The 72,089-nt window shown below is 39.4% G+C and overlaps 2 protein-coding genes across 2 annotated transcripts; both read left to right on the top strand.

The window, feature by feature from the left end:
- The first annotated feature begins 24,005 nt into the window (after positions 1-24,005).
- LOC146320378 (uncharacterized) lies at positions 24,006-28,003 on the top strand. The gene is made up of 7 exons (XM_084729526.1): positions 24,006-24,153; positions 24,257-24,377; positions 24,598-24,810; positions 25,017-25,100; positions 26,581-26,722; positions 27,268-27,430; positions 27,561-28,003. Exons 1-7 carry the CDS (start codon positions 24,023-24,025, stop codon positions 27,793-27,795), a joined length of 1,089 nt encoding a protein of 362 aa, XP_084585652.1. The 5' UTR covers positions 24,006-24,022; the 3' UTR covers positions 27,796-28,003.
- A 2,645-nt stretch (positions 28,004-30,648) lies between these two features.
- Positions 30,649-66,774, top strand: cspg4ba (chondroitin sulfate proteoglycan 4ba). The gene is made up of 10 exons (XM_084728617.1): positions 30,649-30,884; positions 37,543-37,706; positions 40,990-44,562; positions 46,129-46,596; positions 47,915-48,091; positions 53,426-53,624; positions 56,119-56,250; positions 61,165-61,337; positions 62,406-62,589; positions 63,015-66,774. The coding sequence occupies exons 1-10, from the start codon at positions 30,791-30,793 to the stop codon at positions 65,072-65,074; spliced, it is 7,224 nt and encodes a 2,407-aa protein (XP_084584743.1). The 5' UTR covers positions 30,649-30,790; the 3' UTR covers positions 65,075-66,774.
- The last annotated feature ends 5,315 nt before the right edge of the window (positions 66,775-72,089 follow it).

Genomic DNA, 72,089 nt, shown 5'->3' with positions numbered 1-72,089 from the left:
GGATGAATACCTCTTTAAAATACTCTTGCCAGCTTGCAAGAAAACTGTGTATCTGCAGCCATTTAAATCACCAATCTCCATCATCTGTAGAGCAACTGTTAAGACTGACTTTCCCTGGAGTTATTCTGTACCATTAATTGCGTTGTTAATTCTTCCTCATGTTCTGAACTTAAGTGAAGCCCCACTAGATGTGAAGATTTTCTTTATTATATATTTCATGATGATTTAACAGACATCATAGTCAGTTTGATTCAGTAAAAGGTGTATTTGATAATCATTATACAGCACAGGGTTGTGTAATTAAGGCTTTCTGTGTTATACCTTAAAAAGTCTTGCATAATCAAAGTCAATTGTTTCACATAGCGACAAGGAATTTGAAAGCAGTAACAGAAAGACAGCAAAAGGAGGAGAATGCCAACTGAAATAGTTGACTAATGGCAGGTTTATTTCAACAGCGCACTTCCTGTGAGCCAGACTACCTGCATGGTCAAAAGTTTACTCTCATTTTCAGCCTATTTACTCAAATCTCTTGATATGGGTCCCATTACTGTTTGGTATAAATAGCTCATTAGTCTCTGGAAACTGCCTGTCTGGTTTTAAACATCCCCTCTTAAAATAATCGAACCATGATCCTTATTTTAACCTTTTATCAAAGGTTTCAGAAAACAGTGTCTTAAATCAGTTAACTATCTTTTTAAATGACATTACATACAGTATGTCATTGAAAGAAAAGTAATTCTACCAAACTTCTAAAAAAAAACCTAATCATTTAAACACATATTTTGGGTTTGGTAATTGAACATGGGGTAACTGACAACACACTCGCCTCACCTCTCCACCACATACGCTTAAATGACGTAATGCTTTGGTGCCTCAGGCCATGAGGTTTCATTATATTCACCGCATTACATATGAGATGCCACTTTAAAATCATCAGTAACTTGTTTGCAAATTTGTGACAACTCTGATGACAGAGGCCGTCCCCAACTGCTGCTGTGCTGTGAACATAATGCATGTCTGCATATGAGAACCAGTCAGTTTCAAAGCCAGCTGAGATGTAATGCTTGCTGTAGACCTCTGTTGCATGTTGGTTCCCATCTCTCTGCCCTAATTCTCTACTGTGGGACCTTTAATAAAGGCATAAAATTAAAAATTGCATTTAATATCATTTACCAAAACAGTATCTGATGAAAAAAAGACACAAATGTTGTAAAAAAAAACTGTGCCATACAGTAATACCAACAGCTGCAGCCTTGAATTATGAAGTTGACAAAAACATGTGGCTTTTTGTCCTTGATTATATAATGTAGGCGATATTAGCAGCGGAAAGGAATGTGCTCATCAGATCAGATCGTTCCAAAAAAAATTGGCCTGCTTAACACCTTTGTTCTCAGTGACAAAAACTTTGGCTGCAGACGAGGGTTCCCAGCAGACTGAGGGTTATTACAACCAGTGTGTGTGTGTAACTGAGTGTGTGTGCAGCCATCTGAAAGATAGACTTGATATCACACCACTCTGTCTGTCTGTCACGTAATTTGCCACGCAAAGCCCCTCTGACACCACCCACCAACACGCAACCACCACCACACACAAGCCTCAGCCACCGCTACATTGCTTGGTCTCCTGTGCCTTTTCTGTCTCACACACACACACACACACACACACACACCCTAGTCACCTCCTACACATCACACCACTTCTCACCAATTGGATGTCAGGAAGTCTCCACCAGCAGCTATTTTGTTGTGTGCTTATGTGTGTGTGTGGGTGTGTGTGTTTGTGTGTGTCTACATGTGTGTTCTCCAAAACATGTCATCTTGAGAGGCGACTAATCATGTCCCTGATCTTAAAAATCTTGTTTCATTTAAAAGAATCAAAAGAAACCAACATGTTTTAAATAATTTATTCTGAAAGTCAAATTTCTTTCTTTTTCCAAATGGCTTAGAAGTTTTTAATTTCTGTTTAGAGTAGAGTTGTTTTATTGATTTTTTTTTTTCTGTTTTTATTTGTTTGTTTGTTTGGCAGAGTTTTGGCCCTTTTTTTGCTTGTTGCATTGTTCCCCTTCCCCTTTGAAGTTTCCCAGCACCAAATAACATCTGCCACTCTTTTTCTTAGTGTGCCAGCTCTCTGTTCTTGAGCTGATGAATGTGGAGATTAAAGACTGTTACATTTGTCGATGTAAACATCTCAGTGTACTTACAAAGGTTCACCGTACAAATATGTTTCAACTTGACAAAGTTGAAGTCGTGGCTGACTTAAAATTTTAAGTTGACTGAGTTTGAAAAGACAACTTGAGGTAATTTTGCAATGATTCAAAAACAGATCAACTTTTCTTGTCAGTTACACTTGATATCAGTTCAGCTGTACGTGAGAAAACATGTTCAATAAGCTTAAGACATTAAGTTGAACAACAAGTCTAATATGCTGATGTTCATATTTTTATACTAATTTAATGAGTTGTTTGAATTCTGCACAGTACATTCATTCAGCTCAACTTCACAAAGTTGTGAAGTTTTCTTAAGACTTGAAATTTTAAGTTTAGCATAACTCGAACAAATAAAACTTGCATGTTTGCATATATTTACTTTTGACTGTCCGTCCTTTGGTGCAGGAGAGACACTTTTGGTATTGACCTATTGTTAAACCTGCTGAAATTATTACCATGAAAACCTGATTGTTTTGTTTTTATTACGCCTGTAACCACATTCACAGACAACAATGTCACTATAGTCGTCAAGTGGTTACAGACAATGCTGACAATCAGGATGTAACACATTTTCAAGCACACTGATGTGACGTCTATGCAGATATCTATGTACCTATCTAGATCCATTTTTATCTGGTGGCGCGTTCCTCTTCAGTAACAAATTTTTGTCTGTTAGAAGTTACGTTCACAGAATTGTAAAATGCTGTTCAGCATTGATTCAACATTGAATGTCAGGCAGTGTTGCTCTGATATTCTAACAGTCACATCCATCATGAAGAATCAAGAGATTTTATCTCCCTCCCTGACGCCAACCACATTTGCTCCAGATGCAAAGCAGCTACAACAAGCAATAGTTTTATGCTTTGAGTAAAAGGCTAATCTGTAATCAAAAACGCGCAGATTTTAATCTTAGAGAGACATTTTACCTGATTAAATAAAGGAAAAGGAAGTGAAAATATCCACAGCCTCAAGTGAAACCAACCAACCATTCTTTCTTAAAGTTAATCTCTGAAATGTAGGAGGTACTGACTGTAGAAGAGGCAGGCAGGGAGAAAGTGGACACAAACAGTAAATTACAATTCTGCATCACAAAACAACTGCTGTAAATAAATAAACATACAGACCATTTTGCCAGTGCAGTCAACATATAATTACCAAACATTTGCAAAGATACCATAAAAGTGTTGCCTGAGGCATAGTGTGAATAAATGTTTCAGATATGTGCTGTTCAATTAGATGATTTATGCTCAACACACTGAAAGCCACATGGAGTTTATACATTATTTTACCCAGTTTCAGTCCTTACACCTGAAGGTAAACATCATGCACTGATGTGAACCTTTTCCTTTTTTTAAAAAAAAAAAGATAGAGTATGAGAAATTAATGCTCATCTCATCCTCAGGTCTCTCCAGAGTTGCTGCAATATCTTCTGCAATTATATAATTTTTTGTTAAAATTTGTTTACCGAAAGATGCTTGCTTTACAGTGCATTTGCAATGCATAAAATATGTTAACTTTTCCATAGATTTAAAAGAAAGGAAAATCCAAACATACTTGTAATTAAAAGATTCATTTTGAGCATAATTATGAAACATCAATTTAAAATTATTATAGAACCAAGAGTGACCATTGACACCACTCAAAAGAAAAAAAAAAAATCAAGCAATTTGTGAGGTTCTTCAAGTATTTTTGTGTGTAATTTTGTCATTATTCAAGCTGAATGTATTACTCACTCAAATGAAGGCCAGAATTAATATTTAGAGTGTGTCAGACAGGATTAAATTTAAAATATACTGGCTGCAGGACTGAACATTAAGGAAAGGTTGAAGCACAAAGTCAGCAAACAGGAGTGAAAAGGTGGCTGGTGTATTCACTAGAGCTTAATGTGGGAACAAGCGACAGGTGTGCAGGGTGGAGCAGGATCAGGTGATGGGCTGAGGCGTGAACACACTGAGGACGCTTTCAGACTGATGAGGTGTACTTCACTGTTTGGACTAACAAGAAATGATGCAATACGTGCATGTGTGCAGATGGACACGGGTCAAAGTGTCACTTTGGTGTGACACTGCCAAAAGAAAGCAAAATGTTTTTCTAACGATTAACATTGTGGCTTTGTTTGTTTGATTTCCAAGATCCACGAGCCATGTTTCTGGTTATGTTCAGGCACTGGCAGCTCTTGGCTGTGTCAGAGAAAGATCGTAGTCTTGGTTTCATACAGAAAATGTCTGCAGTGACCTGAAGCACAAGATACAATGTGTATTTACATTTGAACCAAAACTGTGAGATTTCACTAACCTTGAACATATTGATTTTGTTGTCCCATGTTCATGTGATGTTGAAATAATTGGAAAAATTAGTTCCTGCCTGGGAAAAAAAACACCCCCTCAAGTCAGCACAACAACCCAGAATGTCTGAGAAAATTTTTGCTAATGTTTTGCTCACATGCAATGTGAAATATGATATTAAACTGTAACTGTTAGTTACTGTGAACTTAAAGTGACCTAGATTAGATAGGAAAGTTATTTGGTGGCATTAACCGTTTTAGCAAGTCATGTACAAACTGATTCAGCATTAAAATTTGACTTGAAATAAAAAATGACTTCCCAGCTCAGGAAATGGGACCATCTCCAGTCTGTAGAGTCAAGAAGCTCATTCAAGATGAGCCAGGTCTGCACAGAATAAATCAGCAGCAATCAGCGTACAGTGTGTGCCAGTTAGATTTGTATCTTTCATGATCCTGACTTCCTGTGACATCATGAACATCTAAGTAACAATAACCTCACGAGATCAAGGCAGTCGCAGTTTTTAGATCCAGGCCCCGCAGCTGCTCTTCACTGACTGGCTCTCACCCTCATTGGCTCTTGATTTTGACAACAACCACAATATGTTTTAGAAAATCCTAATTATCTGTGTTAGTTTTGTAGCTCCCTCATTGTGCATTGTATTGTGGGACAAGTTAGTTTTGGGACACAGCTGAGGTCTGGAGAATTCATAATAAATTCACGGCCCAGGTAGAGTGTTGGGGTCTAACGCTGAGGATGAAGAAAGCAAAACAGAGTAGGTGTTGTGTACATGTAAAATATAATTATTGTGTTGCATTTTGTTTGCAGTCAAACCTCGCTCGTGTTTGTTGCTCCGTCTTGTGTAAACTTGTTGGTGTTTCCTGAAGGGATGTGAAATGTCACCGAATTAATCCATCCGGTTATGCCCTTTCAAAAAGAAGTTGAAACTTTCGTTGGTTTCAATTCTTCAACCCTTTGCTTCTCTATGTACTCTCTTGGAACACATGATACACTTCATTTCTCGACTGTTGACATTTGACACCCCCCGGTGTGTCTGCTCTCAGTTTCCATCTCTCATCTGACAGGTTTTGGTCTTAAAATATACATTCACTGTTTCTAATGGGGCCAGTATGTACATCTAATAAACTGGACAAATTATCTTTCACTAATTAGTTTGGAACGGCTTGACTAATTTAAAGAAGTTAACAGCAACTCGACCTTTTTGATTTATTAGAGCAATTAGTCTGTATTGACAGACTCAGGCCACATTTTAGGAAACACAGTTACATTCACACATCAGCATGTATGAGCGCTTATTAACACCTCAGAGCACATACTCCAGATGATGCTATTAATGGAGTCATACAGTAGATCGTTTTACATTTACTTTTTAGGCCTTTACTTGACACACATCCAGAGCAACTTAATAAATATATCAGCAGAAAGCAAGGCAGTGTGCGGGAGATTCTCTAATCAGTTTATTCTTGAGTTCAAGCAGTCATGTGTGCAGCAAAAACATCACATGAACTTTTTGCAAATTAGATCCAAGCCACATTTGGAGGAGGTCTGAAATATAATTCCAATCTGTATACATATACGCCTCAGTCAGGATGCTCTGCCCGCTCAAATCTGATTCGACACATAACAACAACACTCTGAATATATCGGAGCAGCTAAGCAGAGACCATGCTGCTGCCAGCAGAGCGATATTGAGGACAACACAGAACGACAGTCCATGCACAGATGCTAAAAAATGTTTACTGGGCCTTGAGGAGGAGGTTTCTGTACAGACTTTCTCCATTTCTCATTCTTCTATGTTGGAAAGCCACATGACCAGTGTGGACAGTCTGTGATGGTTGATTGTTCAGTCGCATTCCCCAACGTTTTGTGTTGGTCGAGTTGTTTTGTTGAGTGGCACGATCAAAGGTGCCAGCCCTGAGCGTTGGCATTTAACATCCTTGGACTGACATTCAACAATCGACTATCTTTCTCCAGGATCGCTGACCTTGACGATCTGATTTGACAAACAAATCTGATTTGCCCACAGTCTGAACAAAACCTTAAACTCAGCTCTACGTGGTCAGACTCAGATTTGATCTGTCTATGCCAGTGGTTTCATACCTGGGAGGAGTGAGGTGATTAGCTGCAAGAGGGAGGCAGAAAATAAAAACACATTTCTGGCACACAATTTTATTTTTAGCCTTTCCTCTAATTTAAATTACTTATGGAAATTACTAAATAGCGTTACTGCTTCAAAACTTCATTTATTCAAATAAGTAAAGGGAAGAAATACCCTGTGGTTGAACTGGTCATAGTCTGTAGAGTTATGCAATCAGTGATAAACAGACATTGCTTTGTTTTAAAGGGGCACACTTTAGCCAGGTGCTTTGAGACGAATGTTTTCATATGATTATGGATTCAGCTGCAACTTATGGATGGAAAGAGAGGTGATTCAAAGGTTCAGGAGAGATGAGTGAACATGTGAAAGGCAAGGCAATTTTATGTGTAAACCTGTGTTAATGAGCTTTGTATAGTGACCACAAAAATGAGGTTGTGGATAAAAGTAGCTGAAATTAGTTCCCCGAAAAGACAGGGTAAAGAGCCCAGACATCCAGAGTGGACCCTGTCCTTCACACCAAAAGGAGCAAGTTGAGACGGTTCAGGCATTTGATCAGGATGTCTGCTGGGTGCCTTCCTTTGGAGGTTTTTTAGGCACATCCAACTGGTAGGAGACCCTGGAGAGATTATAGTCCTCATCTAGTTTGGGAATAGCTCGGGATTTCCCAGGAGGAGCTGAATACACTGCTGGGGAAAAGGAAGTACCTTGCTTAGCAAGCCAGCCCCATAGAAATGAGGGAGGGAGGATGAATGGATGGATGGACTGATGAACTATTGGTATTTCTAGACAATACAGGACTACAGAAACCTTTTTTCCACAAGGACACAGTCATGACCCATCCTGCTGCCTCTGAGTGGCGTACCCTGATATTCTTACCCTTACACTAACCAATCAGTCCTCATGCCCAAACCTAACCAACTCAACCAAAGAAGGCAACGAGTACCAGTCTTTCACTGTGACCAGTCCAAGGCAGAGCTGTGCATCTCTATATGCCAACTCAACAAATTTGTTGCATTTATATTATCACAGTATACTGAGTCACAGAGACAGACACACACTCATAACACATCCTGTGAAAAATAAAAGTTTTCAGTTTCTTTTTGACTGTGGATGTGGTTGAGACAGGGCTCGGGATGCCTTAACTTGAAAACAGGACAAAAGTAGAAAGATAAAATTCTGTAAAAGAGGTGAGTCAGTCTCTTGCTTGGCATTTGGTCGCCTATATCAACATTAGACATGATTAGACACCACACTGACCTCTGATAATGATAATAAACCATGTCCGTTATTTCAACAGTGAGGAAACTTGTTGCAGTTCAAAGGACAGTTTTATTTTCCAATACCAGTGATCTTGACATGCTTGCTTAGTTCATGGGAAAAATGTTCTTGCAATTTTCGGTATCATTTCAGTCCATGTTGATACTTACGGTAAGTATTGGGGGGGAAAATAGATTGAGTTCTACTAAGGTGAAACTGAACCCAACAGAGTTTGACTCCTTTATCAGAACACTCTGACATTTCAGCACACTTTGTGAAGCTGCTATAATGATTTCACTATCTCACTGCTTGCACTGTACCAATAACACAATAGTTGGGTAACAGATATTTGTCATTTTATGAAGAACCTATCCTAACAAGACGAATGTTTTGAAAAAAATTAGAATCAGTTGGATTTGTTCATCTGTGACTGGATAACGAAAAAAAAAAAGCCACAAAATGTACAATGTCAGTATACGCTCATAATCTTCTCACAACTCCCTGAACAGTACAGTGACTCAGCTGCAAGGTTGTCCATAACAGTTTTAAAGAATCATCATGCTAAAGTCTCTCAGATATTTGAAGCACTTGAGGAAGAACACTGTGTACAGTGTTTAGTGTGACGTGGCTAAAGATTATGAAAATGCACAATCATACTCAATGTTTGGCCTTGTGTGAATGTGCTTCTGTCCCTGGATAAAATTCCAAAGCTGTGAGAAACCTCTAGAAAATGTGACACAATGAGTTTACTTGCTGGATTAAACAGTTACCTGTGTTTTCAAGGTTTCGCAATGTTCTTACGCAGGATTGGGTTGGGTGTTAATCTCTACCCCCTCCCCCAACTGAAAATCCAGTTTTTAAAAAAAAACAAAAAAACATGTATGTTTTGCAAAACAGAGAGGCTTTGTGATTCTTACCCGTCTTTCTGCTTGTCCCTGTTAGGGGTCACACTAGTGGATCAACTGTCCACAGCGAATAATCTGCGTCTCGCTAGCAGACCAGGCTGCACCCAACCCAGCATGAGAATCTGATTTTATGATCTGCATATTTGATTTGGCATAGGTTTTTTTCTGCTGGATGCCCTTCCTGACACAACCCTTACCATTTTATCTAGCCTTGGAATGGCAATTAGGAATACCCTGGCTTGTGCATCCCTCAGTGGCTGGGGAGCAACGTGGGGACCAGTGTCTTGCCCAAGAACAAGAGTGGATGGTGATTAAACTCCCAATTCTGTGGTCAGTAGACGACTGGTGCCCCAAGAGAGGCTCTGTGATTATAACAATGATTCTGTATTAGAGGCTGACATTTCTGGGAGATCGCATATCCTGAAAATCAAATCAGTTTGATTCAAATTGGTTTTGTAGTCACCACAGCATTGCACACATTGTTGGTGGTAGCATGGCCTACCTGTTGGAAAACTTTGCAAATGCTGCAATTCATTGCAAGTCAGAAGCCAAGACTTCTGAGGCAGTATTCCCAACTTCAAATCGTTGCGTTATAGTTAATCTGCTCAGGAAAACATGGACATCTGCAGAAAACTGATGATGATGTCTCTGAACTTCACAAGCATCTACAGCAGCTGGTTTAACAGATTACCACACTTTAAAAGAGGCACCAAGAGTAGGAGGAAGCCAGGACTGCATGCTCACAGAGATGTCTATGAAGCGCAAATCAACTGAACAGAAATGGAAAGTTGCAATAGCACATTTCCCCACACAAACATATAGCAAAAACCGATTAAGAAGTAATTCTCATATGTTTATCGTGTGATTTAGTGTTGGCAAACTCAGGGTAGATGAATTTTGCCTGCATTTCCAACTTTGAATTCCAACTTGAATGTTTTCTGTATCAGAGGTCATTCTTTTCAAGTACAAGGGATTGCAGCATTATCTCAGTATCAGACTAACTAAAGCTTATATAAATTCATGGCAGCGTAGATTAGTAACTTTTTGTCTTGGTGCTCCTCCCATTCTCCAAACATCTGAGTCCCACACCCACATACACACCTGCTCCTCATTCCCACATCAAGCCAAACCTGATTTAACTGCTCTCAGACACTAATCTCTGACACTACACTAAGACACTAAGCTCTGCCGCCACATCGTTCTTGTTATGTTTATTAATTCATGATCTCTGCCTGTTTATGGATTCTGCCTTCACCAAATAAATCTGTTTTAATTTGCTCTGCCTTTGGGTTCTGTTCTTCAGTCCACATCACATTTATTAGAAAAGTCACAAAAAAGACCTGTGTTTCATCAAATTTTTAACCACACCAGCAGCATAGCTCTGGGAATGTCAATGTCGATACGTGGGTGCAACACTTTGGTCGAAAAATATATCAACAATATTAGATAAATTGCAGTGAAATTTTGAACAGACATTCATGTTTAATTGTAATCACTTTGGTGAGCCAATGACTCTTCTTCTACCGTCACAGCAGGTCGACATTCAGTTTGTGCAATACTTTGATTTAAGACCAAATACCTGCACAACTAATGACATTCCCACCAACCTCTGCTGTGCTTTGTGTTTTGTACTCATTAGCAAATGTTAGCGTGCTAACATGGTAACCTATGATGACAAATAATACACCCATTAAACCTCTTAGCATGCTAACATTGCCATTGTGAGCATGTTAGAATGCTAATACTTTAGTTCACAGTACAGCTTAGTACAGCTTCACAGACCTGCTAGTATGGCTGTAGACTCCAAGTCTTATTTTTTGGGTTGCCACCTTCAAAGTAAAGAATACCTTGCTGGTGATCGAAATCTAGCAGGGGGTCTTGGGGTTCTGAGATTTTGAGTGTCAGACATTTTATTTCCCGCGTTCTGGTGGATTTCTCTGCACCAGTTTGTGCTTTTGTGCATCACAAAGTCCTCTGCTACTTTGAACATGCTTGTAAAGGAAAATCCACCATAGGCAACAGTAAATAGTCTATGGCAAACTGCACAGTTCGCCTTGTACTCTTATCACTGACAGGACTGAGCTACTCGCGGTCTGCCTGTCATTTAGATCTATATTTTGACAGTTTCTCTCCCTTTACAGGTGGACTTGTGCTAAAGGCATGTGTTAGGATTAAAACATACAGGACAGGTGGTATTCCTACTTGTTTTTATTACACACCACACCACTCCTCCACACCCAGCTCTGGCTACTGGTGGCTGCCCAAAGCTGATGCAAGTTCCTATTAGCCTACTTGCTTAATGCCTAATGCTGGAAATGGCTCAGGCCCATTTTTCCACCCAGGACATGGTCCAACCATACCCCACAGCCCATCCACTACACTCAGCTGATGCCAAATGGCTTGCTACTCCCTCACTACGAAGAGCGCCCACCTACTGCACAACACAGTTTGCTCCCCATTGGCATCAGGACAACAGAAGCTTTACACATCTTCTATCACAGAATGAAAACTCATCTGTTCAGACTGCACTTTGATCCATTTAAAAAACACTTATTGTTTCTAAATGTAGAAGATGTGGTTGTTCAGTGTATTTCATGAAGCTGATGCATGACTCTTGTAATTTTTGGTTGTGTGTACTTAGTGTAAGTTGCTTTGGATGAAAGGGTCAGGAAAGTAAAGGTAATGTGATGCAATGTAATTAATTAAATATCAATTTTAAGCATTTGATTGAAGTATCCATCCAAAGTTGGAATCTACATCTCTTTTTGTATTTACAAACTCACCCTATTGCTCCTTCTGTAATAATGTAACTGAAGTTTAGTGTCACGTGAACTGAGCTGTCTCACTGACAACTGGCTTGAAAGCCCTGGGAAAAGTTAGGAAGTGGACCTTTATTTTAAGAGGGGTTTTTTTTTTGTTAAACTACTGCTTAGCAGTGCCTCAGTGTTGAGGTGAGCTGAAAGCAGGTACATGTATTCAAATGGTTTTTTTTCCTATCATAGTTTTGGTTTACAAATTATCCAAACCATGAAATATGCATGACATAGAAAGACTGGGCATAATTCAAAGCGATTTCATTGTGTAATTGCACTGTTTTAGATTTTACTGGGAGATCAATAGTGTTTGAAAGTGTGAAACCTTTGCTAGTTGAATGATCAGACAAACTGAGGTTCCTCTGTGTGCTCTGGGGGAATTTTGTGCACCCAAATGTCAGCATGCCTGAAGCAGAGCTCAGTCTCTGACGGGTCAGTGCTGTCTCTCATTGTTAGCCTTTACAGTTAGCGCTCCATGACGATGTAGATCAAAGAGAACCGCACTGCAGTCATTAACTCGCTCCCCTTGTACAGTTCACTGAAGTCTTTGTTCCCATGGGGTTTTGTGAAGAATCTGGTCGCTGGACAAACGAAGAGTCCAGTTTGAAATAATTATGTACAAGGCAGTTAGAAGGCCAAGCCGGAATAGTTTGGTGAAAGTTACACCAGTATTAGTTTTGGAATCATACACTGACATTATTGTGTAAAAATCTACAAAAATACATTAAAGTTTTCCCCGATTTGAAGAAGAATGTTTATGTATTCCAGCTCCACAGTATTTGATACTAGTACAAGCTGTGGAAAGAATGTCTTAAGTCTTAGCTGTGAATACTGCACACACAGAGCTGAAAAGCAAACAAAAGGTGCTGAATTAAAACATACCAGGCTGCGGTTATACCATATTACCGTAAAAGCCGTTGAGTGTGAGAGAGAGTGCGTGCATATAACTTTACCTTTAAACCTTTAAACAAACAAAAAAAATAAAATAAAAATCACCCTGAAACATGGGTGAGGTTTCTTAGATTCAAGGACATAGGGGGCTGGAGCCAATCACAGCACGCACTAAATGAGAGGCAAGGTACTCGCTGGACAGGTCAGGAGTCTTTCATGGGGCACACTTGCACACAAACAGACAGACCAACAGTCTCACTCACATTCACAATGAGGAAATCAGTCTCCAGAGCTTCTAACCTAACCTGCATGAATTTTAACCTGACGCACCAGCTGGTTTGTTACACAGAACTATGTGACAAGTTGCCCTTGGAGACTGTTTGGAGAGAGCAGACACTTTCACCATCTGTCTATTACTGTCTAGTACTGGTAGTCTTTAACTTCAGCCAGGCGGATCAACAAACCATTTGATGTAGTCAAACTCTTGGCAAAGCAAGTCAGGAGAAGAGCAAAAACATCTGTCACAAAAAGCCTTTCGTGTCATGTGTTCTTTCAATTAAAAAGTAGTCTCGAGTTCTTTTATAACTGATGCTATAGAGCCTCTTTAGGTGCAGCCATTGTTGTTGAATGAACAGTCACTTCTCTCTGTCACACTGTGGTTCAAGTTCAACTTTATTGTCGTGTGTATTAAAAATTCAGTTTCTTGTGTTCTGGCTCTCTCTCTCCCCTAACATAACACACAGCATGAACATAAACACAACACAACATGGTGCCTAAACCACGACTGTAAATGCCAGTAGTTTCTCACAGAATGCGTATTAGTTTGAACCACTGTGGTTTAGCCATAAGCACATAGCTTGAAGCCAAGATGGATTGTCATGTGATCTTGTGAATCCTGCTGCCTCACAAGGTAACATCTTTTGCAGCTGAAATGTCTGCCTCAAGCTCAGAGCCTTCTTGAGTATGAGTATAACTGGATTAACCTGCTTGGATGTGGCCTAGGGCAAAAATCAACGTCTGGGTCCCCATTAATTCATTGGTCCTCCCATGGGCTGCACAATGTGTGCAAGTTTAATCCAAGCTTTAATTCTACCTAGCTTCTGGTTTATTTTGAGTTCATTTGAACAAACATACTAATTCAGGATAACGCAACATTCTGATATTGGGATTCTCTTCAAAGCAGGACCACAAGATAATAAGGCAGGACCTGTCTTAAAGGTTCTCTGTGGAGTTTTCAGAAAATTCTTGTTATTGGCACTGGTAACAAATCCACTCAGATAGTTTTTTTCTAGGGATAAAGTTTGCAAACAAGAAAGGTAAGCTTAGCCACCTAGCTGTAACTGTAACTGCTGCTACACTGCATGGATCTGGCGTTGTTGCTTCATGACATTAGCTGATAAAATAATTTGCAAACAGCAAGCTAGCTAATTTACCCACCAGATCAAAGTGAGTCTAACTGCAGGTTCACAGAACTACAGGAAACACCTACTACAAGACAACAGTCACATTTAGGTTACGCTTATCCCACAAACAGCAGGTTTAAGCACAAAAATACTTGAGTGGGTTTAGGAAAAGATCATCATTTGGGTTCACATAATTCCATTATTTCAGGAAGTGGTCTCATGGGGTTGTGTCTTATAATAAAGTCTTGTATGCTGTGAGGATGCAAAAAGACCCTCCTCACCAGATCAGCCACGGGAGTCTGAAATTAGCTGATGTTATGAATTACTTAAGGAATTAGCTGACGCTATCTACTTAAGAGGGGGAAGATCTTATTTTTTGGTTCACACATTGGCAATACAAAGCAATTAATATCTGTAAATTGCTTCATATTCTAACATGTAGCACATTTAAGACCCTTACGTGCCTGTTGAGATTTAGCTTTTCGTGCTATAACAAAGATTCAAAACATGAAAAGTCCCGTTGACGCACAGTAAGCTTGGAGCTTTTGGGGCCTGCAGTTGCACAATTTACCTGTTCAGCTTTGGCACTAAGCTTCTTTGTACCAGGAAAGTGTAAATAGCACTAGTACTCAGGGTATTTTCAATACAGCTACAGTAAAGTTTGATATTAGCAAATGTGATGGCCGAATGAATGTTTTGGTTTCTGCAACTTAACATTTAGAAGAGGCAGAAAGATCAGCTTCACCCTATACGTACGGCATAGAACACAATGTAATGCAGCTGCAAGACATGTTGCAGTTTGAGAAAGGAGCACAGCCGTGATCTTGGACACGTAACACACACGGCTGAACTGTCAGAGGGTCTATTTATATGCAGTTAAAATGAGTTCACCTTGGATTAAAGCAGTTTGAGCCTTTTCTTTGAAGGAAGGACAGGTTTCGAGGCAAGTGGACCATCATGTCAGACACTGATAATGGTTAGGAGTATTGTTTTTCCCTCAAAGACTCAATCAATCCTTTGACAGGTCATGATGTCAGTTTTACTCATGATATATGATTAAAAATGGAGAAGCTGACATTTTGCATGTGCCAGAAAGAGATTTTTTCATGCAAATATGGCATACATTGCACATAGCTTTGCGTGGTACATAGCTGTTAAGTAACATATCCCTGCATGCATGTATGTGTGTGTGTGTTTTTTTTTTTTTTTTTTTTTTTTTTACTCGCACTGCTCTTTAAGGTGATCATCAGGTTTTGAATATTCAAGAGTTTTGGAGGGCTGCACAGTGGAGGGAAGCTCTTACCTTCTGTTGACTCAGTCAGAGCTGGAAAGAGACATGACGCACTGAAACTCGACTCCTTGCTCTCTGCAAAGAGCTTGAACTATATAAAGACGAAACTGTTGCAGCGAGGTACCTCTGAACCCCTTCAACCTGTTCGCGCACACATGCATATACATCTACTTATGATTTATTTGCTTAGTCAGTTTCCCCATCAACTACCTTATCTTGCCAAATCTCTCCACTCTCTTTTTTCTAAAGAATGCACTCTTGAGCATCCTCACAGGCTTGTTAGCATTCATCCGGTGCATCTGACAAGAATGGTCGCTCTGTTTTTCTCCAATCAATCAGAGGGCCCCCTAAAAACCCGCATTGCCCTCTGAACGCCAGCACCTCTGTCTTCGCTGCTCCTCTGGCGTCTGCGGGACTGTGATTCCGGGCACACGGATACCTAGAAACTGGGCCTTGTGGTCAGTGCCAGTTTCCATGGTTCCCCCCTGTCAAAAGGAGGTTCTTTTTGGGCCTGGTGTGTTTGTGAAGTCCCCGTGAAAAGATGGCTCTGTGTCCTGAGGTCCCGAGCCCACCGAGGGCAGAATTCCTCTGTGACTCCGACTGAGTTAGGGTTGTGCAGCACAGCGGATGGAAGGGAGAGAGGGGGGAGAAAACACAGAAGCAGCATGTTTGGGTCCTGGCTCAGCGCCACGCATCAGTTAGGGGCTCAGGGGACTGGGTCATGGTGGGGGGAGGTAAACAGGCCAGTGTATACACATTTACACCAGCAAACACACGTTCAACTGCAAAGATACAGACAGACACAAGTGGACATCTGTACAAAGTCCAAACACTTAAAAAATGCATGCATTCAATACGCTGTCCCTCCCGTTTCCATTTATGGTCTATCAAGAAGCAAATTTGACAAGTAGCAGATCTGACATGTCAATAATTGCACACTTCAAAAACTTCATATAAAGATATTTGGTAACTCTTTATGCTTGGTTTCTGCAGGTTTCTTACATTTAAGACCTTTGAAGACCTTCTTACCATTATTTCACATCTGTACTGCCAAAAAAAATGGGAAGGTTATGAAGGGAAATCACAGTCGCAGAACATTGGACAGAAGACTCTGGTGATGCTCCGAATGTGAACACAGAAAAAATATTAGGTGATGGTGGGGAACTGCTGGTGGCTTTTTGTGGCGTCTTTATATTTTAATTCTGACTTCCCATGCATCTCTAATGCATTAAGACCAAAGTCCCTAATTTCCGCTTCAAATCAGTTATATTTAACAGGCCTCAGCCAAACACTAAATGTGCTGTTCTCAAGCTAGCGCTCACAGGACTCACCCATATCAGAAGAAAGTAACATTAACACAAAGAAGTTTAATTTATTACTTCTAGAAGCAGGCATGTCATTTTTACACGAGGATTGAGGCATCACGTCAGTCCACACGCCACATTGCAATGCACTAGCTGCAGTTCTGCTGGACTGTTTGCATTTGTGGCTTTTGGTTCCACTTTTTTTTTTTATTTTGTAGCTGTTAACAGTGTGATCAATGTTAACTGAAATGTTGCATTAATAAATGAATTGTTCTAGTCATACATGAAATACAATTAAGTCTTCATGAAGTACTACATGAATGACTTCATGCTTTTTTTGTATAAGGTTAGGATTAGGGTTTTTTTTAAAGGTGTATTTTTTGCAGTGTAGTTTACATATGACTCATCTTTTTTTCCACAGGTAAAGGACTGTGTACACACATAGTAGTAAGCCTTTGTTGAACGTGAAACACCCACAATGACTCACCAAAAGTCATGTAAGATAAGACCAACTACGAGAGATTAGGCACGACATACAGATTCTTATACATATGTGAAAAAGGATCAAATGAAATCACAAATAAGCTACATTCTGGAGGGGTCTCTGTGATCCTGGGTAAATCTGAAAATACAGGTGTGAAGAATTTAATACGTAGACATCAGTTTTAGGGGTGTCTGTGCCACTTACAGGGAATGGGATATGACTGAACTTTATTTTTAGGCTTTTAATTCCATGTCTTGAATAGCAGCAAACTACAAAAGCACAATTGTCGCTGAGCTCTATATGGAAATAAAGAGACTGAACGATCTGATTTCAAAGGGACAACCAGTACCACCAGCCTTTCCAGTTATATTTGTGCGCAAACTCCTTTCATCGAGCGCTGGTTTTGTCAGTTGTCACTGTAATGAGCTGCTCACACCTTGTTATTTCACAACAATAATTTTCATGATTTTCTTGAAATTCAACCCAATAATTCTCAAAGACAAGTAAGTGTTAAGACGTGTTAAAAACGCATGTCAGATTTCTCCGTACATGCCTGACTGGATAAATGCTGTTGTTGAATTGTTGTGAAGTAGAGACTGACATCATGAAACCTCTGATGCCAGCGTTGATACTGCACCAAGACATGCAGACTGATCTGTTGTGTTTATCACGTCATGATTTTGTTTTGATTCTGTATCTAAGTTATGTGGAATCAGCATGTGTTTGTGATTATCTCCAGGGGAACTGTATCCCAAAAAGACTTTTGATCCATGATACAATTTGACCTCGTCTTTTGATATGAATGAATGAACAGATATCCTGTACAGAGCATCACGGCAGCTGGTGGTGATTCAGCATCTCGCTCCAGGACATGTCAGTAAGACAGTTGTTTGCTGCCATGGTGGCCTGTGGCGAGGTTATTCTGTTGAAGGACATGCAGCGTGATGTTCACTGTGCTTCCCTGTAGCATTCGAGGAATCACCAAGCTCTGATTTGATCTGAAGGGTTCACGGAGCAAAAAACATGATGATTGTGACACCTTGTCACTGATTTTCTGCATTTGTTCTCTCTTCTTTACTACAGGCCTAAAGGCTGATGCTAACTCTGGTTGCTTTAGCTGCATATTCTTATTGTTTCCCACTTTGATCCAAAATAAAGTGACATTTAATGGACCGGTGAGTAGGATTTAGTGGCATCTAGAGGTGAACTTGCAAACAAAGAGTTTGCACCATATGCTGAGGCAGTGAGTCCTCTGCAGTGGCCATGGATTTGACTCCTGCCTGTGACCCTTTGCTGCATTTCATTCTCAGACTCTGTCTCCCCCCTCCCTGTTACATCTTCAGCTGTCCTATAAATTAAAGGCAAAAAAAAGCCAAAAAAGCAGAGATTTTCACATTTTCTTCTGCAACATAAGGTATGTAAGTAATATACCTAGTCATGAATTCTGAAAACTTTGTGTCTTAAAAAAACAAATGCCAAAAAGTAGCTAAATGAGACTCCATTGGTTGTACACATTAAATGTCATCACACTGAACACATGTCAGTTAATGGTGGTGATGCTGAGTTATGTGACTGTGGTGTAGTTTAGCTTTTTACTTCTGGTGATTGCATTTATGCTGAACCAAAATGTCAGCATTCTATAGATCCCCTAAATCTTACACAATGGTCCTTTAATACAGGTCTTAATGCGAATGCTGATCATTGCTGTTTTACAATTTATATATTTCCATTGTTTCCTGCTTTGCAACAAAATTAAATGATATTTAAAACTTTTCCCACATAGAACACCCTGACACATCCATTCGACTTCTCTACGCCTACACATCATACAGGCTTGTGTACGTCAATTGTTATTATCTTAATACCACTATGCATACAATAATTCCCCTCAAGGATAACATAATTCTTAAACAGGCACGGGAAAATGCAGTGAATTCTCACCACAGTGTTTAAAACGGGCTGACTCCGCTCGTGCTGCCAGCCGAATGCCTGACTGTGCACTCACTCAACGGCTCCGTTTCCACTGTGGCTTCTGAAAAAGCACCTGGGCCTCCCCACATCGTGGCAGATGGAGGAGCAACCACACACCCACTCAGGGCTGAAGGCTTCGCTCCGTGGGGCCAAACATAACAATAACCCTTGAGCTGGTCAGCGCTCGTATGCTGCTCTGCTTTCAATGAATTTGCGATGTTGAATCCAAGGTTTTTCCATGGTCACGGCCAGTGAACCCTCTGTCCAGTACTGCACTATCCACTGTGAATGTACAGAGAAGGGTTCAGTGCAGGGTGGCCATCAATAGAGCATAGAGGCGTAATAACTGCATACGGGGTCAGTAGACAAAGTAATATCTTTTAACTTATTTTTGTTAAATAAATCTCATGTATGTCTCATGTATTGTCCTCCCCTCTTTGTCCTTCCCATGAACCAGGATGTGACATCATTAATTAAATCCATGAAGGATCATATAAGTGATTTTCCATATTTTACCCTATTTATAATTTCCTACTCATCAAATACTTTGCTGCAGACCATTTGTAAAGCGTATCATAAAACAGCAGCCACTGTTTTTTTTTTAAATTAAGTCAATGCAATATGAGGAAGATTAAAACTTGCAAATACTTGAGCATTCAGGCAATAACCCGGTGATATAATATAACTTTGATGTAGTTAAAGAGCTTCAACGGCCTGAAGCGTTGAGGTGGTCCTTAAAGGTCGTTCAGTGTTGTCACAATACTGGAATATCTCATTTTGAATAATATCAATATTTTCAGATCATTTTTGATACCACAGTGAGGAAATTTTTCAACACTGAGGGTGTAAAATGATTTTATTAAAGTAAAAGTATTGATACTGCAGGAGAAGTATTGCTATTTATCAATATATCAATATTTTGTTTGCCTCATCTTTAGTCTCATTTAATAGAGTATACTAAATGTCTTAATTTTTGCAGGTAAGATATTCAGAAATCAGTGAAACTACAATTCAAGAAGCCAGTAACAGAATTCTTCCTCCCTCTGCTGGACATATACCGGCAGTGCTGCTTTCTGCAAGATTGAAGAATTATTGTTATCCACAAGAGTAAGAGAAGCAACTAGAAGATTAAGTAGAACATAGTTTAACTTAACGCCAGGCAAAAACAAAGATATGACAAACTACCAAAATAACATAATAGGTGATCTTATAACTTCAAATATTTTTATGAGGTTTATCAGTGACTGGTGTTAGTTAATGTTAAATATATAAAGTTAATAGGACTATTTGCTGTGGAGGAAGCTAAATTTAAATGTATTTATTAAAAAGATTTGAACATAAAACAAGTAATGCTCAAGCTCACACATATTAAACTCAGTGTCATTATCAAACTCTTTTCAGACTCGTGTTGAATGTTGACCTGATTCAGTGTGTGGAAATGAGGATGTGTGACTGGGGCTGGCGACCCTGAGACTCTTATTTACGTGAACTTTGGAGCACAAAACAAACTTGTCTGAACAGAAGGCATTAAAACTTTCCTCAACACTACATGGAAAATCCCAAGATCATTTACCGTTTCAGTCGCTGCTAAAGTGAGAAGTTTGAGGGGTAAATAATTGACCACAGTTGTGTGTGGAAACATTCAGAGACTTCAGTGTGGCTCATTGAGTTGACTCAAATTCTTAAGTTAAGTGTGCAGACGTAACAGACTAGGTTGTTTCAATACATTTGCAATTTTGATTAATCATTTTCAAGCACAGATCTCCTGGGGCTATGTATGAAAAAAGACACTGAATGATCTGATTTCAATGGGGCAACCAGTACCACCAGCCTTTCCAGTAATATTTATGCACAAACTCTTGTGATTGAGGACTAGATTTCAACATGGTTGATAAAGTTGAGTTATATTTTTTAGTTAAGCATGCAAAGGTAATAGACTTCAATGCATTTGCAATTTTGAATAATTAATGTCTTTTTAGTTTAATGTCTTTCAGAATAAAATAATTTCAGATTTTTTCAATCTGTCACAATTGATTCCATTTAGACAGTACATGGATTTGATTTTCACACACCTACAATAACTTCCAGCTTGACATGTGACTCAGAATGAGTCTGATTTGTCAGGACATGTGGAACTTAAATAAAATTGTCACTGCTAAGACATCAGTTACTGTACATCTCCTGAGGCCTAAACGGGGGTTATGATGGGGTCAGCCGTGGGGCACGAAGAGCCAAACCCGAATCTGTGTTGTTGGATGGAGGGCAGACAGGGCAGATGCTACAGTGACACACAAGGAACAAAATGGTATTATGGGACAGGACAGGCAACACAATACATAGACACTTTTGGCATGATGTTAGAACTGTTAGTTCATCACACTCTTTTAGTTAACCTTGAATGTTTTAAGTGAATATTTTCACATATTGCTCCTTTAAGGTCAGACCTTTAAGGCAGTTTCTATTTTTAGATTACAGACTACTCATACCAGCAAATATTTGTAATTTCTAATAAGTATTTGTGCCAATATATCTTAAAGCTCCGAAAAAAAAGCTAGTAAGTGAAACTCCATTTAATTATTTTTTTCAAATGTCACACAATTAAAGGAAATACATGATCACCACCAGAAACCTGACAAACACATAGAATTTCTGCTATTTAAAATGAATGGTGTTCATTGTTTAGTATGTATTTCCGGGGTATCAGAGCAGAGATACTGACTAGTACAAGATACAAATCCGTCTTCTCCTGTCAATACAGAAGCTATGCTACATCAAAACCTCCATATATGTGAGCACCTCCGCTTGTACATACGCTAATAAATGAGGAGGGTAATATTTTTGTCTGTGGTTTTTAATTCATATGCTATCAGCTATACGATCACTCCCCTTGTAGATTTTATGACACTTCCAACCAACAGCGGAACTCCTGTAGATTTTTACCAAAACGGAAGCGAGCGAGGATTTTCCTCTCGTTTATCTGCACTCTTCTTTGTTTGTGTCAGTCTGACACCGGCTTCTGGAGGACAGTCAGATTCTTCACAGCATCGGTCCTTCTGATACACCGAATTTACTACCAAGCTACAACATCCCGGGACATGGGCTTCGGCTTGAAGAGCTTTTTATGATCATATTTTGGTACGTTTACGTTGGCTTCCGGTGTTTTCCTGACCTTTCCGTCGATTTTCGAAGCAAACGATAAACAAGCGACCAAACCTGTAACGCTAGCTAACACTACGAAAACTTTACTGCTAGCTTAACTGTTCACTTCAGCAATTATTCTGCTTGTACGGTGTCTTCAAAACCATTGGTTTGGAAATTTTAGCTTAACACCGAAATTGTGAAAAGCAGATGACCTTAACATTATATTTCCTTGGATAGAATAGCAGACTTATTGTTTCTCACAGCTCACTACTTAACACTGATTTACGATGCAACGTTTTTAGCCTTTATCAAAGGGTTTTTATTAGATTTTTTGGTGAACTTAAACCGAGTAGCACTGATGATCAAACTCACATAAAAACTCACTAGATGGCGCCCTGGTACACATGTACAGAAAACTGGGTACCACTCTCCAAGTCACCCTTTATGGAGTGGAGAGTTGTAACTTGTGCCTTCATTAAAGGCATGTTATACAGGATATGCCTTAAAAAATAAATATAAGAAGAAGAAGAATCCCAGGCATAATGATAAACAATAAAAAGATCTTGACTAAAAAAAAAGAATCCCTATCAATTATCACTTATGAGCCACTAGATGAGTGTGGTGGTATCTGTATATGACCTTGCTCTCTGCCAGTATTTTATTATCTCATATTTTGCTGTGTTCTGGATATTTGTTTGCCCTTGTTGTGTCGTCCCCAGCCAGTACAGCCTGACTCTACAAGCAGGAGATATATATGTATTCTCCGTCTATTTCCTCTGCTCTCTGTCTGTGAGCTGGGACCAAATTTAGCACCACCAAATATACAAGTGGCTCATAGATCTGCTTCACCCACCAGCCAAAAAAACAACAGTAATCTATTGAGTGGCTGGTAAAATTTGGGCAATCGCTACCCATTTGGTCAGTAGACAAAAAAAGTTAATTTTGGACCCTGTCTGTAAGAGCTGCACAGACACGTGTATACACACACACACACACACACACACACACACACACACACAGGCAGAGCAGACTGAGGATTGCTTCGGCTGTTTGCACACAAAATTCGGCATTGTGTAGTGCTGTGAGTGTGTTTATTTGTACTTTAGATCTAAAGTACCTTAACTGCATATGAAACACTGTAAAACAACAGAAAATTTGGTCCAATTTCTCTAATACACTGCCTTGTTCTTGTTGGAGCTACTCGCTCTTTTAATTCACTCTCTGTGTCTCTCTACCTCTTGCTCATTCATTGAGCTGGGGTGGAGGGGGCAACTTTAAATGGTGCATTCACAATGCTCCATATTCTATCTTTAATGTTTTATAAACCATTTGGTAATGCTCTGCATATAAACCATAAGCCAGTAATTAGAACAATGTCTGGGTTGCCATGTTGTGGAGAATCTCTTTAGCTGGTAAGTTATTAATGATCAAATCATTAATTTAAGGTAACAAGTGTCTCTAATTAGCAATAAGTGTGTATTAATAGCCAATAGCATGAGTTAGTAATTCATCTGTAATCATAGATGTTAATAAGAAATAGAAAGTGGTTCAGAAGCTCTGCAGTATTTTTTTTGTTTTAAGTTCAGAGGTTAAACAGTCTATTGGAGCTTTTACAGAAATTAACTAACAGGTTAAAAAGATGGAAAAAGAGGAACACAGCAGCTTTTCTTTTCTTTTACATTCCACTGATGAAGTTGCATTTGATAATCTCTTTACAAAGATTCTATTAGAAAGTGGCTCAGAAAACTGAAACCACCTTCTTGAGATGCATTTTACACTTTACCTGTTTGATTAATCTTTTGATCTTTGCAGGTAGTGCAGACGGAGTGAACAACAACATGTAAGAGCCTCTCAAATGCATCACTTTGAAGAACACAGAGTGATATTACTTTTGAAAGAGTAATATATTAATGTATATATTTTTTTACTTTTACAGGTCTGGGTTAAAATATCACATGTCACTGCCTGTGGCCGTGGGTGTCATGTTGGTGGGCCTCCCATACTCCATCTCTCTAGCTGCTCAGTGGCTTTATGGCTGGCCCAACAAGCCTGGATATAAGAAGTACATAGAAGCGCTAAAACCAAGGTAACTTGTTAAATACTATAGATCTAGTACAGCTCAGGTTTCTTTACTCGTAAGGAAGAGCCTGTCATTAATTCCTTTTTTTAATGTTTGTCCTCTTTATTAGACGAATATACTGTTTGACCAGAGCTGTGCTGGAAACTCTCAAGTATCTGCAATATGGGAGGCTTTACTTCCAGTGGAAGTCGTGGTACAAGAATGACGAAAATCGTAAGCATTATGAAAAGGTGTGTTTAAGGATAAGTTAGAATGAAAAAGTGGTTGTTTTGTGTCTATGTGTCTTAATATGGGATGGGGCAGACATTTCAGTAAATATCTGACTTTAAATAATCAAACTTTTATGTTTTGTCGCTTTGTCTCTTTCACTTCTTGATGTGGAAAATGTGCGATGCAATACCAAAACTTGTGTTCACAGTTTACAGTTTTGTCTGTCCGGACATGTCATAGGGCATCACATTTGGCCGCCGAGGCAACAAGCTGGACTTGTACCACCCTCCAAACATGGACAGGTCTACACATGTGCCTGCGCCGCTGGTGGTTTTCATTTACGGAGGTGCGTGGGGCTCCGGAGACAGATCCATTTACTGTTTGCTGGCCAGGCAGATGGCTGAAGAACTGAGTGCAACTGTCATTTGTCCTGATTACTGCACCTATCCAAAGGTACAAGCTATTGGCTTTCTGATTAAAGATTTATGGCACATACTGTATGTAGAGCATGAATGACTGGAATATGAAAGTATTTCTCATAACTCTGTGAACTTTAGGTAAAAGTTATACTGCTCTAACCCAAAGTGCAGATAAGAAATTTAATTTAAAAAATGTTAGTGTGGTATCTGAACTGACTGCTGGTTTCATCTGATTGCCAGGGGAACGTTTTAGGGATGGTCCAAGATATTGCTGACTGCTTGGTATGGGCCCAGGAGAGTGGAGCGAAGTTCAACTTTGACAAAGTAAGAAGTATCAGTCACACTTTATTTGAGGAGTGTGCATAGGACTGTCATGACTGCATCATAACCATGACATGACATCTGTCATGAACACAAAGGAGTCTTCATCAATGTTGAAGAGCTGCCCCCTAGTGGTCGACTAAACCAGTGACAAGAGTCGTAGTCAAGCACTTTTTCGTTTATTCATCAATCTCAGGGGAAAAATCACACCTCAAACTCCATTTGGGGCTGGTGCTTTGCTATGGGGCACAGGGGATCGTTGCAACATTGACCTTTTCTCCTATAACTGTGTTGTCATGTCCTGTGCTATAACTGCCACTAGCTGGTTAGCTAAGTCAGCAGTCCTATAAGACTGGGATACTGGTCTTTTATGTAATTCCTAATGCAAAATTAGGGTTAGGGTTCTCAAATAATGTCAACTTCACATTGAAAATGACATATTTGATCGAATAACACAAAATATGCAGGATTTGTTATTGCTGTTTGTAAACATACCATACAATGTTGACCGCTCCTCCCCGCGTCAATTAATGAGAGAAGAGTGGTCATTTCTTCTCACTTTTTGACCACTGTGCTTTATGCCCGTGCTGCTTGGTTCAGTGTAAAGACACAAAGGCATGCCTACATTGCTGTGATATTGCGGGATCTCTGAAATAAAATTTTCAGATTAAACATGGCCGCACCTTTGCACAACACCAGATTTTGTATGCAGCCAATTCTTTCACTGTGTCCTCAGTCTGCTGTGGCTGTGTGTGTCTGTGTGTGTATGTCTCTCTGCAGCTCTCACAGACAGAGAGCAGAAGAGAGGGACAGCGAGCGTCATGTAACTGCTGGAGCTACTTTTTAATCCCGACCTCACAAACTTCAAACTTGTTTTTAGTTGGGGGTTACACAGTGTTGCTCAAAAGCAGACAGTCAGAAATGTCCTGAACACAGCAAAATATGAGGAAATATGGAGAGGGCAGGCAACAATCATAAATATTCATAACTGTAACTTCATGTTCATGACAAGTGTCATGTCAGTCTTATGCACAGCCCTTAAAATAAAGTTTTACCAAAAATTCTATACTTTTTTTTTTTTTCTTTTTTTTTTTTTTAAATTGAGGAAAACTATTAGATTAGAATGGCAAAGATTGACCATTTATTATAAACACCTAAAAGAGGGAAAACTTTTAAAGTTTCCATGAAATCATATAAAACTTACAGGTAGCTTAAAATTTCCTGAATCCATCCCAATTTACCAAAATCCCTTTTCATGCAGAAAATTGTCCAAGCATGGAGGAAAAAGCAATTTCACAGGACCTTTAAGCTCACAGTTAAAACTCAAACTTTTTTCTATTGCAGCAGTGACCGTCTAATCTGTTTTTGTCTAATCTTGTTTACTTTTACTTTAAGATATTCATACTGAGATATATTTTTCACATCATTCTGTATTTGTACATCCACATTCACCCAGTGTTGTCGTCTTTCCTGTCTTGTATAGGACAACATAGTGTTGATTGGTCATTCAGCAGGTGCACATCTGTGTGCACTGACCACACTGTTTCTCATCGATGCAAGAGAGGAGCTTTTCATTGAGGCCAGCAAGCAGAGGGACATTACACTGGCGATGAGAGGAGTTATTGGTAAGGATGACTGTAAACTGTCAGTCACACTTAAAAACGCGTTCAGTGCTAAAGAGAACTTTACTTTTTGTGTTTCTGTGGTCTGAATTGTTTTTCCTGTTTTCTTCAAATATTTTCAGGCAAAGAATAAGACTTTTAGCATCTTCATATTTTCATAAAACTCTCTGCCAGGATTTTGTGCAAATATGTTAAAGGGACAAGTCAAATCACAAATGCCTATTTTTTTTTTGCCTGTAGTGCTGTTTATCCATCTAGATTTGTTGGTGTGAGTTGCAGAGTTTTGTCTGCCTTCTTTACAATATTATGGCACTAAATGCCACTTGGCTTGTAGTGCTCAAAGCAGCAAAAAAAACCAAAACAACTCAAAATAATCCACTGACCTGGTTGTGAGCAGTTTTAAATAGGAACTACTTTCCTTCTAGCAGAAAGAACTCTCACCAAAAAAATTTAGATGGATAAAAAAACACTGCAGGTAACAGGAAAAAATACGTATATGTGATTGTGAGGGTGAACTGTCCCTTTAATCCTTTGTATTTACCGGACAGGTCTGAGTGGTGTCTACAACATCATGGATCATTACGAGCACGAGCAGAAGCGAGCAGTTGAGTACGTCTCCACCATGCACAAAGCCATGAATGGAGTGGAAAACTTCCCGTACTACTCACCAACACACTTACTGAAGAAGCTCAGCCAGGACAAACTGAGCAAGTGAGACAAAAGACGAAAATAAAATGATTCCACAATGTGTACAATACAAATATATAAATATAATATGATATGAAAATACAAATATGAACATCTTTTACTCATTACCTTCTCTTGTATTCTCTTCCGCCAGAGTTCCTCCATTCACTTTGCTCCACGGTACCAGTGACATTATCGTTCCTGTTGAATCTTCCACAAAGTTCTCTGACCTCCTCACCTCGCTGTCCATAAAGGTGTCGCTCTACCTGCTGCCCAGAGTCGACCACACTGAGATGGTCACCGACCTCATGGCGTCAGACAGGCGCTTCTACCATCTCATTTACAGCTGCATCAAACAGGAGTACAGAAAACTTATGGGAATCTGCTGACGTCCCATCAGATAATAAAAACAAAAACATCCGTTCATCACTAATATTTACTGATTGTGCCATACACTTACTTTGTTTACAGTACTGCTCTAATACCTCAAAATGAATCATATTTAACCTTGAGTTTGACTTGATTGTTTAAGTTGTGATTCCATAATAATGACTTATACTCTGTTTGATACAGTTCTGTGATTGTAATTGAGTAAATCCATGATCCATCTATAAGCTAAAAATAATCATTCTTAGAAGATTGCAATCTGGATAATATCATTCTAATATCTTGGAGAGATGTTATCCAGACTGCAGTAAAGTGAAATAAGTAAACATGAAGTGAAATCAGTTGTGGAGGAATAAAAGTACAATAGAAAATAAAGCACACTAATACATGCAGTATTATGGAAATGGGAGTCAAAGTAGCAAAATGTTACCTCTGTTTCTAATCCAGCTTCTACCGATGTCACAATATTTGATTCATTATCTTGCATGTTTTTTTAAATCAAAGGAAACATTTTCTTGATCTGTTGTTTTAACTTGAAAAACTATTTATTCATTCATGATACATTAAACCCACTTGAAGGATTTTTAGCCTTTTGTCTTTCCTTTTATCTTAGACTACAAATCTCGCACACATTGGGATATTATTGTTAGTATACTGCATGGCATCAGTATGGTAATAATCTGGTAGAAAACGTAAATATACATAGTTGCAATGCATACAAATCTTTTCAAGCAGGCAATATAATGTAGAAGAAAATGCACAATGTGAGCACAATTATGCAGTGCAAACATATGGGTATTTAATTATACATTTTACATCAATTAAATATTTCTGTGGCTACAGCCTGCTGCAGGGACTGAGCAAAAATGGAAATTGCAATGCTTATAATTTTCATTTAGACATTATAATGTGTTAGTGGGGCTTAGATTAGACTGAGCTAAATCTACAATTTATTTCAAGTGGGCTATACCATAACCATTATATACATATTAATTTTCTTCTCTTCTAAATGAAATTAAATTTTTTAGGGACTGTACATTTGATTTAAAAAAAACAAAATCTTCCCCTGCTTTATTAGCATTTTCTTTTCCCTTTTGCCTTAAAAAACTGCGACACCCTCCTCTTTAATGTATTAAATGGTGAAAATATAGCCAGTCCAGGGCTCAACAAAAAGGATTCTCTGATGCAAGTAAAAGGCCACGTTGGGCTGTAAATCAAACAACTCGAGTTGCAAAAAAGGATTTAATATGTTTTTTTTTTTCTGGAGCTGATGATGGAAGCATGAGCATTGAGGAGCCGGCAGTCAGGCTGTCAGCATGGCAAGAGCATGTCGGGTGTAATTAAGATTTGTATGGTTTCATTAGGTTTTTAGATGTGAAGTATCTGCTATAGCCTGTGTTTTCACTCATGTGCTCACTCACTTACTGACTGAGCCTGTCTCTGGGGAGATGAAGGGGGGAGTGTCACATCATTTTCCCTATGCAAGCAAGATCAGCAGCAAAAATCTGATATGAACTCAAGAGGGGCCGAATAGAACTTTTTCATCCATACTGATATGAAATAGTCTGGTAAACACAGGTCTTACCAATGATATTAATTGAGGTCCCATTCCATTTAGTGTAGCAGTGCATTTTCAGTTGCACTTCATGTCGAAATATCTGCTGTGAAGGTCAAGGTCTATTACACAAAATTCCTTGGGGCAACACCAAATGTACTTCTGTAACTCTGCTGTAGGAGGACCAGATGAGAATGGTTGAACTTTGGGACAGGGAGCTGGGTGTGGTGCGTCACGTCTGAGGGATTAAAATAGAATATTTTAGAGTAACATCATTTGTTATTAATATTATGAAGATGTAAGAATAGCAGTTGCTTCACATCATTGAGATTAATAAAGATGGATGGTGCCTCTCTACTTCCTCCCACTGTACATAAATAAAACTAAATTATCCCAAATGCAAACGCTGCCATTTTGGTGACATCATTTGGAGCCAGAGTCTGTGCAGGTTTGGAGCAGCAATATCAAGTTCCTGCCCATACAGCCAGCTGACTTAATCACAAGCAGAATTCAGCTGTCCATCATGATGTGAAAATTCCTTTTTATATAATCAAATAACTCATTTAAACCAATTGATCAGAAAAATCAAGACTTGAATAAACCTCAGCATCATAAGAACTACCTAAAATGACAAAAAAAAACTATGTTGCAGAATAATTCAGTTGATGTGTACTTTGATGTTTTAGTTTGCCCCATGTCCTATCTACTATGATGGAAGGGGTGGCGTTCATGCAGCAGAGGCTGACTCAGACTGAGGCAGCTGCAACCAGCCACCAGGGGGAGGTGTTTTGGTCTTACTTTTGGGGAAATTACATGTCGTCCATCTTTACATATGTCAGTGCTTTGAATCTATGACACCCTGTGTCCATCTTAGTTATTAGCTGCAATCTCTAATTTTTAACTGAAAACCTGCCAAATAATTGATCATTATTTCACAGGAGTGAACTGGGATTTTGATGTTTTAACATCATAACTTCCGTTTAATAAATAAGCCCATCACTTTCACCGTGATTTATTTTTGCTGGCACTTACATGACATTTAATAAAAGCTAATGCAAATCAGGTTAATTATGAGCACTTTCATGTCTCCACATATTTTAATATCTATGTGTGGTGTTGTTTGTTTGAATGGCCTGCAGCAATTTTTCCTCTTTCTTCTTGTGGCTTTTATTTTGAAAACTGAGATTTACACGCACACACGCGCGCAGCGAGGCGGAGTTTGTCGAGGACCTACATCGGAGCCACAGTTCAGCTCAGGGTCTGCTGCTGCTGCTGCACAGCTCACACACACACACACACACACACACACACACTGTGACCATTTGGGGAATTAGCAGGAACTACTTGACGGTACCGAAGCGTGAAGAAGAAGAAGAAGAAGTGGAAACAGGTCTGTAAATATGTAACTGCACAGTCCGCCAACATTATATTAAGAAAGAAAGATGGACTCTGCTGTGAAAAACACCCAGAAGAAGAAGAAGTTGTGGCTCCGCGGTCTGTTGTGGTGGTCGCTGCTCTTCGAGCTGGCGTCTGGAGGTAAAAATCTAACTTTTCGACTTTTTCTCAATGAAAGCGCACAAGAAATAAACTTGTTTTGTGGTGCGTTTAAGGACCACGCGTTAATACCGTGACCATATCCTTTCATTGGTTAACTTTGATGAGCGTGTCCCAGTCTTTGCAGCTTACCGAGGAAATAGTTTCACCCTGAAGGCTACTCACCAGGTTATAACTACCACTTCAATGGTCATAAACATTTTAATAGAGCTACAACTAACGATTGTTTCATTATCGATCATTCTGCTGAGTATTTTCATTAATCGATTTGAAATTAGTCCATAAAATGCTTTTAGAAAATTGTGAAAAATGCTCATCATAGTATCTCAGAGCCCAAAGAAATGTCTTCAAATGTCTTCTTTTGTCCAAAACCCAAAGACTCATTCATTTGCTGTCATAAATGACAAAGACAAGCAACAAATCCTCACCTTTAAGAAGCTGGGACAAGCAAGTGTTTGACTTTTTTTTTAAATAAAAATTACTGAAACAATTGATTGATCACCAAAAGAGTTGCTGATTAAATTCATTTCGATCAACAAAGCCATTAATCGACTAATTGTTGCAGCTGCTTGATCATTTATCTTTTTTTCCTGCTGGTTGTGATCCCCTTCATATGCAGGCTGCAGCTCTATTTCCGTAACATCATGAGTGTGTCTCCAAATGCAGGCTTAGTCTCACTTTACAGAGGATTGTTATAGTGTTGCAATGATAAATCGATGAGTTGTCAACTATTACAGTAATCACCAACTATTTTGATAATTGATTAATTGGTTTGACTGACTGATTCCAGAGTCTTAAATGTGAATGTTTTCTGGTTTCTTGACTTCTCTATGAGAGTAAACTAAATTATGTTTGGATTATGGACAAGAAAAAAGACATTTGAGGACACTATTTTGAGCTTTGATCAACATTTTCCCCTTTTTTCTGACATATTATAGACCACACAACTAATCGATTGATTGAGAAAATGATCAACAGATTAATCGACAATGAAAATAATGAGTTTCAGCCCTAGTTTTACTGAGGAAATACTTTCACCTTAAATTAAGGTTACTTGCCAAGTTATAACTACCACTTCAATGTTCATAAACATCATTTACCTTTCCACTGCTGTGCTGTGATTTCCTTTATACCCAGGCTTCAGCTCTATTTCAGTGTCTCCAAAAGCAGGCTTTGTATCACATTACAGAGGATTGTTGTATGTTTTCTGTACGTGCTGTCACAGTTGCTTTCACACGTCATAAAATGTTAAACTCAGTGTAACACCTAACAGGAGTGAATGAACTGTGAGTGAGGACAGGCTGGTGCAGCAACAACAGAAAGTCATTTTTAGCTTTTTAATGATTCATTCTGCATGATGTTTTCAAATTAATGAGATTAATAACATTAATATTTATCCCATAAACGACTGCCACTAGACTTTGGATAATGTGTGCATACATGGTGCACACACACTCGCACAAACACGCACACACACACAGGATATATGCAGTTTATTAGAGGCAGCAGGAGCAATGGGACTGTGATGCCCACTGCACTGGAAGAACTATCTGACTGTGACAGTCGTACACTCAAATGAAATAATAGAAATTGACAGTCGGCGCTGCGTTGAGTGATCTAAGGTGGAAAATATATATATTCTTTTGTGAGTTCCAGCTTCAGATGTACATGATTTACATCCATGTGTGCATGCATTAGCATCTCTGGTTGATTTGATCTTGGGCATGTGTCATCTTATTCAGCGTTCATCCCGGCTTCGCCCCAGGGGATAATCAGGAATCATTTCGCCATGACTCACACTCACCATATCCTTCATTGAAAATTACTACAGTATAGACATTTGCTTTACTTCACTGCATTCAGATGTGTGTGCCTCCTGTGTAGCATTATGAAACAAGCCTTTGCGAAAACATCCACATACCAGGCTTTGACAATGCATCAGCAGCAGCGGCAGCAGAGTGGCACGACAGTCAACAAAAACCCAAAGAGGCACTTCAGTCAAGTTGCATCTCTGATTTTGTTGCATAAACTGAGCACACAGGCAGTGACAAGCACGGGTCTTACACCTCAAATTAACTGTAAGCGGGTGTTTGCTGAAAGGTCACCAGCTTTGTTCTTGTGAAATCTCACAAAAAAAATGTCCCTGACGCACAGAAAAGTGGCCCTGTGGACATGTAGATTACAGAACAACCTCCAAACGCCTCCTGTTTCTGCTTCTTAAGGCACACAGTCAGGTGTACACGGATGTGTTTATGTTTGGGTATTGTTTTTCTGTGCTCTTTCATTTACATACCCGCCAAAATATACATGTTTCTGCATGTGAGTGTGTCCAAAAACAGATGAAACAACTAAAGCTTTCTTCCAAACATGTTCTTACCTTATTGGCATCTTTTTTTACAGTTTTCTAAGAATTAAATTCCCTACAATGAAGTGAACTGTGGGGAAGACCCTTTTCTTTTAAGCAGACATGGCGTTCAACTGTATGACGTCATTGTGACAATGTTGCCTGAAATACAATTGAGCGTGCGTGTCCATCCTTGCGGATTTAAGGGAAAAATGCCATTTCATTCCTCTTGGCCAGTTTTTGGAAATGCTTCCTTCCTGTTATATACAGCGAGCCAGTCAGATGAATGAACATGATGTTTAAATGAGAAACAAAACTCAAGTCAGCTTGACTCAGGGTCAGTAAGGATAAGTAATGCTGGATGATGTGTGCGTGTGGGCCAATTAATTTGTTTATTCCATCCCAGCTGTATTTAATGTTTGTTAAGGGCACATTAACAAACCTGACTGGTCAGTTAATGAAAGTTGATTTAAACAAACAATATGAATAACTGCAATTGAAAAGTACTTCTTTAGAATTATATAATTGATGCCCAAGTCTGTATACGAGTAGGCAGAGCTCTGGGAGGAATCCTTGGTAAAATAAGCACCTGCAGGGTATATTTAAAATATATTCAGGACTCTTCCAGCCTTGTGTCTGCCCTATACTTGATTATTCAGATGGGGCTTAGAGTTATTTCGTTGTGGATTGGTGCAAAACTGTGCTGTGTATTTTTGCACAAATATGCACCAAATCTAGCTATATTAATATGAGATGGGAACAACCATTTGAGACTCACTGGAAAACATTTGTGGCTACTTAATATGAAAGAAGTTCAAAAGTATAAACAAATCGTGTTAAACAAATTACAGAATCTTGGCCAAAAGACCTGCATACTTTGTTTTATGGATTTGGTAAGATGTTTTTTGTGATATTAATTATAAGATTAGAGCTTTGACGACTATTGGACTGAACGAGCACAGTAGGGCTGAGAGATATCGACACAATCAAATATTGCAATGTTTCCGACCTAACACCACAATATTGATATTTGTTGATATTGCAACAATATTGTATGGATTATTGAAAAATAATCATCAGTAATGTGGATATAATGACTTAGTGAGTAAAGGCAAATAATTGAACAGCTATAACAGTCTGATAAGTTTGGAAAGTCACATCACTTTACTGTAATGCAGCCTTTAAACCCAGAAAAGACAACACTTAAGCCATATCACTGTATAATACCTAAAATCTAAGACAATCACTACTCTCATATCATGGTAGTGATATAATATTGATATATTGCCCTGCACAACTGCCCCAGACTCTTTTTACGTTGGTGGCGGCGCCTTTCTTTTCTGCAGGCTGCCGTGAGAATGTTTCTTTCAATGGTGCTGTTGTTATTGTACAATGTCACGTAGTTTTTTAAAGATTTTGTACATATTATTTCAAACATAATTTAGTCATTAATGTGTTTCTCTTAGTTTTGTTTATGTGCTACAAGATGATACATGTTATTTTTGATACACTAAAGTGGAACTGCATTTTGTCTTTCTGCATTTAGCTTCTATTGATTGATGGGTGTGTATTGATATGGCTGTAGGGTTAATTTACATGCTTTACTGGTTTAATTGTGTTCATTTGTACCGATTGGATTTGGTCGAGCAAATTACCCCTTAATGCTTTAACCCTTTTAAGAGTAAGAACAATGCATTAACTCACATTAACTTTATCTGCCCTCTCTAGTGAGTCACTCTGGCCCATTAGCAGTGGTCCTTTTTTTTTCTCTGAGTCACAAACTACAAATGAATGAAAACGTGGAATGGACGTTTTTCTCCACAGAGGCGAAGATGTTTGTTAACCTTTAACTATGCGTGGGACTCTGGAGCTCATTAAAATCTTTACTGGTGCTGCCTGGGTATGGAGGCTTAGATGAGAAAGCTTCAGAGTGCGTTAGCCCAGATTACAGGGTGATGTGAGATGGCTGGGAGGTGAGGTAGAAGAAACAGCTGGGTCCGTCTGCCACGCTCTTACTGGAACATGGGGCCACAGACAATGTGGGGACGTCAGAGTCTTTCATGTTCAGGTTGAAGGTTCCTGTCAGGGCAGGGCAGGCCCAAACATGTCTGACTCCCTCTGAGCCACCTCCACATCCTCTGCCTTGGTTTGTATACAGCTGTTGTGGCATTAAAGTCGAATACCTTTAAAATTCACTTATGTCGTTCCTACGGTTTTGCACAGTCAACGCACAACTTTCTCCTAAAGCTGCAAACGAGCAGAGACATAAACCTGCAATTCGGTCACGATGCATAAAAACTTCACAATTAACAGCATCAAAATATGATAGACAGTCTTACTTTGTAGCCCCCTGTTTGTGGTGCATCAAAAAAATATAAAAAATCACTGATTAAGACAGAACCTTTTCATTATTCAAGATGTTTTTTTGCTTGGAAACTCCATTAATTATTACACAGCAAAAATAGGTAAGTTAAGTGGTAAAAGACAGAACAACAATAAGATAAATATAAAGTAAGAGAATAAAATAAAATAGTGTCCATTTACAAAATTAAATTCAATAATAAGGTCAAAATACTCAGTAGTATAAGTAGGGCTTTATACGCTCAGTACAGTAACAACCATGAACATGTTGCATTGGTAATGAAGGCTGCATGTGCTGTTTTCCATTCATGAAAAATTTTTTTTAGATATTTTTATATATTATTATATCAGATTATTATGAAATTATCTAGTTTTAAAGAATTCTATGTTTATTTCCATGAACATTATGAATATTTATTGTGCTAAATTGATGGAAAACCATGAAATATCCCGATACATTACAGTAACAAATTTGTCACTCAAAAATAAGTTAAAAGACATTAAATACTATTTTTGCACCACACAATGAACTGTGCTTCATAAAAGAAGTAGTGTACTTTAAAGGAGCAGTATGCAGCAGTTTTGCACGCAAAAATGATGCGAGTTGTTCAAAATGCCTCCTCCTTCTCAGACTGCAGGCTGCATGAGCTGCAGAGGAGTGCAGGATTGTAGATTGTGAATTGACAATAACAAGCAATGACAAATCCTCCACTCTGAAGTTGAACGGCTGTTTACTGTCAGTTGTCTGCCAGTGTAAAATTAAGCCTGTTATCCCTAACATCAAAGCCCACTGCTCTGAAAATACACACTCTGGAGTTTGAGTTCAGTGGCTGCCTGTCTCACTGGCTGCCAGGCTCCATTAGCATACTGCTGAATATAACTGTTATAAACATCTACTCCTCTGAAAATATTTTTAATGATTTCTTACGACTCATAAACGGACACTTATTCTGGGAAAATTCTGCATTAATTTGAACTCTAATCAATGTGAAATGGGAGGAGGACACAGCTGTAGCACTGACATCAGAGAAGTGAGGATTTCAATTTAACATGTTTCCTTCTTGCTGTCCCACATAAGATCAAGGTTTGTTTCCCTGAGAGTAAAAATGAGGGTGTGTCTTAAAAGTTGAAAGTCTTGAGAGATTGGAAAATTCTTAATTTTATCTGTTATGAGCCGCCTCCACATCCTCTGCCCCAGTTTATTGAACTGTTGTGGCATTAAAGTGAAATACCTTTAAAAATCACTTATGTCGTTCCTACCGTTTCGGACAGTCCACAAACACAACTTTCTCTTAAGCTGTAAATGAGCAGAGACATAAACCTGCAATTCAGTCAGGATGCAAAGGCTGGTGTTTTGTTTCATCCTAAAGGTGGTTATTATTCTATAGTAAAGCTTTAATGTGTCATAATTATACGCTTGTTGTACATGAATGCATGTAAATCATCACGGTTGAGCACATAAAGCACAAACTGGCCCACCAGGTAGGCTAAACTCAGCAGATCCAAAGAGTCTTACAAACACTCTTTTAAATCAGGTGAGGTATAATTTGTGCACTGTGTTATGAAGCTCTGTGGGTGTGTGGATATGTGTGTACTGTGCTTTCCACATACACAGACTCTGTTCCACTTGTAAAGAACAACCAGGATGATAATTAGCCTGGCTTTTATATCTAAATGTCACATGATGGCTATATTAAGACCACAATGCTTGACTTGACTTGCTTTGCTGTATTCACTGCTACTGTACTTTCTGTTCCAGTTCTCTTTCACACTAAGCTCAGTTTGAGTGTTCTGATGTGTGAGCATTAAGCACTGATTCAACAGCCTGAAAAAGACACCAACACTACATTTGAACACATATATGCTCTTAATCTTGTTATCGGTTTTCCTTTTTTGAAATATATATCTCTCTCTCCCTGATGTCTCTTTCTCCAGCTTCCTTCTATGGCGATGGCTTTGTACAGCTCAAGGCAACAGAGTCGTCCGACCATAACACACTCCGCGTTCGCTTCCGAACCTCCAGCACCAATGGCCTGCTGTTTCTTGCCGCCGGCCAGAGCGACTACTTCCTACTGGAGCTCCATGCCGGTCGCCTGCAGGTGGGTACATCCATGGCCCCAGCACATGAGCATATGTGTTCAAGCATACATGAGCACACACATGCATATATGTGCAAGGATACCACATGCACGCGAGTGAAAAGACATGACACACACACACACTGACCACCTTAAGCTATTGCTCCATCTCAGTTGACAGTGTCAGTCTCTCAACACAGTAACACAAGCAGACAAGCCTGCGTGGTGTCAGCTGAGTGTTAACGTACCAGTCACTTGTCACAGTGAAGCTAGGAAATTATGAAAGTGGCAGATCTATCGTTTTACTGTATTTGAGTAATCAAGTGATCATTGTGTGATTATACTGGATATGTTAGCCAGATGATTCGTGACTTGATGACACACATTTTTCAGATACATCCCTGCTTATTTCAGCAAGACAATGCCAAGACGCATTCTGCATGTGGCTTCAGAGTAAGAGTTCAGGTACTAAACTGGACTCCCTGCAGTCCAGACCTGTCTTCCATTGAAAATATGTGGTGCATTATGAAGCACAAAATACAGCAACAGAGACCCCAGGCCATTGAGCACCTGAGAAAAGGTGATGTAACACAGTGGTAAACATGTAGCAGGCATCATATTCAGAATGAATATTTACAAAAACAATAAATAGAATAAATACCCTCCATCCGTTTGAACATATCTTGTCTTTGTAATGTATTCAGTGGAATATTGGTTGAAAAATATTGCTTTATGTTTTTAATTGCATTTAACACAACATCCCAACTTTGCAAAATTATAATTTAGCTCTGGTAAAAACGTTGTCAAATTTTTTTTACCTCCCAATCCAGCAAGTGAGTTGCTAGACAACTCCTAGCCCGACGTGGCATTTTACTTGTAGAGCAAAGCAGCAAATCATCATTTGAGAAGCTGGAAGCAACAAATGTTTGGGAAATCTACTCAAAAACTGACTGAAATCATTCACATTTCACACAACACATTGATTCATTTCAGCCTTAATAAAATGTACCATGCTCTTTCATAATATCACACATATAAAGAGGCTATGCTTCACTTCGTGCACTCTCTTTGGTAACACTGTCACTTGCTATAATGCTGTCCTGCTGTGCAGCCAGAAATGTGCCTGCTCAGTGACTCCAGTATCTTTTGCTCAACTGCTTTTGTTCAGCCTTCAGAGCTTGTTCAGCTGAAAAGCAAAATATAACTGATTTCAAAAAGCTCAAATTTAAATTATGTCTTATGCATATTTCTAAAAAGTTGCTAAGAATTGAAATCTATACCTAATATTTAATAATCAGCATCCCACAGAGGGTGTATATCCTTATTTCAGGGGACTGATTTCCATAGTAGAATAAGATTGAATTACTGGGCCATAAAAATTTGAGAAGTCAGCTTTAATGTTAAATTCAACTGTGAAACAGTGTGAGCAGTAAAAAAGATGAAGATAATATTTATCTGGCTCTAACTATAATATAAATAAACATGACATGCAATATACACCTCTGGACAGTTACTTTTGATTTACTGACGAAGTATGTACACCTTGGGCACGCTTCAGAGATTTAGTATGGGTTTGTGTCCCACACCGGGTGCACTATTTTTAGCCCACAACACAAGCCTTGCTGGGAGGATTTAAGGGTGAAATACATTTGTCCCTTCAAGACTGCTTCTAAAGCATCCAGTAAGCAGCTCTGCCAGGCTAAATCAGCATACAGAATGGACAGATGTACCGTAGAAAGCCTTTTTAATATGCAGACTGATTCATAAGAAACACAAGAAGTACCAAGATGTGCATTCTAGCTTTTTCTACATCAAACTCGAGAAATCTTTGTGACTAAGCCTCTATTCGTGTCAGACGTGTGATACCAGGAGTGAACCACACTGAAGACTGCATTGCATTGTCGTACTTCAGTGAGCATGAGGAGTGAATCGCTCGTCCTGTTCCTTAAACTGGCACAGGTCACCAAATCATTTTTTTTTTTTTGTTCACTCGCACAAGTTGTCCTCGGGCTTGGGGTCTCATTCCATGTGAGTCAGTCGTGAGTGTTTGCTCCCTGGAAACCCGTTCATGAATAGCAGGGACTCAGCAGCAAGCCTTGACAAGCACGTCATCTAAATGCAGCATTAGTTTGAGATGGTGACATGATGCTCCGAGGATGTAGCTGAAGGCAAAGAGATAATAGTTCTCTTCCTGCTTTAAATCACAGACAAAGCTCACTGTTATAACAACATGTGACATCACGGAATATAATCAGCCTAAATCCTGTGTTTCCCTTTCCAGGTGTCACAATGTCTGCAGTTAATCCTTTAATTCTAATCATAATGTCACAGGTTAGGCTATAGAAACAATTTTATCTCATACCATCAAAGAATGTTAAGAATCTACACATGCTTTTACATTTGTAATATTATAGGCTATAAATATTTTGCATGTTCTTGAAAAGTATTTTTACCAGTGTTGTGTACATGATCACACTAAACAGTTGCCACATGTACATGCTTGTTAAATGAAGAGTGTACAGCTCTGGTAGAGGCACTGTGAGGCTCTACTACAAAGTTTAGTAGGTATAATGTTAGTACAGTTCATCCTGAGGGGGACATGAATGTTTACCAAATTTAATGCCAGTCTATCCAATAGTTGCCAAGACATTTTACTCAAAACAACAAACCAGAGTTATCAGGATTCATCTCTAAGAACTACAAATGCCTATTCAAATTTTTGGCAATCTATTCAACATTTGCTGAGACATCTCACAAAAAAACCTAAAATAAAACAAACCAACCTATGGTGATGTTAAAGCAGGGGTTTCAAACTTCAAACTGCAAAAGGGCCTAATCCGACCTACTGGATAACTTTGCAAATTGTAAAAGATGATATATATTTTGTGCATTTGTAGATCCACAATAATCTGTCTATTATATTTAGGGATGTCACAATACCAGAAGTTGTTACCAATACTAGTGAATTTCCACGATTCTTGATACCTTCTTCGATAGCAAATAAAGATAAAATTCAGTCATTGTTGCTTTTCGTTGCCACCTGAAATAAAAACTCTTCTGAGCTTCTAGGACAGAAGACTGAGGGGAAGATTTACTGAGCCTGCCACAAATCACCGTTTGATTAATTAATTAATTAATTTTAACAGAATAGTAGTACACATCTCTTGGTCTGTATTGTATTTTTTAGCCTGGTGTCCTAAACTGATGAACCTGAATTGAATTCCTTAGATTAGTATGTGCATTTACCCTTTATTCCTGCAGTCTAGTAAATTTTGTAATCCAGTTGTTTTGCTTCTTCTCTTAGCTGAAGCTGGACCTTGGATCAGGGGAGAAAGTGTTACAGTCAGAGAAAGGCACCCAGCTCAACGACCTGGCATGGCACTCTGTAGAGATCCGCCATGTGCAGCACAACGTCACTCTGACCATAGACAAGAACTCTCACACAAGTGTAAAGATGCCAGGCTCACATCACGATCTCCACATTATGGACGGTCTCTATGTTGGAGGCTCAGGAGGCCTGGATAGACCTTACCTCCCCCGAGACCCGATCGGCTTTCGAGGCTGCATGGACGAGGTGGTCTTCAACGAACATGATTTGCTGTCATCACTGAGGCCCTTTACTGGATTTAAGAATGTCTATGAGGTGTCTTTAGGCTGTAGTCCCCAATTCTTTGCTACAGAGGAGGACCCTGTCAGCTTCTTCAGCTCCAGGGCTTACGTTTCTCTTCCAGCGTGGAACACCCAGCAGGAAGCGGTATTCGAGTGTGTTGTGCACACCTCAGCTAAAGAGGGAATCATCCTGTACAATTCAGCCAGAGAGGGGGACTTTGTGGCGATGGAGATTCAGGAAGGTTTGCCAGTAGCCATCGTTGGGAGAGGTGGAACCAAAACTGAGCTTCGTTCTCTTACATTCATCAATGACAGGAAATGGCATTCTGTCAAGTTGCATTTCAGTTCCAAAAGCCTTGAGCTAACTGTTGATGGAGAGATGGTGAAAAGCAGCATTAGCTCTCGGTCGAAGGGGCTTCAGCTTAAAGGTTATCTTTTTGTTGGTGGTATCGATGACAGCACCAGAGCAGAAGTCAGAAAGGTGGGACTTGTCTCTGTGTCTGGAAAGCGTGTCAGAGGAGGTTCCTTTAAAGGATGCTTGAAGAACATTGAAGTTAACAGAGTGAAGATGGGTCTCTCCAATGCTGTTGTCACAAAGGATATCTCAGTTGGTTGTGAGCCAGAGAAAGAACCAGAACCATCAACCACTGCGAGTCCAACAAGTGCTCCAGGATCCCTCTTTCATCTGTTGACAACAACACCATCACTTCACATGTCCACCCTCGCAAAAGGCTTGGATAGAAGGTATGGCTCAAATTTTGTGCAGCTCAAAAACCTTGTGGTCCAGGAGGGTGGTCGAGCATCTCTCGAGGCCAAACATGTCAAGGTACTTTTGGACTTCAAGAAGCTTGGCATCCGACAGTCTCAGATCATGTTCAGAATCCAGGAGCAACCAGTTCGTGGTCAGATAAGACTTGATGTTGATCAGGATCAAGAGGAGAACACCTTCAGCATGTTGGACCTTTGGCATGGACGAGTCATGTATATCCATGGCGGCTCAGAGGAACCGGATGACTTCTTCATGTTTTCTATTTATTCTAGCAGTAGAAAGCAAGTTCCTGATTATCTGAAGGGAAACAAATTGTACCGCTACAATATTACTGTGACACCCACCAACGATGCACCCGAATTGAGTCTCCCTGAGGGAAATCTCTTTGTCCTGTTGGAGAACACAAAGAAACGCCTCACCACGGACATTCTAAAGGCCACAGACATTGACAGCAACTACACCGACCTTGTGTTCTCTGTGCTTGGGAACCTGAACGCTGATGCAGGATATTTAGAGATAGAAAACAACCCTGGCAAGGTAGTGACCTCATTTTCATATTTAGACTTGGACGAACTGAGGGTGTACTATGTTCACACAGGGGTTCGAAACTCAAGAATAGTTCTTAGAGTTAGCGATGGGGAAAAGGTCAGCAACACTGTAGTTCTAAGGGTAATGGCTGTAGCGCTAGAGTATAAGATTGCCAACAACACAGGCCTTGAGATCATTCAAGGAGAGTCAGTTATAATTGGTTCAAAGCAGCTGGCTGTGCAAACCAATGCTGTAAAACAAGTTATAGACATTCGGTATGATATCATTGAGCCCCCTCAGTTTGGAGAACTCCAGAGACTTCACTCAAGTGGTGAATGGAGGCATACTGACTCATTTTCCCAACGGCTTTTAGAGAAAGAGCGCCTTAGGTATGTCAGCACTTATCAAGAAATCCAGACATCCAATGCCACTGATTACTTTAAGAGTAAAGTTAGTGTGGCTGCAAGGGCAACCACTGAAATACTCTTTCCAGTCACTATAAAGTGGGTGAAGTACCACCTGGTGAGGAATGTCATGATAGACATGGATAAAGTTAGGAAAGTGACGCTAAACTCGGAGCATCTTCTCGCCACAGCAGTAGGTGTGGAGCTTCCAGAGGATGAACTTTATTTTCGTGTTCTCACCATACCAAAGAAAGGGAAACTCCTGCTCGACACCGCAGTCTTGAAGAAGAACTCAACATTTAGCCAAAGGGATGTTACAAATCAAAAAGTACATTATGAGCTAGTTGACAGGCCTTATGAAGATACAAGTGACAGGTTCAAATTTCAGCTGGTTTCCAAACACGCACAGTCACAGAACTATGATTTCCAGTTTTTCATTAAAGCTGATGTCAACAGTGTGTTTATGAGAAATGATGGACTCTCACTCCTAGAGGGAGAAAGTAAACTTATCACTAAAGATGAGCTCTTTGCAGAGACTCTGAGTACAAAAGAGATGTACTATACAGTCGTAAACAGCCCCAAACATGGGAAGCTAGCCCGTATTAGTCAGTCAAATTCAAATGCTACCTACAACAACATATTAACCTTTAGTAGTCAGGATATATTAGAGGAACGAATAATGTACATCCATGATGACAGTGAAACAACACAAGATGAGTTCACTTTCATAGCCTCCACCAGCCCAGGGTTCAAAGCTTCCATCACAGAAGATGAAATTGGCTGCAAAGAAGGAATGTTCAACATCTCGATTCAGCTACTCAATGACCAAAAGCCGGTGCGTGTTATTGATAAGGTTTTCCATGTAGTAAGGGACGGACAGAGGTTGCTCACTATAGAGGATCTGCGTTATCATGATGCAGACTCTGATTTTGATGATGGCCAGTTGATTTACACACGGCGTGGAATCCCGATGGGAGACCTTGTGCTGGTTAATGACACGACCCATCGGCTGTTCCAGTTTAGACAGAAGGACTTGGAAGAAAAGCGAGTGTTGTTCATTCACAAAGGAGTGAGCACTGGCAGGTTTGTGCTCTTTGTCTCAGATGGAAAACATTTTATATCAAGCCTTCTAGACGTCAGTGCACATGACCCTTTCTTGAAGGTTGACAACAACACTGGCCTGCTGGTCCAGAAGGGTCGATCAGTGACCTTTTCCTCCAGTAATTTTAGTGTCTTATCAAATTTGGACATCAGAGATGACCAGGAGGTCACCTTCAAGTTGGATGAGGCTCCCAATTATGGAGGACTTTATCGCAATGGGAAGAAGGTGGAGTCATTCTCACAGTCAGACTTAAAGCATGGGTTGATCTCATATCAGCACAATGACAGCAAACATCTGGGAGATGCTTTCAATTTAACAGTGAACGCTAAAGGTCTTCGACTTGCAGCAAGGATTAATGTGAAGGTTTACCTGGAGAGTCATCAGAGGCCCCCTATTGTGCAGCATCACAGCACCTTACTGGTAGAAGAGGGGAAACCAGGAAAGATCGACGAAACTAAACTAGAGGTGAGTTCTTAAATTGCTATGGATCAGTCTCAGTTTACTGCTGATGCCTCTATATGGCTAACTTAAACATCAAAGACCATCTGTGAGATCGGTTATTTCTATATAGTTGTTCTAAATGCCTGCCAGTGGGTCAGATCTCTGTGAAATCAGATGAATCGAGCCTGTTTACATTTTCACAGGTTACAGTGGGTTTTTTGTCAGCCTGTTTGTTAATCATTCGTTAATAAGAAAAATACATTGGGTTGTGCCGTAAAATGCAGAATGTGATGTGATATTGAAGGAAGAGGGCAGTACAACCATTCAGCTACATTATTTGTACAGTATAATAGTTTTAAATAATGGTTTTAGATTAGATCTGCTGTCATTTAGGATGGGACAATAGAACATTTAAAAATGACGCTGGGGGCTTAGGGAATTTAGGCAACGGTTCCAGCAGGATGCATGACAGTTACAGGGCAGGACACAAAAATGACTTTTTCACCACCTTCCCAAAATTCTCAAGGGGTAGTGCAAATATTATTCCACAGCAGCAGCCACACTGACAAGGCTGCCTGCAGATGTGTTTGTCTGCCTTGTGAGCACAGGCATCATTTGATGACAATCATCTCAAAATGCCTGATTCATTGGTCTGTCACCCATATGATGGCTATTTTGAAGGCCAGAATTATTTTTTTTCTATTCATATTTGACAATCTTAAGTTGTATTTTTTAGTCCCTTCAGGAGGTTGCAACCCACTCAATATTTTATTACTTAGTAGTTTCTGTTTCTTATTGACATTTTTGTTTTAGTCCTGAGGCCTTTTTGTTAAGGTTACTTCACAACTCTTTGACAACTCAGGGTGTGCTTTTATTCTCCCTGGAACAAGTTGCCTTTGATTTTTAATAAATTATACAAAAAATGTGCACCCTTTTTTTTGGCAATTTTCATTTGCTCACACAATTTAATTGCAATAAAAACTAAAAATATCACATGCATCACATTTTTTTTAGGAAAAGCTGCTGTGAAATCAGGCATTTTAGGCTGCAACAATCACAAAAGAAGCCCGTGAAAATACTGGAGGGACATTTGAAATATTATTACACTGTCACAATTTTTATGCTACCAAAATCTAGGATGTTTTATTATTATTATTGTTATTTGAAAATTGTTAACTAAAGCTCTTCTTTTACAGACAATGATAATGAGAAGAATTATAACATTAATAACAATAGTATGCATACTTGTAGAACCTGAGCACAATGCTTCATTGTACATGTTTCATGCTAAGAGCTTCCAAATCTAAGTGTAAGATTATCAGAGTATTTAACAACCTGCATCTTTTTGAACAACATGTGGCAGATAATATAGATTGTAATAAAAGGACAACATCACACTAACCCTAAAGAGAAAGAGGTTTTACTGCTCTCTTTTTTAAAGCTGCTGAAAAGGTACACATGCTGAGCAGTGTTTGCTTTTACATTTTACAATGATGCCATGTTGTATTTAGAGCAAAATGAAAACTAAACTTTAGTGACACATGGAACATTTCAAATTTAACCACTGAATATGTTTTCTGATTGTTGCAGGTCACTCATGAGGACAACCTGCCATCTGAGATTGTATTCACAGTCAAGGTAGCCCCGTCTCATGGCTTTCTCCGGCGTTTTGTCAAGGAGCGCTACATCGGAACCAAACAGTCTCCTGTCAAGACATTTACCCAGGAGGACATTAACAGTGGGAACATCCAGTACGTGCAGGTGGAGCCCAGCAAAGTCAGTGACACTTTCGTCCTCGATGTCACCAACGGGGTCACTGATGTCAACGACATTAGGATGTCTGTTGACATCATCCCACGCCTCATCCCACTTCAGGTCACCAATATCACACTGAACGAGGGCGCCTCCAAGGCACTGACCCAGGAGCTGCTCAAAGTCACCAACCGACACTTTTCTGGAATCAACTTCCTGTACAGTTTGACTGTACCCCCGCAGCATGGTCACATCGAGCACTCCAGACACCCCGGAGTACCCATAACCTCTTTCACCAGGAGGCAGGTGAGATATTCTTACAGACACACTTAGAAATGTTTTTTATTGTTTCTCATGTCCTTGCTTGTGTTGTTTGTTGTGCTGTTTGCTTTTGTCTTGTTAATCTGTGATTTAATTTGTCATATTTCTGCACGTGTCTGTGTTCTGCTTTTACTGTAATTAACATGTCTTTATCATTCAAAACTTGTATCTTGACTTTATATTGATTTTAGGTCATTGCCGGGGACTATGGATGAAAATTATTCTGGCATATTTACAGTAATGTTCATTCATATTAATAAAAGATAAAATACTGTAGATGCTACAGAAAATTAGAAATAGACTGGCAGTTGCATTGATGGATGAAAATTTTATCTAGTCTGGCAGTAGTATTTGTCATGCCCATAAGTAACACTGAAGACACAGATGTCACATCTTTCATTTTACAACCACGTAATGATTTACAGGACAGAATGATTTCTTAAATTTACAGGCATTTTGACAGTGAAAACACTGCTGCTTTTGTCCACAGGGTCCTCCAAAATCAACAACATATGAAATTTCCTTGTGGTAGCTTTAAAGGGACAGCACACCGCAAAATCAAAAGTACATATTTTTTTCTCTTACTTGTAGTGCTATTTTTCCATTTAGACTGTTTGGTCTGAGTTGCAGAGTTGTAGAGTTGTATCATCGTAGAGATGTCTGCCTTCTCTCAAATATAATGGAACTAGAATTTTCTACTAAAAAGAAAGTAGTTCCCTCCTGAAACTGCTCACAACAAGGTCTACAGATTATCTTGAGTAATCGGCTCATGATTTCTTAAAAGAAACATTGCTGTTGAATTTTGAATGTATTTTTTTTGCACTTTGAGCACCACAAGTTGAGTGCCATTTAGTCCCATAATATATGGAGAGAAGGCACACATCTCTACAGCTGAGATCTCCAGAACTCTGCTGCTCACACCAAAACTATCTAGATGGATAAATTCCACTACAGGCCACAGGAAATATATGTATTTAATATGTGTTTTTGATTTTGAAGTGCACCATCCCTTTAAATTACAAAGGTTGAGCAAAGGAAAAATAACAGTATCCTGGCTTTACCAGCTTTTCATCTCATTTGACAGCTGACCGTCATATTTGTTCTCGTAATTAATTTTTACAATTTTACAAAGCAGTAATGTGTTTAGTTTTTGTCCTGATACACATGTTGTGTCATGAAATAAGAAAAGATAGTGACCTAAAGGTCACAAGTCATTACAGCGTTTTGTACCTCTGTGTTTTGCATAAATGTTTACAGTTTTAATCTCAGGTTCTCCCTAATAATTTGCATCTTCTTTAATCAGGTGGAACACGAATTCATTTACTACGTCCACGACAGCAGCGAAACCTTAGCTGACAACTTCACTGTGGTGGCCAATGACACAGGCCTGAGGAAGCAGAGTGCACCCCAGACGGTGTACATCCAGGTTACAGCTGTCAACGATGAGCCTCCTGTTATTACAGCCAACAGGGTCCTCAGGGTGAGTCTGCACTGCTGCTCTATATTTAAACTCTGGACTCTTTTTTTTTTTACTAGCAGGTCTGGCACCATAGCTTACTGTCAGACAATTTTCATGTGGGCAGTGTTGCAAGTTGCCACGGCTGACTGGATGAGGGAAACTATGTTTGCTATGTGGAGGAGGGTCCAGGGGGGCTGGCAGCACTGAACAGACGTTGACATACATTTGGAAGACGTGTAGGAAGGTCTGTTCTGGTGTTAAGTTTTCAAACAGAGTCCCTTAGTATGAAAATAAAGCACGGCTTTGGAGTGGGTCGGTTGCCAGCGATGCTGCTTCAGTGAATTGACGAGGGAGCTGCTGTTTTGCATAGTTTGGGTTGGCTGGAAATGATTTCTAAGGCTTCTTATGAATACAAAAGAGTTTAAATCAAATGGAAAATAAACCCCAGGCATTACACAGACATAAGGTCTTGCCGCTGAAAATATGTCCCTTGAATTTAGTCTCATTTCACAGCATCCGAGTGTTGAGTGACATGATGGCACCGCCTGGAAATAGCAAACACTGACACCACACGGCTTCAGTTCAGTCCAGATTCATCTACTTCACATCTCTCTGCTTATACAAAGAAACCCTTCCCTGTGTGTTCACTCCCTGTCAGTGAAAAGCACTTCTACTCATGTACATGTCGAATATGTGCGACCCATGTGTCTCAGTGTGCTGAGCAGTGCTGACTTGTGCTCTGTCAGCTGGAGTTGGGAGAGGTCCAGCTGGGAGGAGAACGTGAAGTGTAGGTCTCTATTGTCTGTGCAGCTTTGCCCCAAATGCCTCAAATTCCTCTGGGATCCTGTAGATTCAGAAAAGAGTGACTTCTAAAATGTGTACTGCCCTGAAAAACACCAGGAAGCCAGTATAATTCAAGTAGTTTTAATCAGAAACTCTGAGAATATTTGTGGCAAGAAGCTGTTTGTGATCTTTGGTGTCATTGATAAACTGGTCTGCACATATTGATGATCAGTTTAATCTGAATGTGATCAGTAGGCATTACATCTTTACGTGAAAATGAACTGGACTCTCACTGTCCACAAGGTGGCTCTCTGCCACTGCACTTCATGTTGGGTCTCAAACTTTAGGAGCTTTTAAGAGACTTACAGTCTTCTTACAATCACAGGGTTATTTATTCTCTCATATTCAAACAGCTTTGATGTTTTCTGAATCAATATTTAAAAGGGCTCATCTTTGTTTTTGAATTGTGCCACAGGAATTATATTTAAATGTTATATAAGCTTGTCAAATCCTAAATAAACCCTAAGACAAGCATGCAATAAATATCAGGGCAGAAGGAACAAAATAAAATCTACAGTGAAATGCATAAATCTGTATTAAAAATATGCTATTCTTTGTCTATAATGTCTATACTGCAGAATCTGCCAACATGTATAAACTGAAAGTAAAAACTAGAAACCCCCGACAAAAGTCTTGACTTTACAGTTGTGGCAGTAATAATTGAAAAGCATTCAACCTGTTTTTGTTTGTCTGTGACAGACATTTTTAAATTATAGAAATTAGCAATCTGTGGTGTTTTTTCTGATATGTAATTTAACATCATTTTATTATGAGGATTGTAGCCAGTTATGCTCCACTTATCCCTACCATAGACCCATTTTTGTTTTTTTAGGAAACCACAGGGCAGATATCAGGTCAGCAGTATATCAAAAATAAAAGTGATATACTGTATTTGAAAGCTGGGAACCTCAAGATTAATTTGAGATGCAGTTTATGTGTTTTAAGTTTTTCTAGTCATTAATCTGTAATAAACCTTGTGGTTGGTGAGACACTTATTCATATGTTGAATATAAGTAAGGGGGGTTTAGAGCATTTCTTTAAAGTATATTTCCCATTCCCATCATGTCCCATAAATTGTTGCGGCAATTTTTGGGATGATACCATTTATTACACAAATTTAGTGCAAAATCTGACCATTCTGGCCTCTCGAGAATTGATAGAAGGAAAGATAGGTCATTTTATACAGTGAGGTCAAGTTTCAAAAATGGTCTCATTACAATCACTAATGGCTACTATGGGAACTAACATCATCACACATGAATATAATTGGGCTCACTGAATCCACAAGAGTCTTTCCAGTCAGTAGCAATTTATGCAATTCTAGTATTGTTTAGTATGAAGAAATATTCAATAAAAATTGCAGGGGTTATGCTAAAAACTACATGGGATTAGTATAAAGTGGCTGTGTATTCAAAGCGGAGACTCTTGGGTACACATAGAAGCCAATTTCAGTTAAATATCTTGAGGTCAGAGGTTAAGAGACCCATCAAAATTCAGCCTCCATTTGGAGGACTATTTAGCATCTCCTCGACATGCTAGCAGGATGTGGTTGGCACCAAAAAAGCATTCTAGACAGTAATGACAGTAACGTTAGCTGAGGACATGGGCGTCCTAGTGGAGTTTAAGAGGTTTAAGTGGGACTAAAATTGATCATTTTGAGTCTCCTGAATTATTTATCTTATTTTATGATCTTCTGACAAGAGGAGAAAAGCGATTTAAAAACAGATCTAAGAGAAATAAATTGTGCTTCAGAGATAAAAACACAAGTTGATTAAAAACACCTCAGCAAATAAACATGAAAACAGCTGAGGATTGACAGCGAAGCCGCATGGGAATTCACTAAAAGCTGATCAAAGATGTGAGTTTGTTTTGTTTAAACTCAACTGTTGTCACCATCACTAAAGCTGCAGCCTGATGAACGGAGGACGCCTTGTTACGTTTGAGGGATTGATCTCGACTCCATGGGGGCTGTTTGTGCAAATTGATCCCATGTGTGTTTTCTTTGAATGTGGTGAGTCACACTGATGTTGTTCAGCAGGCTCATCCAATCGATCCTGCTGTGACTGCTGGCTAAATGGGAGATCAGTGGAGCTGCAGTCACTTTCTGCTAGATGAACACACACTCACATGTGTGTGGCACCTGTGTGATGTCTGTGGTGTCCCATGTGGTAGGTGGATGCAGTTTATAGGTGCTAATTGAAAAAGTACCCCATGTTTCTGTTCCAGTAACACTTACAGCTGAGTGAGATGGCGGCTCACTACCAGTTACACCTCAGCAGCTTTCAGATTGATAATTCTCGGGGAATTTTAGGGCTATTTAAACTCCAGTGAGGCTTATGAATGTAAATTACACCCTCAGATTCTCTCCTACTATCATACATCATATGATGTTTGTGATAGGCTACACCCCCGCAGCTGTTTCGTGACAAAGTGAGGAGTTCATTTTGCAAAAACAGATGAACATCATGCTTAAAATGAATAAACTAGCACAAGTTTGATTGATATTCCCAAGAGTGTACAATAAAAAAATAGGATTTATGTTTTTTTAATAAATATTTTATTGGAACAAGCCAACACCTGTTTAATTTACATTTTTAAAAAGAAACATGATTTTGGGAAATCAATAGAAATTAAAGGTTGTTGCACCCACTTCTCCTCATGCTGCACTGCCTGTGATCACCGACATTTCTCACATTAACCAGCTTTTAACAGAGCAGTGGTAGAAAATTTCCCTTCAGAATGATAGTTAGTGTATTAGCTAGTATGTGTGATCACACCCTTAATATAAAATGCTGTGAATCTTGTGGCAGCACTGTACTTACGTTTCAGCAGTTCTCACAGGAAATTTGCACTCAGTTGTTAAAACAGGTCTGCCTTTAATTTGTTTTGCACAGGAGAAACCACTCTAGACCAAAGCCAACTATTAACATTTATTGTGACCTTAAAAGGGATAGGTTGCCCAAAAATGAAAATTCATTATCTACTCACCCTCATGCTGATTGAAGGTTGAGTTTAGGTTTTTTTAGTCCACAAAACACTGCTGGAGTGAGAAAAAGAAAAACAAAAAAGCCTTCATACTGTTCAATCTCGTGTAATCCAAGTCTCCAGAAGCCCCAACATGCCAAGCTGACTTGAAGAGGTCATTTAGCCCATGTTGTTAGCCTGAATCTTCAGTGTAGCTCCTTAGCTTGGAGCCACGTTCACCTGTGTGAGCACACCATCTGATTTAAGTGTGTGTGGTGTCTGCACATGCAGCATTTTTGATACCAAAAAAAAATCCTAATGGCTGAATTCTCTGTAGCTGTTTTAGTTTTCAGGGTCCTGGTATTGTGCATGCTGACTCACTGTCATGGCTTCAGGGGCCGTCCACACCAAGACGTGTAACTACAACTATAAAAATACCATTGTAAAAGTCATTCTAAGTCAATTGTCCATACCGCATCATAATTTTGTGTTAGACAAATATATATTTTTTTAACTATATTTTTTATAGTTAGTTATACTTATAGTTTTTGGTTTTATTTTAGAACAATATTTTTCATACTTTAAGTTATAGATCTCAGTGTGGATGGCTTTGTCAGAACCTGTGTGCAGGACGGGACTGTGTCATGTTATGCAATAGCTGCTCCGGCCTGGACTATAGATGCTCATCCTTTGTTGTCAAGTGTCTGCGCGGTCCAGTAGCTTTGTGTTCTGTGTGTCAATGAGTTCCTCTGTTCCTTCGCGTTAGCTCGAGGCTTTCGAATTTACATGGAGGCAAGACCTTAACTGTGCCTAGTGAACACTCTGCTGCAGAACATCCAACTGTGTTTACTCTCTGCATGGCTATATTTAGTCCTGAGATGTCCTCCATTTGAATTATGTTGTTGAACGTGACTTGAATGAAGCTCAGAGTGACATTTTTCCATTGTTATGGTCTTGGCGTCTTTAGGTGCCTCAGTTAGGAATTGTTTTGCAGCATTTCTGCTTCGTTGGATGATAAACTGTTCAGTGGAAAATGACAGGAGAACAGAAAGCGGGAGAAAGACATGAAATAGCCTTGGAGACACCGACTCACGCACTCATAGCATCCTGGGTGCATTGTCTATGGTGATGAATGACCAGGACACAGCTGTTTCCATTGGTCTTTTATGTGTCTCACTTCCTCTCTAGTTGTATTATATCAGTGCAGAAAAAAGTGTTACAAATAAGTACATGACATAATCCTGTTTTGTCCTACAGACAGTTTTATTTATTATTTTTCCCAGAACATCTGAATTATTTGGATTTATTGAAAGACTGGCATCAACAAATGGACATAAGCTGCAATGTTACGTCTTTCGCTCCGTTGTATAACAAATTATGACAGTAATTTCATTCTGTCTATTAACATCAATGTCAAAGTCACATTTGGTTGTCAAATAATGTTAGCCTCTACAGCATGAACCATGTCAAACAAAACGTCTCTGTTCCCGTGTTCCTGGAGGTCTGTTTTTTTTATACCTGCCGTGTCCTTGTCCATCTTGTGTTCAGGTTTGGGTGTCCTCAGTGACAGAGATCAGGCCAGAGGATCTGAGAGCGCAGGACCTGGACTCACCCCCAGAGGAGCTACACTTCATGGTGACGCCGCCCAGCAATGGACACCTGGCCCTGAAGAGTGCACCCATGAGGGCAGTGCTCAACTTCACCCAGGCACACATAGACCAGGGACAGCTGCTGTTTGTTCACAAAGGTAAAATCATTTTAATCAGGGTTTTTTTGTTTGTTTGGTTGTTGTTGTGTGGTGTTGTGCAAAACTGCACCACTCTTTTTTTTTTTTAATAATTGTCAATTGGTATATATTTTTCATGTAATTGTCTTTTTGCTTTTCTCCCCATCTTTCATCTTCATCAGTATCTTCTGGTACGATGTTTATTGTCATGCACCACTGTACCAGGGCAAATTCCTTATATGTGAAACCTACATGCCAATAAACCTGATTCTGACGCCAGAGGAGCCAGAAGGGACAAAGATTTTGTTTAGACTGTAGGCAAATCAGATTTGTTTTTCAAATCACATTGTTAAGACAGACTGTCCACACTGTTATTAGCAAGTGATCAGATCAGATTTGTGTGTCCAGACATCACCAACCTTTCTGCCTGGGTTGCTGTGGAAACACGGAGGGGTCAATAACTATGTACGCTGGTGACACAGCTTTCCAGTGCAGAAGAATTAGACATGGAAATCCATCATCTCGCCCTTAAAACAATCACGCTGTCAATTCGTGGTGCAGAATTCCTCCATCACCAGACAAATTGGCAAATTGCGTTGCTCAGCCACTCAGATGTACTTCTGTTACTTGATTTGATGTTGTTGTTTTGTGTGGCATTGCGAGTCACACAAAATACACTTTGGAATCTGATTTGAGCAGCCAGACCAGCTGAACTGACTCACATCTGTAGAAATCTGATTTGAATCAGTGTTCAAACCACCTCCAAATGTGTGTTTGATCTAATATGCAAAACACTTATTTCATGTGTTTTGTTTTGTTTTTTGCCACGCGTACTTTGTAAAATAAATTGAGCCGCTCAAGTCTGATTTCAAAGTGTCTTTGTCACTCAAACTGCAACACTCAACAACAATGTCAAATCCAGAGTGACAGGAGGGCATCAGAGCAGCTGTGCAGCTGCTACTAACCCAGTGGTATGCAGGACACAGAGAGCACCAGTCTGTGGACAGACACTGAAATAAATTGTCTGCTGGCACTTTGGGAGAAGGTTTCTGTACAAACTTTCACCACTTCTCATGCTTCCATGTTGCATAGCCACATCACCAACAAATCTGATTTGCCTTTAGCCTGAAAAAGCCTTAATAATAAAAAACAGATGTGTTGTTTTTTATTAAACTCTTTATTTTGCATGTATACAAACAGCATAAAACACACAACAAAAGTGAAAGTTGGTGCTGGAGAGATCAAGAGGGCATATGGTGGACATCCCCCCAGATTACAAACTAATTAAATTATAAAACTACTAGTAAAAGAAAAAACAAGGTAGTAGCACAAATAAAAAAGAGACAGTCAAAAGCAGCAAAACAGAAAAGTGAACACAATAATATCAATGATATATTGTAAAGATTCTTGTGTTTATATGGAGACAGATAGAGAAGAGGAGGACTATCTCCATATAAACTAGGCTGGATTTCTGGTCACCTTCATGTTTATAATTTATATATCTGTATACTCAGTGCTTAATATCATTTATCAACTTTCAGCTGAATAAAAATTACAGTCATATTTTGCCATCCTATTTCTGCAAATTGGAAGTAGAAACTAACAAAAGGAGATATAATGTTTTTGTTTTGTGTGTAGGAAGGTTTGTCTCATGTAATATTATAATATCTGCTCTGATATATATTGATACTCGAAATGGATTCTTTTTAATACTGTGAGACTGATTTTACTAATTTTCCTAAAGTCCTAACCTGTAATTAAAAGCTCCAAATGTGACCTTCGTATGTAATTCAAGATACTTGTTGTTGTTGTTCCTTTTTTGTCCACTAGAAGACGCTGTTGACACTTCTGAATGACTTCATTTGCCCTCTACTTGTGTCAACTTACAGTGAACCTGACAACAGGGACGATGTGCAGCTGTCTTCTTTAGTGGCTGAATTACTCTGATACAGACAGACTGGACTGAAATCCAGCTTTAAGATGATAACGTGTTGTAGTCTGGAGGCTCTGGTGTAAAATGGTGGGATGCTTCTGTGAAAATTTTATTATGTCAGATCAGGTTTCTGCTTACTGGTCTGATTTTTATCTGCTGTACTTGTACCACCAGGAAAGGTTTTAATAATGACGTGTAAGACACCCACCCCACCCTGCGTGTTTAAGAATGTCTCTTTCTTTTTTACCTACATATATACACACACCGACATTAGTGTGGACAGTTGATTTTAATGGAGTATTCCCTCATTGAGAATATTTAGCTTGCATTGCAGTTTTTCTTGAGACCAGAATCAGGAATGCTGATATGGTCCTTTTTTATCTGTATTTTGCAGATACCGGACGCAGCTTGTTTGTAAATCCGCTGCGGTCAAGAACAAAGAAAAGAAAGAACAAAAAAAAGCATGTACTCACAAAACTAAGATGCAGTCTTTATTCACTCCGGCATCTAACAACTTTGCTTCAGAGGCTTCTTGACAGTTTGAGCTTTTGATGAAATTGTTCTGTATCATTTTATTTCCAGGTGCCATGTCTGGAGGATTCAACTTGCAAGTCAACGATGGTGTGAACTTCACTCCCAGGCAGATCTTCAGCATCACCGCCAGAGCTTTAGTCCTTAGTTTGGAGAAAAACCGTCCACTCAAGGTTTTCCCAGGTAAATATTCCTTTTGAGTGGAGCCTCATCAATGAAGGAGGCTGGAATTCTACTTAATTTTAATCATTTTCAACAAATCTCATGAAAAAAACAAAACCAACAATGTGCTATAGTGCATCTTTAGTCTGTGGCACTCTTCAAGAGGTATAACTTTAAAAAGAAGCCACAAAGATATATATATTTAAAAAGTTAATTCATTTCTTAAAACATGTGGGCACTGCCAAAAATCTATTTCTAGTCGACACTTTAGTCAATGAAAGGAAGAGATGAAAACGAGATCTGATGTCTTAATGTGGTGGGGAGGTACAGGTGCATGTCTCTTAAACTGTGCAGAATAGATAAATTTAACAAATTTAAATAGGCTCATTGCTCATTACTTTTGTCTTACCTGAAAATAGTGGACAGCTGCAGAGGAAAGCAGACATGGCAGACAAAAGCAGCCCAGTCTATGATTTGATGATTTATCATATTTAGTCAACTAAATCTACTAAAACTAAAAGCATTCAGATGACTAAAATATGACAGATATTTTAATTAGAAGATTATGACTAAAACAAAATCAAAATATGCTGTCAAAAATGAACTCCAGCCAAGTTGTTATATAACAGTTTCATTCTTACACAGGCTGCATACAACCTTATTTTAATTTTCAAGGTCAAAATGCTGCCAAACTGCACCGGTTTTGACGTCATCTTTGTCCCATTTTTAACCTTGCTGGTTTACTTTTGAGCATTAGTGCCCACCTGCCAGGGCCCAGCTGGTGAAGGGTGGCAGCGTGACGTCTTGGATGCAAATGTTATTTGGTACATTAGCAGAATATTAATAATTTGTTTAGCCAACTAGTACCTCTGGTTCCGACTAGCAAGATTAGTAATGTTAAATCGACTGGAGGGATAATAGCACACATCCCTAGTAAGTATATACAGTAGGACAGCATTAGTGGGATTGATTTAAGAAAAAAAATGCCAATGTATTTTTTTCCACAGCTTTATTTCCAAGAAGACTCTTTGTGCAAATTAATCCAACATTTTGTTCAGAACAGAGTCACACCTCCTAGAACACCTTGCATAGTGTAATATGTTCAGACAGTCTTTGTGCAAAGTTACAACAATTTAGTTGTTATTGTTATCAAACAGACAAAAAATAAAGAAAGAATAAGGCACACAAGTAGAAATATATGTTAATAAATAAATAAATAAACTTAATAAAATGAAAAAGTAAATCAAATCAAGTAAATGAAGTCACTGAGCAAAAGACTAGAACAAATCACATTCAGATATAAGTACATTGGGTGTTTTTGATCTTTCTTATGTATTTTTTGAGTAAATAATATTAATTTCTGATTCCATTCAGCAATGCCCCCATTTAGCTTAACAACATCTGTGTATATATTGTTTTTTACAGTGAAGGAATGTGTCTTCCAGTGCAACAGTTTGTCTCACTGATGTGTTTGAACAACAGTGGAGCTCTGTGGCACACAAAGATAAGCTGGAACAGGTTTTGTTTCCATGAACGATACTCTTTACTCAGATGAAATCATTGATGGTTGTAGTCTTGTGATTTGTTATCTCCACACTTAGTCTTTACAGAAATATGTCCTCCACATCAGCATCTAGATTATCAGTACACCCTGGTTTCATACATCCACACTTTCCACCTGTGCTTATTTTTTCTTTCTTTTTTTTAGTTGTGAATTTTGGTTTCTCTTTTATAGTCTTTGTATGACAATGAAAGTATGCAGCTGCCTCCTTAAAAATGAACTGAAACATCGTATTTTTGTCTGTGAGACTTTTTAGATGTATTATTAATATCCACAAGCAAAGTTATGACTTCCTCTTTTTTGTTTCTTTCGTCAGGGCTCTGTTGAAGGTGTTAATTGCGTATGTTTGTGACATCTCGACCTCTCATTTGCTGTATTTTATAAGATTCAACCTGCTCATATTTACAGCCTGACTGAAGTCTGCCCATGATCCCTTTGGTTAAATAATTCAGCACCTTTCCCAACAGTCATTACTTTATCCACATACCAGACTGGTGAATCAGCTGCTGCCATTGCTTAATGTTTTGGTGTACGGTATGGTACTTTTAATACTCAGATGCTAAAAATAGACTGACTGGGTGTCGTCTGTGTCTGCAAACACATTTCAAGGTTTTCCGAGATTTCCAGTGGTCTGGTTTGTGAGCTAGATGGAAAAGGCTATTGTGAGGGCAGCAAACTGCCAACTGGCACGCTCTGCTGAGCTTCCCAGCCACAGGGTGAGTGGGTACTTGAAAAGCTGTGCCACTGTCTGTCTGAGGCAGCCCTGTTTGTGCTTTGTGCCAGGCGAGGCACAGGGAGAGGGGGGGTGGGGGTCAGCAGGATGGGAGCTTTAACTGACAATGAAGGGTTTTGATGGGGTGAGGGGTGACATGAAACACTTTTACACTGTGGAGGTGAGATTCATGTTTTTCCTCTTCTGTGCAATGTGCTCAAATTTCTATGTGCTCATCACAAAACTGTGCAAAGACTCCTCGCTAAATGGCATGCATCAGTAAAAAAACAGCATTTACCAGAAGGCATTCTGACAGCAAGTCATTGTGGTGCCTGCAAATAACGCATGAGACTTGCTATAGTCGTTCTTTGAAAGTTACTTATAATTCTGTCAAGCTCTTCTTGAACATAAAAACTTAGTTACATAATGTGATGTATTGTTACTGTGACATGGCCACAGTGGGAATGTAAGGGCAGCATTTTGATAGTAAATAAGTAGTTTGTGTTTATAGTTGTTCTGAATAGCCACACCGAAGTTGGAGTAAAATGCTGACATCATACTAACACAGCACTGTAGGCTAGATAATATCATGCATGCTACAATGACTTAGCTAACTTGGCTCAGCTTTTATGGCATGGGGACAACATTTTTTTAAATTGGTCCAATACTGAGTGAGGCTTCTGCAGCTAACATCATCGCAGAACAGAACCTCAAAAAAAAAAACTCACCAAAAACATCTTGCCACAGCTCTAATAATCACCAACTCTGATTGTTTGGTTGAAATAAACCCTTTATTCACCACAGTAGATATGAAAAAGTTCTGGCACAGCACTTCTCCATTCACCATTTCTGCAGCTCCTCTGACCGACCTGCGTCTTGCTCCTTTCTTGATATTTTCACATCTAACATTCTGAAGCAAAGGTTTATTTCGACCAAAGAACCAGAATTGGTGATTGTTGGAGCAGTGGAAAGACTAACCAAGACATTTTTGGCAAGTTTTGTTCGGTTTCTGTCAAGTATGAATGAAGCTGACGGTGACGATAATGTTAAAATTACAGTTTTGAAAAGGGAGTCTAGTGGGTTTGGCAAGAGTAATAAAACAGCTCTTTCTGGTTATACAAACGGTGTTTTACTCTTTCTTTAATGTTGTCAAAATAACAATATGATCCTGTCAGTGGCAGGTGTTGTATCTACATTGTGCATCTGTTTGGCATCTTATGGCTGCAGCACTCTTCCTCAGTAATGCAAAAAATTGTTTGTGTCCCTATTCAGCACTTAGGCGCAAAAACATGAGAAAATAAGGCCCAGTCTGAAAAATACCATTACCATTACAATTTAAGGTAGGACTGGCTGCCTGAAAGGTGAAACCCAGGGTGGAAAGTTTTGCCAAACACTTGGCACGCTACCCTGAACTGTTTCTTAAGCTAAAAAAAAAGCTTCAAAAAGGCCAATCACGACATGAAGTGGGTGTATTACTGTAGGATAGCTGGTTTCAGAAAGTTACAGAAATGGACACCCAATTCCAGAATCAGAAAGATGTGATGATGATGGTGGTGTAGGAGTTCTGAAGCTGTTCAGCAACCCTAGCCTCAATCATACTCTATCATGGATTCTCTCAGTTCCATCCTCCAGCTCTATTCTTCTAATCCTTTTTCATCATTATCAGTTTCAAAATGTATTATTATCCCTTGTGCCTCAAAAGTATGAACTTCAGACAGTGAATATTTATGCTGTGTTGTTGTTTTTCCAGTGCTTGCAGCATGTTTCACACAATACTTGGTACATTTTTCTCACTTTTCATGCATAGACTAAACAACATAGAATTTTGGAAAAACAATTGTTCATGTAACATATTTTGATCAGTTCCTGTGGCCATGTACACATTTTACATGTATTTAAATCACCATCACAAAATGCTGCACAAATATCTGACAGTATAACAAAAACCCATCCTGCACAGATTTAGAGCAAGATAGCTTTTCAATGTAAAAAGACAAGAAAGACTATCTCTCCCTCTTCCTATAAGTGGGAAATTTCCCATGAGAGGCAGACATGAGATGGTGGGAGTGCTCACGACAAGTGATGAATGAATTTCACTGTGCTTCGACCCTCTATCATTGCCTTCCATCATTTATCAGCAGTCTTTTTTTAGGATCCTGATAATCCTCACAGTGGCAACAGAGCTATAGAAATCTATGAAATTCATCTTTAGAAGAAAAGAAGCTCTCAATTCCCATCATCTTGTGGAGATGTTTCTCTTTACATTTTCCCCAAGTGGAAGATTTCTTTGCCTACGAGGAGCTGATCCACTTTTAATTTCTTGTTTGGATTTTATGTAACACCCCGCACTGCAGTTGGACAGTGCTGTAAAACGTCTGCGATGTCTGCAGTGCAGCTTTAATTCGACACATCAAAGGAGTCTCATCGGTCTATTCCCGAGCTTGTTTTGCATAATTTGGAGTCAGAAAGATGTGAAACGCTTCCAGAGGGGAAAACTTGCAACATTTGATGAAGCCACACAAGAGTTTTAACAGTGCGGTCACAGCTGAACTGAATACCAGACAAGAAAAAACAATCCTCTCAACAGATACAGTTTAATGATCAATTATCCATGCCTCTTCATCAGTATTGTTCTTAATTCTGTTTCACGTCTTTCTTACAGGTTCTTCTACACCAATCACAAATGAGGATCTACAAGTAGTGACCAATGACGTCAGCAACACCTCCAACCGCATCATTACATTTAGTGTGATTCGACATCCAAAACTGGGGCGTCTGGTGACGAGGCAGCCTGATAATTCAACAGTGGACATCAATACTTTCACACAAGACATGGTGAGCGAGCAACTGGAGGTCATATCAACAATTTGCTCTCATTTTACTTGCAAATATTTTAAAAGGAAACAAAAAGGATGTTAAGTAGTTTAATGGGATACTGCAGCTTATTTGTGGGGTTGTTAGAGATACTTATTAATAGTCAGTGTATTACCTACAGCAGATGCTGTTCGACATGCCCCCACTTTGGAGAAACAGAGAGGGGTACCAGCATAGAAGCTAAGCAGTGTACTGTTGTGGACAGGGTCAGCACCAAAACCTTGCCGTCAGACAGCGTATTCTGTTGGGAAACTGTGGTAATGTAAGTCAAATATCACTTTCTCCAAACCAACCATGGAGTTTGGTTGGTTTGGACAGAGCGATATTTGGCTTGTATATCGTGGTGTCCCATTAGAGGAGGCTGTCTGATGGCAAAATAAAGCTGTGAAAATATTCAACATATCGTGTACACTTAATCTGATATTGAATTTTTTTAGTTGGACTTTTTAACGTGGCTAAAATAACTTTTGTTGCTGACCCTGTCCACGACAAAACATTGTTTAGCTTCCATGCTGGTACTCCTCTCTGCTTCTCCAAACTGGGTCCATGTTGACTGTTACTATAGCTAGTACATTGACTAAATACATCATACAACTCCATTTCAAATAATTCAAATTATCCCCTTAAGATTCAACATCACAGTTCATCCATTCATGTGGAAAGTTTCCAGATTTCCATGAAATGAATAATTGATGTCCTACATCCTCATTCAGGAAATTGACTTTGTGCTTCTGTAGCTGAATGGGACATGTAAGGCTTTTATGTAATCAATTATTTCTGATGGACGGTGATACTTTGTGTACTTTACTTACTGCTGAACAAAGCAGATTTGATAATGATTGATAAAATCTCATAGTGATGTCTTTCAGAATGGTGAAGTTCTGTTGAGGTCTCTGAACTGTTTATACAGTTAATTAAATCGTCAGACATTCACTTCAGGGATGGCTGATCACGTTGTGCAAATTTGTTGATGTGAATTTATTTTGGGTCGTGGTTTGCCTGAGGATCTGTGCTGTTTTTGTACCTCAGGTGGACAGGAAAGAGGTTGTGTACATTCAAACCCCCATCGATTCAGTGGGCTGGGAAGCCATGGACTCAATGACCTTCTCTGTTGCATCACCGCCTACTTCTCTGGACAGCCAGACCTTCAAAATAGACATTTCTTATGAGAATACCGGACCTGAACACAACACAGTCCTGCTTGCAAACACAGGTATGAACTGGGCAGTACAGTGATGTTCTTAGCTATGATACTAATACAGTAGAGATTTAGAAATCCGACATGAGAGCGTAGACAATGAGAAAACTCTGGTTGCTTGGATTTCTCTTACAAATCAGTTTTAAGTCCAGCTTTTAGTTTTGTTTCAGCTCGCATGGAACCTCAACAGAGGGTTAATGAGAAAACGGGGTGGAATGGAGTGGTTCTGTTGGTACCATCCACAACTTACGCCAATCAAAATGCAAAAATAACTCATGGAAAACAAACTGAAATGAACTGAAGTGGACAGTTTAGTTGAAATGGGGTTTTAGGTTGCCATGCCAAGAACTGCTTGGATTAAGAAAAACACTTACAATGCTGTTGTTTATGTTTTAACAATATTTTCCTTGGTGATTAATGTAATGTTTGCTTGGTGCTAGGTGCTGAGGTGACAGAAGGGGAAAGTGTCGTCATTGATGAATCCAAGCTGGATGCCACTAACCTGATGTCCAAGCTGCCGACACCTCAGCGGAGCTCCCACGAGGTCTGGTTCCAGGTGACATCTCTGCCGCAGCATGGTGTTATCGTGGTGGGTGAGAGAAACCTCACCAAGGAGAAACCTAACTTCTCACAGTTCATTGTTAATAAATACGGTATCACCTATAAGCATGACAACTCAGAAACAACTCATGATTCATTTGTATTCAGTGCATGGCTAAATGCTAAGGGCCAAACAGCACAACGGCCTCAAGATGATGATGATGTTGTTGAGGAGCGTTTTAACATTACAATCAGACCTGTAAATGATCAGCCACCTTTGCTTAAAACCAAAGCCCCAAGTTTGAGGGTGGTACAAGGAGATACAGTAGCTCTCAGGCCTGAGAATCTCAAAGTTGAAGACTTGGACAATCCACCTGATGATATTAAGTTCTCTGTGATTAGTAAACCAAACAATGGTTACCTAGCTCTTGAAGGTAGTTTGAATGAGTCGATAGTGGCCTTCACCCAAGCCCAAATCAATAATGGGAGCGTCTATTTTATCCATGATGGAAGCTCTGTCTCAGGAGTGTTCTACTTCAGTGTCACAGATGGCCATCATAAACCAATATATAAACTCTTTAACCTAGAAGTGACAGAAATCACCATTTCTCTGGTCAACTACATGGGATTGACACTGGAGCAAGGCAAGACCTCAGTATCACTGACCCAGGACAACCTTGCTGCTGAGTCCAATGGGAAAAACATCACCATTCACTACCAAATTACAAGGCATCCAAACTTTGGCAAACTTCTGAAGGACAACCAAGAGGTTACACAGTTCGAACAGGAGGATCTACAATCTGGAAGATTGTCCTACCATATGATGTCCCTTTCCTCTGCAGAAGACAGCTTTGAGTTCACTGCCTTCACTTCAGAGGCGAACCTGACAGGCCAAGTGCTTAACATAACGGTCACACCTTTGATCCAGATTGGCAAAGGTTTGAGGATTCCTAATGGGATCGCTGTCAAACTTAACACTAGCTTTCTTAACGCCTCTGTCTTGGCTAATATCAGTGACAGTGACCCTGTATTCGAAGTGATCTCTCATCCTAAGTATGGGAAGGTGGTTCAGACAAAACCTAAAATGCCCAGGAAAGCTGTACCAATTCAATCCTTCACCTTTCGGGAGGTAATGCAGGAGAAGGTATCCTTGGAGCTCAATGCCAACATGACTGGAGTCGAAGAGCTAAATGACTCACTGGTGTTTGTATTGAAAGCCGATAACATCCAACCTGCTAAAGGGGAGTTCCACTTTACAGTTGTGCCATATGATCCAGCACTTTTTCCAACCACAAAGAGTCCTGTCCCAACCACACCATCTTCCCCTCAGACACCAAACCAGACATCCAGAAATGGAACTGCCTCACCAGTCCTGTCAACAGCTTTCCATTCCACCCAGCAACCAAGCAAAAATCAGCAAAAGTTCAAGGGTCGCAGCCGCTGGGGAAACTCCAACAGAACTAGCATTTTCAGTACGACTCTTGGCAAACCAACACGTGGAACTGAGGATTTTCCCTTTAGGAACACACCAGTTCGTGTAGAGTCCTACCCTCAAAAAACCTCCAATCCTCTCCTGGTTATCTTACCACTGCTGGCCCTGCTGCTGCTTGTAATCATCTTTGTAGTCCTGGTTGTTTATCTTCGACACCACAGGCAAAGGAAGCAGAGCACTCCTGCACCAAAGGAGCAAGCTTCCTCTGGTCTTCCCAGCAGCCAATCCTACCAGGGTCAAACTCAGAGGAGTGCAACAGTTCCCACAGTGACAGTCACTCCATTAAACCACACCTGCCCAGGTAGCCCTGTTCTTGACCGGTTAATGACATCAAATCATGGCTCAGCTTATAACACGATTGATTCAAACATGCTCATAAGCTCTTGGAGTAATGGTTCCCCTGCATCATCTTCCCAAATTATTCAAACTACCACTCCCACTCTGCAGAAGAATCAGTACTGGGTATGATCTGCCACCGAACAGCACGTTGGAGAATACTGTTACAGGTCTTGATATAAAATTGAAATTTGGTCGTGTACTTAAATGAAGCTGCAATAAATAGCTACCTGTGGAGATTACTAGCTTATAACTGCATTAATCAATATTTTTGTATTAGTACTTAATGAAATTACAGTGTCATGTGTAAGGTTACACTCACAGTGACAAACTCAGAATTATCACCCAACTCTGCAGTGTATGTACACCCGTATGCACATGAGCCATATTTCCAGCAGCAGCACAAAGCAATCACCTAGTGGCAATCAAACAAAGTTAGCAAGGTAGCAAGCAAGCTAAAGACCAAGGTTTTTTGTCAAGAGTTGGTGAAACTACAGGGATCTCTTTATGGCCAGAAACACAGCACCAACTGACCCTTCCCAAGTCACTCCCCTTTTCACTCTTTGGTCCAATAACAGTTGAGCAAGTCTGGTACCTGCCTATACTTAGAGATACTGTGTGTGTGGCTCATCTATGTTGAAAAGAAAACAAAGTTATATCATGTTTCTGGGGGACCTGTAAAAGAGACATCCAGTACATCTTAAGTTAGCTAATGTTAGCAAAATTCAAACAAATGAACTAGCTAATCTACGTCAATCATTGGCTACCTATTTAGATCTGATCTACATCAGTCGTTAGGTAGCTAGTTATATTTATCTGAGTAAATTTAGCAATCGGCTAGCTAACCAGTTAGCTAATCTACAAGAAAGGTTAGCTAATCTACAGCAATTAGCTTGATAGTTAGCGTAGCATTTTGGTAACATTATGTTAAGAGAAGAAGCTTAAGATCTGACTGTATACTGTCTATGTTGCTTGTACAGGTCCTACAGCAACATATTTTACCATCTTCAAATTTTGATTTTCTTTTCAGCATAGACGAACCTAGCACATAGCATATCTAAGTACAGGTAACAGGAAAGAAGAAAGCTGACTGAGGTTCTGCCAAGTACAAATCTTGCTCAACTGTTATTGGAGCATAGAGTGAAAAGGGTTTAATCTGTAGTCAGACAATGAGGCGGTGTCAGTGAGCTTGTTTCGAGTTTTTGTGCCCAAAAAGTGATTCATGCAGCTTTAAGGGTGGATAAAGAAGAAAACCACTATGGCCAAAGTCTTTTGTAATACATTAATCAATGTTGGGACATCTTTGGGTTGTCACACAATCCACTGAAACACTGATTTACAATCCAGCACTGACCGTTGCTGTATATTGAGTTGGTGGGACAGACTTTGTTCACTTGAGCATTTACCGAGTGGCCATCATTGTGGTAAGTTATAACCTATGTTTGGTGCCTGATGTATGTTTAATCACTCATATTGTTATCTGGTCCTCATGCACGTTGAAGTCTTCCATTATGAATTATGATCGTCAGAATGGAAGATGATGATTTTAATAACAGCTTGAAACTGTGAATTACTCTAAGACTGAGAGACACTGGTATAAAGATGTCTTGTGAAAGCATTTCAATTGATTGTGCAGATTTTTTTATTGATGTTATGTATTATATATTATAGTATAGCAACTTTTTGTAAACTCAGGTATTTTGTTAAAGTCATTTACTTCATGTTACCATTAAAGAGGGTTGCATGTATTGTCAATAACTGAGGTCTTTGATTAACATTACAGGACTGAATATTATAAATGGTCATAAATGCTTCTTAGCGTGGCTGTATGTTGGACTATTGTTTTTTTATAGCCCTGATCAAATCACACTGGTTAAAATATTGACACTGTTTTTCTTGGTTGTTTTTTTTTAAAATTTTACTATGCACAGTAGTATTTATATATTATTTTCAACAAATGTGCACAAAATATCATCGCACTGATCTTAAAGACTAATCAAATCTACACTGTACTCGACCCGCCTTCACCTCAATGACTAAAATTCAAATAATAGATATACTCTGTAATTTATTCCGATTCCCCTCATATGGGTGAGTCCACCTGCTTTTAAGAAGATTGAGCAGCTAATCGTTAAACAGTCTCATTAGTCTGAGAATGACTGTCTGGTTGTTAGTCTTTTTCCTGTTTTAGCAGCAATTTCTAGCACAAGGAGTTCATCTTAAAAAATACTGACAAATATTTTATAGAAAAATTCCAAGAAACTGAAACTGTCTATGACTGAAATGAGTGCTGGTATTTATATTGATTATTTAACACTTAAACTTTAATTTCTGTCATCAGATTTTTTTACATTATCTACCATACACCTTGGTTATTTGACACTATAATGATGTATCTACTGTAAAATAAAGGTACTGTTCTGACATGTTCTGGAAAGTTATGGGAGAAGCCGAATTGCTGTCACAGAAACTACTGTAAACTTCTATGTTATGAAATTATTTTGTACTGAAGAAATGTCTATCCACTGTATTCCAGTCTCATCTGAATGATGTAACCCGAAGTGTCATATTTATTTATACCATATTTTTAATAAACTACTTTAAAATATTTCCCAGGAGTTATTTTTTTGTTATCATACAACAGCATAATCATACCACATATAACCTGTGCAGTCTTTTTTGCCCATTTCTCCATTAACAAGATTTATTATGACCAAATTATCCCTTATATCAGATGATCTGCAACAAGGTGTTGTGTGTCTTCTATCTCAGTAAGAAACGTGTCCTTGCCAAAGCAAATGTCCTCTAGAAATCTCCCAGAAGGTAAACATGTAATGTAATTTAGAAAAGCACGAGGATCCTTTTTCTGCAGCTGGAGCTTCACTGATGTGAGTCAGTCCACATGACTGATTGTATCGTGCAAAGAAAGCTATCACTTGTTTTCTTGACCCCAAACACACTAAATGCTGTTCTGGATGTTTGTCATGTGCACAGGTGTTAACTAAAGATTACAGTTAGCTCAGGCAGAAGGTACTGTTTCATTAAAAATGCACCCAGTTCAGGATTTTTACACAATCAGTGCTGGTGTGTTGAATGGCTTGTTGACAGTAAATGAGCTAATAGGACTGGTGAGCAATGGCATCACATGTGACTTACAAACTTAGCACAGTGATGTCAGGCTATCAGGAACTTCACTGGGAGACTTGTTAACCACAATAGTGTAAGTTCTTAAAAGGAAACTCTAATATAACTCAGCACCAGCATCATCAAACTGTTCAGTTCCTCATTCACACAGGAGTGTGCAGAATCAGGAGTGTGACACACTTAAAGATCAATTGAATCAGTAAAAACAGCAAAATAGAAAATGTAATTATAAACACAAGCATGTGAGAGCGGCACTGATACAATGACAACTTGTTCTCCGTCCACCAGCCACAAACAGGGTCTAGTTTGATGACATTTTTTTCATTTTATAAATTTTATTAGCCAAGTCAGGGTCTGACAATTTTTGCCACTGGCCTGGTTGTTCAAGTGGGTCAAGAATCTCCAGGCCTGACAAAATTTCTACTGACCAGATTCGTATTTACTATAAATATACAGTAAATATCTGTCATGGTTGTAGGATTTTTTGTTTTTTGTCTGGCATGTTTTGTGTTTTTTCTCTGTCTCCCTTTCCCCCTCCTTTTTCTCTCCAGGGCAGTGTGTGTGTGTGCAGCGGCAGTGATTGGCTGGCTCATCTCAATCAGACACACCTGGCTCTCATCTACTCATTCCTACCGCAATATAAGCCTGGTCAAGACGCCACTCCTGTGCTGGATTATACCGTTCCAGTCGGTAAAGCTGCATAGCTCTTCTCTTGCGCTCCTGTGGATCACTTGTGTTTTTGAGACGCTAACTCTTCTGTATTTCTGTGCAGCACCAGCGTGCCGTCCAGCCTTTCATGCAGCCCTCGTGCTCCAGGGCTGTCGCCTGCTCAGCCTTTTCCTGCTTCGCCAGCCAGCCGACCACTGCCTGCACCTGCCCTCGCTTTTTGTTGTCTTTTTGTCCCGTGTGTGGGAAAATAAACCTTTTGAACACTTACTCAGTCTCGGTCTCTGCATCCGGGGTCCAGGCCTAGCTCAGAACGTAACAAATATCATTGCTATCGGGCAGAGGCCTTTTTCTCCAGATTTTGTCTTGAGAGTTTTTTGGTTATTGGTTCATAAATCAATGCTGTTGGTCACCCTTCACATGTGTCTATGGGTTTTACAAATATTTAATCAGTGAAAAGTATTAAAAGAGCTTGTGAACTTGAGCAAACCGTAAATAAACCAAAATAAACCATGAGAAATGGCTCCACTGATTGGTTTTTGGCTTTCACTGTTTCCGATAATTTTCTGTCCTTTTTAAAAGCCTGTCCCAAATCCTGTCCTATCAGACTTTGTTTGGGGCTTTTGACAAACCAAACAGTGTATCCAGTGAATGCACTGCAGTCACATGCTTTTTTCCAAGATGCAATTCATTTTCCTGTACGTTTCAACTCACAGGTTGTTTTAGGATTGACAGCATTTCATTTTTCAGATAGGGAATTTTACTGCTGTTATTTGCACTCAAGGGCCAACGACAAAAATAAAGAAAGATACAAATATAGCCATGCAGTTAAACAAAGACATCAAACATAAACAGAAATATAAGCAAACATATCTGCGTCTGTGACCAGAAAGGCAATTTGAGGTTACAAGATACAGATGCAACAATGGCTGTGTCAGAAATTCCAGACTAACATGCTGTTTCGTACACTAAAACAGTATGTGAGATTTTTTTTTGTCCAAAACATTATGAACCAAATAGACGTGCACGCTGTTGTGAGGGAAATAAGTCCGTATGAAAGCACTAGATGATATGCTGACATAAATATTCCACAATGCATTACAGTAGTGATGATGATATCAACGACGAAGGCTAAGGCAGCGCTGGCATAGTGTCTTGCTAGACTAGTTTCAGACCCCTGAATCACTGCCTTCTTTTCAATTTTCTCAGTGATTCAGTGTTGTGCTCAAGGACGTGTGTTTACTGGCAGGCTAAAATGAAATGAGATATCACTTTGATTATCAGGCTGATGTTTTCCACAATCTCAATTTCTCAGACCATTTGAGACTGAAAAAACGTGACGATGATGTGGCACAAATTAAACCCACAGCATGTCAAGGAGGTTTAGAAAATATAACTGTCACAGCGTTTCAGTAGACACATGGGAGGGGGATTTTTCTGAAAGTGAGGGAAGCTTTAGAAGATTTAGATCACCCACTCACTCCTTCACACATAAACACACAAACAGAAACACAAAGACAAAATACAAAGACAGACTGCTTTGCTGTACTTCCCCAGTCTGAGTCCAAGCTCAATCCTGAACTGTCAAACCAACATTGTTTATTTGTGACAAAAGCAACTTCATTTCAGTGCCTTCATCATCAAAGGGGGCAGAAGTGAAATCACGTCCACACACACTCACATCCTCAGTGAGCGCAACCATGTTTGTGTTTAGGAATGCTTATGATCTGACAGACTGAACTAAGATTATCCAGATACTACAACAAGCCAGCTAACACTCTGTTTATTGCCTGGAATCATTTGCAGAGATCCATGGTTTGTTTTGCATGTCATGTCAGATTTACAGTCTTTTGTCTGGTGGAGCACAACAGGCTGTAAAAAAAAGGGGTGGATACAGAGGCAAAGTAAAGTGGGTTAGATACAAATCCAACATTTTCACTGTAATATTACACTGTGACTAGGATTCTACATTTAGAAGTGGTATTGACATGAATTATATGGCTTTAGGATATATTGTGTTATTATTTATCAAAACATTCATGATTTTACTGTGATTGTCATTGGTAGTACTACTGCTTGAAACAGCCCGAGTTAAACAGGTGACGGAAAAGTTTATATAATCTAATAGATGGTCAAAAAATTGCAGGGTTTGGGGCACCCTGGTAGGTCAGTTGGTAGAGTGTGTACCCCATGTACTGAGGCCTCTAGCAACCGTGGGTTTGATTCCAGTCTGCAACTCTTTGCTGCATGACACTCACTCTGTCTCCCCGCCCACTCTGTCTCCCCACTTCCTGTCCTATGACAGTAAAGGCCTAAAAGCCCCCCTCCCAACCCTTTTTTTTTTTTTTTTTACTGATTTAGACAGTTTGGAGGAGATAATGTTAGAACAAAGCAATATGAGGTTTGGCCTTCACAGATTCTCTTTAATTTTCTGATTCATTCATTTGCAAAACAAGCCATGACACCAGCTCCGTGAGGCTGTGAGGTACAGGAGTGGTTGGACATGAATGCAACATGCTGACCACCTTAGTTCTGCATGTGAGCATGTTTACATTTGCTAATTAGCACAAAACTTAAAGAAACCGTGTGTATGGTTTTGTGGCATCTAGCAGTGAGGTTGTAGATTGCAACCAGCTGAATACTGCTCACCCACCCTCCCCCTCCAAGTATATGGGAGACAACACACAAAAACTGCAAAAGGCCGTATCTAGAACCAGTGTTTGCTTTGTCTGTTCTGGGCTACTGTAGAAATATAGCATGGCAACACTGTGGCCTCTGTGGAAGAGGACCTACGCCCAGTGTAGATATAAATGTCTCATAACAAAACCACAGCAGTTCTTATTTCCAGGTGTTTATACATTAATGAAAACATACTTGTGAATATTGTGTTCCATTCCTGCCACATTCTGGCAATAGATCCCCCTAAAGGTCACTAGAATGTCATTAGATTTGCAGATACCAAACCAGGTGCCACAAGATTTTTTTTTTTTAAATCAGGTCATCACAGTCATTAGGATTCGTCCTCTGTGCAAAATTTTAGGCCAATCCAACTGCCAAATGTTGAGATCACAGAGTGAGTAGTGCTGTTGCAGGTCAAAATGTCAAGGAATCACCAAAGTCATGTAAATTCATCAAACTATGAAGTATCCTGTAGTTGTTGAGAGTTGGGTTGAGTTGTTTCAATCTGGACCAACGAGGCAGTGTGACTGACAAACAGGCCGACATTTCCATTCCTTAGGTGAAGCTAAAATCATCACAGGGTCAAAGAAAAACTAAACATGATATGTTATGTCACTACTGATTACATATTATGAAGATAACATGATAATGTATCTAA

The sequence above is a fragment of the Lutjanus erythropterus genome, chromosome 10 (assembly GCF_056507025.1).
Source record: "Lutjanus erythropterus isolate fLutEry1 chromosome 10, fLutEry1.hap2, whole genome shotgun sequence".
In the NCBI taxonomy this organism is placed as follows: domain Eukaryota; kingdom Metazoa; phylum Chordata; class Actinopteri; order Lutjaniformes; family Lutjanidae; genus Lutjanus; species Lutjanus erythropterus.
The sequence above is the reverse complement of the archived record's forward strand: the minus strand, read 5'-3'. Positions and strand labels throughout refer to the sequence as shown.

What these genes read in the sequence shown, in the direction of transcription:
- LOC146320378 (XM_084729526.1), top strand. Translation starts at nt 24,023, where the DNA reads ATGTCACTGCCTGTGGCCGTGGGTGTCATGTTGGTGGGCCTCCCATAC. An exon ending in ATCGTAAGCATTATGAAAAG is followed by an intron (nt 24,378 to 24,597) that starts GTGTGTTTAAGG and finishes GACATGTCATAG; the next exon opens with GGCATCACATTTGGCCGCCG. An exon ending in AGCCAGGACAAACTGAGCAA is followed by an intron (nt 27,431 to 27,560) that starts GTGAGACAAAAG and finishes CTCTTCCGCCAG; the next exon opens with AGTTCCTCCATTCACTTTGC.
- cspg4ba (XM_084728617.1), top strand. Translation starts at nt 30,791, where the DNA reads ATGGACTCTGCTGTGAAAAACACCCAGAAGAAGAAGAAGTTGTGGCTC. An exon ending in GCTGCTGTTTGTTCACAAAG is followed by an intron (nt 53,625 to 56,118) that starts GTAAAATCATTT and finishes TTTTATTTCCAG; the next exon opens with GTGCCATGTCTGGAGGATTC. An exon ending in ATACTTTCACACAAGACATG is followed by an intron (nt 61,338 to 62,405) that starts GTGAGCGAGCAA and finishes TTTGTACCTCAG; the next exon opens with GTGGACAGGAAAGAGGTTGT.